Genomic DNA, 72,089 nt, shown 5'->3' with positions numbered 1-72,089 from the left:
CATTGGAACCCAAACTCTTCCATAATCTGTCCAACGTTAGACCCCACACTCTTCAATAATTGATCCAACATTGGACACCACACTCTTCAATAATCAGTCCAACATTGGACCACAAACTCTTCAATAATCAATCCAACATTGGAGGCCAGACTCTTCAATACCTGATTATACATTGGACCCCACATTCTTCAATAATTGATCCAACATTGGAACACACACTCTTCAATAATCTGTCCAACGTTAGACCCCACACTCTTCAATAATTGATCGCACATTGGACAACACACTCTTCAATAATCAGTCCAACATTGGACCCCACACTCTTCAATAATCAGTCCAACATTGGACCACAAACTCTTCAATAATCAGTCCAACATTGGACACCACACTCTTCAATAATTGATCCAACATTGGACACAACACTTTTCAATAATTGATCCAACATTGGAACCCACACTCTTCAATAATCTGTCCAACGTTGGACCCCACACTCTTCAATAATCAGTCCAACATTGGACCCGACACTCTTCAATAATCTGTCCAACGTTGGACCCCACACTCTTCAATAATTGATCCAACATTGCAACCCACACTCTTCAATAATCTGTCCAACATTGGACACCACACTTTTCAATAATCAGTCCAACATTCGACCCCACTGTCTTCAATAATCGATCCAACATTGGACCCCACACCCTTCAATAGTTGATCCAACATTGGTCCCCACACTCTTCAATAATCGATCCAACATTGGACCCCACACCCTTCAATAATCAGTCCAACATTGGAGCTCACACTGTTCAATATTAGATCCAACATTGGATCCCAACACTTCAATAATCGGTCCAACATTGGATCCAACACTCTTCAATAATCAGTCCAACATTGGACCCCACACTCTTCAATAATCGATCCAACATTGGACCCCACACCCTTCAATAGTTGATCCAACATTGGACCCCACACTCTTCAATAATCGATCCAACATTGGAGCACACACCCTTCAATAGTTGATCCAACATTGGACCCACACTCTTCAATAATCGGTCCAACATTGGACACCACACTCTTCAATAATTCATCCTAACATTGGACCCCACACTCTTCAATAATTAATCCAACATTGGATCCCACATTCTTCAATAATCAGTCCAACATTGCACACTACACTCTTCAATAATTGATCCAACATTGGAACCCAAACTCTTCAATAATCTGTCCAACCTTGGACACCACACTCTTCAATAATCAGTCGAACATTGGACCACAAACTCTTCAATAATCAGTCCAACATTGGAGGCCACACTCTTCAATAACTGATTACACATTGGACCCCACACTCTTCAATAATTGATCCAACATTGGAACCCACACTCTTCAATAATCTCTCCAACGTTGGACACCACACTCTTCAATAATTGATCCCACATTGGACACCACACTCTTCAATAATCAGTCCAACATTGGACCCCACACTCTTCAATAATCAGTCCAACATGGGACCACAAACTCTTCAATAATCAGTCCAACATTGGACACCACACTCTTCAATAATTGATCCAAAATTGGACACCACACTCTTCAATAATCAGTCCAACATTGGACCCCACACTCTTCAATAATCAGTCCAACATTGGACCAGACACTCTTCAATAATCTGTCCAAAGTTGGACCCCACACTCTTCAATATTGATCCAACATTGGACCCCACACTCTTCAATAATCAGTCCAACATTGGACCACAAACTCTTCAATAACCAGTCCAACATTGGAGGCCACACTCTTCAATAACTGATTACACATTGGACCCCACACTCTTCAATAATTGATCCAACATTGGACCCACACTCTTCAATAATCAGTCCAACATTGGAGCATACAGTCTTCAATAATCAGTCAAACATTGGACCCCACACTCTTCAATAATCAGTCCAACACTGGAACCCACACTCTTCAATAATCAATCCAACATTGGACCCCACACTCTTCAATACTCAGTCCAACATTGGACCCCACACTCTTCAATAATCGATCCAACATTGGACCCCACACTCTTCAATTATCAGTCCAACATTGGACCACACACTCTTCAATAATCAATCCAACATTGGACCCCACACTCTTCAATAATCGATCCAACATTGGACCCCACACTCTTCAATAATCAGTCCAACATTGGACCCCACACTGTTCAATAATTGATCCAACATTGGATCCCAACACTTCAATAATCGGTCCAACATTGGACCCCACACTCTTCAATAATCAGTCCAACATTGTACCCCACACTCTTCGATAATCGATTCAACATTGGACCCCACATTCTTCAATAATCGATGCCAACATTGGACACCACACTCTTCAATAATCAGTCCAACATTGGACCCCACACTCTTCAATAATCAGTCCAACATTGGACCCCAAAATCTTCAATAATCGATCCAACATTGAACCCCACACACTTCAATAATCAGTCCAACATTGGATCCCACCCTCTTCAATAATCGATCCAACATTGGACCCCACACTCTTCAATAATCAGTGCAACATTGGACCCCACACTCTTAAATAATCGATCCAACATTGGACCCCACACTCTTCTATAATCGGTCCAACATTGGTTCCCACACTCTTCAATAATCGGTCCAATATTGGACCCCACACTCTTCAATAATCGGTCCAACATTGCATCCAACACTCTTCAATAATCAGTCCAACATTGGACCCCACACTCCTCAATAATCAGACCAACATTGTACCCCACACTCTTCGATAATTGATCCAACATGGGATCCCACACTCTTCAATAATCAGTCCAACATTGGACACCACACTCTTCAATATTCAGTCCAACATTGGAGGCCACACTCTTCAATAATTGACCAAACATTGGAACCCACACTCTTCAATAATCTGTCCAACGTTGGACCCCACGCTCTTCAATAATTGATCCAACATTGGACCCACACTCTTCAATAATCAGTCCAATATTGGAGCACACACTATTCAATAATAGATCCAACATTGGACCCCACACTCTTCAATAATCGATCCAACGTTGGACCTCCACACTCTTCAATAATCAGTCCAACATTGGAGCACACACTCTTCAATAATAGATCCAACATTGGATCCCACACTCTTCAATAATCAGTCCAACATTGGACCCCACACTCTTAAATAATCAGACCAACATTGTACCCCACACTCTTCGATAATTGATCCAACATTGGACCCCACACCCTTCAATAGTTGATCCAACATTGGACCCCACACTTTTCAATAATCGATCCAACATTGGACCCCACACCCTTCAATAGTTGATCCAACATTGGACCCACACTCTTCAATAATCGGTCCAACATTGGACACCACACTCTTCAATAATTGATCCAACATTGGACCCCACACTCTTCAATAATTGATCCAACATTGGATCCCACACTCTTCAATAATCAGTCCAACATTGGACACCACACTCTTCAATAATTGATCCAACATTGGACCCCACACTCTTCAATAATTGATCCAACATTGGATCCCACACTCTTCAATAATCAGTCCAACATTGGACACCACACTCTTCAATAATTGATCCAACGTTGGACCCCACACTCTTCAATAATTGATCCAACATTGGAACCCAAACTCTTCAATAATCTGTCCAAAGTTGGACCCCACAATCTTCAATAATTGATCCAACATTGGACACCACACTCTTCAATAATCAGTCCAACATTGGACCACAAACTCATCAATAATCAGTCCAACATTGGAGGCCACACTCTTCAATAACTGATTACACATTGGACCCCACATTCTTCAATAATTGATCCAACATTGGAACCCACACTCTTCAATAACCTGTCCAACGTTGGACCCCACACTCTTAAATAATTGATCCTACATTGGACACCACACTCTTCAATAATCAGTCCAACATTGGACCCCACACTCTTCAATAATCAGTCCAACATTGGACCAGAAACTCTTCAATAATCAGTCCAACATTGGACACCACACTCTTCAATAATTGATCCAACATTGGACACCACACTTTTCAATATTTGATCCAACATTGGAACCCACACTCTTCAATAATCTGTCCAACGTTGGCCCCACACTCTTCAATAATCGATCCAACATTGGACCCCACACCCTTCAATAGTTGATCCGACATTGGATCCCACACTCTTCAATAATCGGTTCAATATTGGACCCCACACTCTTCAATAATTGATCCAACATGGGATCCCACACTCTTCAATAATCAGTCCAACATTGGACACCACACTCTTCAATAATCAGTCCAACATTGGAGGCCACACTCTTCAATAATTGACCAAACATTGGAACCCACACTCTTCAATAACCTGTCCAACGTTGGACCCCACGCTCTTCAATAATTGATCCAACATTGGACCCACACTCTTCAATAATCAGTCCAATATTGGAGCACACACTATTCAATAATAGATCCAACATTGGACCCCACACTCTTCAATAATCGATCCAACGTTGGACCTCCACACTCCTCAATAATCAGTCCAACATTGGAGCACACACTCTTCAATAATAGATCCAACATTGGATCCCACACTCTTCAATAATCAGTCCAACATTGGACCACACACTCTTCAATAATCAGTCCAACATTGGACCCCACACTCTTCAATAATAGATCCAACATTGGATCACACACTCTTCAATAATCAGTCCAACATTGGACCGCACACTCTTCAATAATTGATCCAACATTGGACCCCACATTCTTCAATAATAGATCCAAAATTGGATACCACACTGTTCAATCATTGATCCAACATTGGATCCCAACACTTCAATAATCGGTCCAACATTGGATCCCACACTCTTCAATAATCAGACCAACATTGTACCCCACACTCTTCGATAATCGGTCCAACATTGGATCCCACACTCTTCAATAATCGGTCCAACATTGGACCCCACACGCTTCAATAATCGGTCCAACATTGCATCCAACACTCTTCAATAATCAGTCCAACATTGGACCCCACACTCTTCAATAATCGATCCAACATTGGACCCCACACCCTTCAACAGTTGATCCAACATTGGACCCAACACTCTTCAATAATCGGTCCAACATTGGACCCCACACTCTTCAATAATCGGTCCAACATTGGATCCAACACTCTTCAATAATCAGTCCAACATTGGACCCCACACTCTTCAATAATCGATCCAACATTGGACCCCACACCCTTCAACAGTTGATCCAACATTGGACCCAACACTCTTCAATAATCGATCAAACATTGTACCCCACACCCTTCAATAGTTGATCCAACATTGGATCCCACACTCTTCAATAATCGGTACAACATTGGATCCAACACACTTCAATAATCAGTCCAACATTGGACCCCACACTCTTCAATAATCGATCAAACATTGGACCCCACACCCTTCAATAGTTGATCCAACATTGGACCCCGCACTTTTCAATAATCTATCCAACATTGGACCCCACACCCTTCAATAGTTGATCCAACATTGGACGCACACTCTTCAATAATCGGTCCAACATTGGACACCACACTCTTCAATAATTGATCCAACATTGGACACCACACTCTTCAATAATCAGTCCAACATTGGACCACAAACTCTTCAATAATCAGTCCAACATTGGAGGCCACACTCTTCAATACCTGATTACACATTGGACCCCACATTCTTCAATAATTGATCCAACATTGGATCCCACACTCTTCAATAATCAGTCCAACATTGGACACCACACTCTTCAATAATTGATCCAACATTGGACCCCACACTCTTCAATAATTGATCCAACATTGGAACCAAAACTCTTCAATAATCTGTCCAACGTTGGACCCCACACTCTTCAATAATTGATCCAACATTGGACACCACACTCTTCAATAATCAGTCCAACATTGGACCACAAACTCTTCAATAATCAGTCCAACATTGGAGGCCACACTCTTCAATACCTGATTACACATTGGACCCCACATTCTTCAATAATTGATCCAACATTGGAACACACACTCTTCAATAATCTGTCCAACGTTAGACCCCACACTCTTCAATAATTAATCCCACATTGGACAACACACTCTTCAATAATCAGTCCAACATTGGACCCCACACTCTTCAATAATCAGTCCAACATTGGACTACAAACTCTTCAATAATCAGTCCAACATTGGACACCACACTCTTCAATAATTGATCCAACATTGGACACCACACTTTTCAATAATTGATCCAACATTGGAACCCACACTCTTCAATAATCTGTCCAACGTTGGACCCCACACTCTTCAATAATCAGTCCAACATTGGACCCGACACTCTTCAATAATCTGTCCAACGTTGGACCCCACACTCTTCAATAATTGATCCAACATTGGAACCCACACTCTTCAATAATCTGTCCAACGTTAGACCCCACACTCTTCAATAATTAATCCCACATTGGACAACACACTCTTCAATAATCAGTCCAACATTGGACCCCACACTCTTCAATAATCAGTCCAACATTGGACTACAAACTCTTCAATAATCAGTCCAACATTGGACACCACACTCTTCAATAATTGATCCAACATTGGACACCACACTTTTCAATAATTGATCCAACATTGGAACCCACACTCTTCAATAATCTGTCCAACGTTGGACCCCACACTCTTCAATAATCAGTCCAACATTGGACCCGACACTCTTCAATAATCTGTCCAACGTTGGACCCCACACTCTTCAATAATTGATCCAACATTGGAACCCACACTCTTCAATAATCTGTCCAACGTTGACCCCACACTCTTCAATAATTGATCCAACATTGGACACCACACTTTTCAATAATCAGTCCAACATTGGACCCCACTGTCTTCAATAATCGATCCAACATTGGACCCCACACCCTTCAATAGTTGATCCAACATTGGTCCCCACACTCTTCAATAATCGATCCAACATTGGATCCCACACCCTTCAATAATCAGTCCAACATTGGAGCTCACACTGTTCAATATTTGATCCTACATTGGATCCCAACACTTCAATAATCGGTCCAACATTGGATCCAACACTCTTCAATAATCAGTCCAACATTGGACCCCACACTCTTCAATAATCGATCCAACATTGGACCCCACACCCTTCAATAGTTGATCCAACATTGGACCCCACACTCTTCAATAATCGATCCAACATTGGACCCCACACCCTTCAATAGTTGATCCAACATTGGACCCACACTCTTCAATAATCGGTCCAACATTGGACAGCACACTCTTCAATAATTCATCCTAACATTGGACCCCACACTCTTCAATAATTGATCCAACATTGGAGTAACACTCTTCAATAATCAGTCCAACATTGGACACTACACTCTTCAATAATTGATCCAACATTGGAACCCAAACTCTTCAATAATCTGTCCAACGGTGGACCCCACACTCTTCAGTAATCAGTCCAACATTGGACCACAAACTCTTCAATAATCAGTCCAACATTGAAGGCCACACTCTTCAATAACTGATTACACATTGGACCCCACACTCTTCAATAATTGATCCAACATTGGAACCCACACTCTTCAATAATCTCTCCAACGTTGGACACCACACTCTTCAATAATTGATCCCACGTTGGACACCACACTCTTCAATGATCAGTCCAACATTGGACGCCACACTCTTCAATAATCAGTCCAACATGGGACCACAAACTCTTCAATAATCAGTCCAACATTGGACACCACACTCTTCAATAATTGATCCAACATTGGACCCCACACTTTTCAATAATTGATCCAACATTGGACCACAAACTCTTCAATAACCAGTCCAACATTGGACCCCACACTCTTCAATAATTGATCCAACATTGGAACACACACTCTTCAATAATCTGTCCAACGTTGGACCCCACACTCTTCAATAATCAGTCCAACATTGGAGCATACAGTCTTCAATAATCAGTCCAACATTGGACCCCACACTCTTCAGAAATCAGTCCAACACTGGACCCCATACTCTTCAATAATCAATCCAACATTGGACCCGACACTCTTCAATAATCTGTCCAACGTTGGACCCCACACTCTTCAATAATTGATCCAACATTGGAACCCACACTCTTCAATAATCTGTCCAACTTTGGACCCCACACTCTTCAATAATTGATCCAACATTGGACACCACACTTTTCAATAATCAGTCCAACATTGGACCCCACTGTCTTCAATAATCGATCCAACATTGGAACCCACACCCTTCAATAGTTGATCCAACATTGGTCCCCACACTCTTCAATAATCGATCCAACATTGGATCCCACACCCTTCAATAATCGGTCCAACATTGGATCCAACACTCTTCAATAATCAGTCCAACATTGGACCCCACACTCTTCAATAATCGATCCAACATTGGACCCCACACCCTTCAATAGTTGATCCAACATTGGACCCCACACTCTTCAATAATCGATCCAACATTGGACCCCACACCCTTCAATAGTTGATCCAACATTGGACCCACACTCTTCAATAATCGGTACAACATTGGACAGCACACTCTTCAATAATTCATCCTAACATTGGACCCCACACTCTTCAATAATCAGTCCAACATTGAAGGCCACACTCTTCAATAATCAGTCCAACATTGGACACTACACTCTTCAATAATTGATCCAACATTGGAACCCAAACTCTTCAATAATCTGTCCAACGGTGGACCCCACACTCTTCAGTAATCAGTCCAACATTGGACCACAAACTCTTCAATAATCAGTCCAACATTGAAGGCCACACTCTTCAATAACTGATTACACATTGGACCCCACACTCTTCAATAATTGATCCAACATTGGAACCCACACTCTTCAATAATCTCTCCAACGTTGGACACCACACTCTTCAATAATTGATCCCACATTGGACACCACACTCTTCAATAATCAGTCCAACATTGGACCCCACACTCTTCAATAATCAGTCCAACATGGGACCACAAACTCTTCAATAATCAGTCCAACATTGGACACCACACTCTTCAATAATTGATCCAACATTGGACCCCACACTTTTCAATAATTGATCCAACATTGGACCACAAACTCTTCAATAACCAGTCCAACATTGGACCCCACACTCTTCAATAATTGATCCAACATTGGAACACACACTCTTCAATAATCTGTCCAACGTTGGACCCCACACTCTTCAATAATCAGTCCAACATTGGAGCATACAGTCTTCAATAATCAGTCCAACATTGGACCCCACACTCTTCAATAATCAGTCCAACACTGGACCCCATACTCTTCAATAATCAATCCAACATTGGACCCCACACTCTTCAATAATCAGTCCAACATTGGACCCCACACTCTTCAATAATCGATCCAACATTGGACCCCACACTCTTCAATTATCAGTCCAACATTGGACCACACACTCTTCAATAATCAATCCAACATTGGACCCCACACTCTTCAATAATCGATCCAACATTTGACCCCACACTCTTCAATAATCAGTCCAACATTGGACCCCACACTGTTCAATAATTGATCCAACATTGGATCCCAACACTTCAATAATCGGTCCAAAATTGGACCCCACACTCTTCAATAATCAGTCCAACATTGTACCCCACACTCTTCAATAATCGATCCAAAATTGGACCCCACACCGTTCAACAGTTGATCCAACATAGGACCCAACACTCTTCAATAATCGGTCCAACATTGGACCCCACACTCTTCAATAATCGGTCCAACATTGGATCCAACACTCTTCAATAATCAGTCCAACATTGGACCCCACACTCTTCAATAATCGATCCAACATTGGACCCCACGCCCTTCAACAGTTGATCCAACATTGGACCCAACACTCTTCAATAATCGATCCAACATTGGACCCCACACCCTTCAATAGTTGATCCAACATTGGATCCCACACTCTTCAATAATCGGGCCAACATTGGACACCACACTCTTCAATAATTGATCCAACATTGGACCCCACACTCTTCAATAATTGATGCAAAATTGGATCCCGCACTCTTCAATAGTTGATCCAACATTGGTCCCCACAATCTTCAATAATCGATCCAACATTGGACCCCACACCCTTCAATAATCAGTCCAACATTGGACCCCACACTGTTCAATATTTGATCCAACATTGGAACCCAACACTTCAATAATCGGTCCAACATTGGATCCAACACTCTTAAATAATCAGTCCAACATTGGACCCCACACTCTTCAATAATCGATCCAACATTGGACCCCACACCCTTCAATATTTGATCCAACATTGGACCCCACACTCTTCAATAATTGATCCAACGTTGGATCCCACACTCTTCAATAATTGATCCAACATTGGAACCCAAACTCTTCAATAATCTGTCCAACGTTGGACCCCACACTCTTCAATAATTGATCCAACATTGGACACCACACTCTTCAATAATCAGTCCAACATTGGACCCCACACTGTTCAATAATCAGTCCAACATTGAACACCACACTCTTCAATAATTGATCCAACATTGGACCACACCCTTCAATAATCGATCCAACATTGGACCTCACACTCTTAAATAATCAGTCCAACATTGGACCATACACTCTTCAATAATCAATCCAACATTGGAGCCCGCACTCTTCAATAATCGGTCCAATATTAGACCCCACGCTCTTCAATAATCGGTCCAACATTGGATCCCACACTCTTCAATAATCAGTCGAACATTGGAGCACACACTCTTCAATAACCGATCTAACATTGGATCCCACACTCTTCAATAATCGATCCAACATTGGACCCCACACTCTTCAATAAACGGTCCAACATTGGACACCACACTCTTCAATAATTGATACAACATTGGACCCCACAGTCTTCAATAATTGATACAGCATTGGACCCCACACTCTTCAATAATTGATCCAACATTGGACCCCGCACTTTTCAATAATTGATCCAACATTGGAACCGACACTCTTCAATAATCGGTCCAAAATTGGATCCAACACACTTCAATAATCAGTCCAACATTGGACCCCACACTCTTCAATAATCGATCAAACATTGGACCCCACACCCTTCAATAGTTGATCCAACATTGGACCCCGCACTTTTCAATAATCTATCCAACATTGGACCCCACACCCTTCAATAGTTGATCCAACATTGGACCCACACTCTTCAATAATCGGTCCAACATTGGACACCACACTCATCAATAATTGATCCTAACATTGGACCCCACACTCTTCAATAATTGATCCAACATTGGATCCCACACTCTTCAATAATCAGTCCAACATTGGACACCACACTCTTCAATAATTGATCCAACATTGGAACCAAAACTCTTCAATAATCTGTCCAACGTTGGACCCCACACTCTTCAATAATTGATCCAACATTGGATCCCACACTCTTCAATAATTGATCCAACATTGGACCCCACACTCTTCAATAATTGATCCAACATTGGAACCAAAACTCTTCAATAATCTGTCCAACGTTGGACCCCACACTCTTCAATAATTGATCCAACATTGGACACCACACTCTTCAATAATCAGTCCAACATTGGACCACAAACTCTTCAATAATCAGTCCAACATTGGAGGCCACACTCTTCAATACCTGATTACACATTGGACCCCACATTCTTCAATAATTGATCCAACATTGGAACACACACTCTTCAATAATCTGTCCAACGTTAGACCCCACACTCTTCAATAATTGATCCCACATTGGACAACACACTCTTCAATAATCAGTCCAACATTGGACCCCACGCTCTTCAATAATCAGTCCAACATTGGACTACAAACTCTTCAATAATCAGTCCAACATTGGACACCACACTCTTCAATAATTGATCCAACATTGGACACCACACTTTTCAATAATTGATCCAACATTGGAACCGACACTCTTCAATAATCTGTCCAACGTTGGACCCCACACTCTTCAATAATCAGTCCAACATTGGACCCGACACTCTTCAATAATCTGTCCAACGTTGGACCCCACACTCTTCAATAATTGATCCAACATTGGAACCCACACTCTTCAATAATCTGTCCAACGTTGGACCCCACACCCTTCAATAGTTGATCCAACATATTGGTCCCCACAATCTTCAATAATCGATCCAACATTGGACCCCACACCCTTCAATAATCAGTCCAACATTGGACCCCACACTGTTCAATATTTGATCCAACATTGGAACCCAACACTTCAATAATCGGTCCAACATTGGATCCAACACTCTTAAATAATCAGTCCAACATTGGACCCCACACTCTTCAATAATCGATCCAACATTGGACCCCACACCCTTCAATATTTGATCCAACATTGGACCCCACACTCTTCAATAATTGATCCAACGTTGGATCCCACACTCTTCAATAATTGATCCAACATTGGAACCCAAACTCTTCAATAATCTGTCCAACGTTGGACCCCACACTCTTCAATAATTGATCCAACATTTGACACCACACTCTTCAATAATCAGTCCAACATTGGACCCCACACTGTTCAATAATCAGTCCAACATTGAACACCACACTCTTCAATAATTGATCCAACATTGGACCACACCCTTCAATAATCGATCCAACATTGGACCTCACACTCTTTAATAATCAGTCCAACATTGGACCATACACTCTTCAATAATCAATCCAACATTGGAGCCCGCACTCTTCAATAATCGGTCCAATATTAGACCCCACGCTCTTCAATAATCGGTCCAACATTGGATCCCACACTCTTCAATAATCAGTCGAACATTGGAGCACGCACTCTTCAATAACCGATCTAACATTGGATCCCACACTCTTCAATAATCGATCCAACATTGGACCCCACACTCTTCAATAAACGGTCCAACATTGGACACCACACTCATCAATAATTGATCCAACATTGGACCCCACAGTCTTCAATAATTGATACAACATTGGACCCCACACTCTTCAATAATTGATCCAACATTGGACCCCGCACTTTTCAATAATTGATCCAACATTGGAACCCACACTCTTCAATAATCTGTCCAACGTTGGACCCCACACTCTTCAATAATTGGTCCAACATTGGATCCAACACTCTTCAATAATCAGTCCAACATTGGACCCCACACTCTTCAATAATCGATCCAACATTGGACCCCACACCCTTCAACAGTTGATCCAACATTGGACCCAACACTCTTCAATAATCGATCAAACATTGTACCCCACACCCTTCAATAGTTGATCCAATATTGGATCCCACACTCTTCAATAATCGGTCCAACATTGGATCCAACACACTTCAATAATCAGTCCAACATTGGACCCCACACTCTTCAATAATCGATCAAACATTGGACCCCACACCCTTCAATAGTTGATCCAACATTGGACCCCGCACTTTTCAATAATCTATCCAACATTGTGCCCCACACCCTTCAATAGTTGATCCAACATTGGATCCCACACTCTTCAATAATTGATCCAACATTGGAACCAAAACTCTTCAATAATCTGTCCAACGTTGGACCCCACACTCTTCAATAATTGATCCAACATTGGACACCACACTCTTCAATAATCAGTCCAACATTGGACCACAAACTCTTCAATAATCAGTCCAACATTGGAGGCCACACTCTTCAATACCTGATTACACATTGGACCCCACATTCTTCAATAATTAATCCAACATTGGAACACACACTCTTCAATAATCTGTCCAACGTTAGACCCCACACTCTTCAATAATTGATCCCACATTGGACAACACACTCTTCAATAATCAGTCCAACATTGGACCCCACACTTTTCAATAATCAGTCCAACATTGGACTACAAACTCTTCAATAATCAGTCCAACATTGGACACCACACTCTTCAATAATTGATCCAACATTGGACACCACACTTTTCAATCATTGATCCAACATTGGAACCCACACTCTTTAATAATCTGTCCAACGTTGGACCCCACACTCTTCAATAATCAGTCCAACATTGGACCCGACACTCTTCAATAATCTGTCCAACGTTGGACCCCACACTCTTCAATAATTGATCCAACATTGGAACCCACACTCTTCAATAATCTGTCCAACGTTGGACCCACACTCTTCAATAATTGATCCAACATTGGACACCACACTTTTCAATAATCAGTCCAACATTGGACCCCACTGTCTTCAATAATCGATCCAACATTGGACCCCACACCCTTCAATAGTTGATCCAACATTGGTCCCCACACTCTTCAATAATCGGTCCAACATTGGATCCCACACCCTTCAATAATCAGTCCAACATTGGAGCTCACACTGTTCAATATTTGATCCAACATTGGATCCCAACACTTCAATAATCGGTCCAACATTGGATCCAACACTCTTCAATAATCAGTCCAACATTGGACCTCACACTCTTCAATAATCGATCCAACATTGGACCCCACACCCTTCAATAGTTGATCCAACATTGGACCCCACACTCTTCAATAATCGATCCAACATTGGACCCCACACCCTTCAATAGTTGATCCAACATTGGACCCACACTCTTCAATAATCGGTCCAACATTGGACAGCACACTCTTCAATAATTCATCCTAACATTGGACCCCACACTCTTCAATAATCAGTCCAACATTGGAGGCCACACTCTTCAATAATCAGTCCAACATTGGACACTACACTCTTCAATAATTGATCCAACATTGGAACCCAAACTCTTCAATAATCTGTCCAACGGTGGACCCCACACTCTTCAGTAATCAGTCCAACATTGGACCACAAACTCTTCAATAATCAGTCCAACATTGAAGGCCACACTCTTCAATAACTGATTACACATTGGACCCCACACTCTTCAATAATTGATCCAACATTGGAACCCACACTCTTCAATAATCTCTCCAACGTTGGACACCACACTCTTCAATAATTGATCCCACATTGGACACCACACTCTTCAATAATCAGTCCAACATTGGACGCCACACTCTTCAATAATCAGTCCAACATGGGACCACAAACTCTTCAATAATCAGTCCAACATTGGACACCACACTCTTCAATAATTGATCCAACATTGGACCCCACACTTTTCAATAATTGATCCAACATTGGACCACAAACTCTTCAATAACCAGTCCAACATTGGACCCCACACTCTTCAATAATTGATCCAACATTGGAACACACACTCTTCAATAATCTGTCCAACGTTGGACCCCACACTCTTCAATAATCAGTCCAACATTGGAGCATACAGTCTTCAATAATCAGTCCAACATTGGACCCCACACTCTTCAGAAATCAGTCCAACATTGGACCCCATACTCTTCAATAATCAATCCAACATTGGACCCGACACTCTTCAATAATCTGTCCAACGTTGGACCCCACACTCTTCAATAATTGATCCAACATTGGAACCCACACTCTTCAATAATCTGTCCAACGTTGGACCCCACACTCTTCAATAATCAGTCCAACATTGGACCCCACTGTCTTCAATAATCGATCCAACATTGGACCCCACACCCTTCAATAGTTGATCCAACATTGGTCCCCACACTCTTCAATAATCGATCCAACATTGGATCCCACACCCTTCAATAATCAGTCCAACATTGGAGCTCACACTGTTCAATATTTGATCCAACATTGGATCCCAACACTTCAATAATCGGTCCAACATTGGATCCAACACTCTTCAATAATCAGTCCAACATTGGACCCCACACTCTTCAATAATCGATCCAACATTGGACCCCACACCCTTCAATAGTTGATCCAACATTGGACCCACACTCTTCAATAATCGGTACAACATTGGACAGCACACTCTTCAATAATCAGTCCAACATTGAAGGCCACACTCTTCAATAATCAGTCCAACATTGGACACTACACTCTTCAATAATTGATCCAACATTGGAACCCAAACTCTTCAATAATCTGTCCAACGGTGGACCCCACACTCTTCAGTAATCAGTCCAACATTGGACCACAAACTCTTCAATAATCAGTCCAACATTGAAGGCCACACTCTTCAATAACTGATTACACATTGGACCCCACACTCTTCAATAATCGATCCAACATTGGACCCCACACCCTTCAATAGTTGATCCAACATTGGACCCACACTCTTCAATAATCGGTACAACATTGGACAGCACACTCTTCAATAATTAATCCTAACATTGGACCCCACACTCTTCAATAATCAGTCCAACATTGAAGGCCACACTCTTCAATAATCAGTCCAACATTGGACACTACACTCTTCAATAATTGATCCAACATTGGAACCCACACTCTTCAATAATCTCTCCAACGTTGGACACCACACTCTTCAATAATTGATCCCACATTGGACACCACACTCTTCAATAATCAGTCCAACATTGGACCCCACACTCTTCAATAATCAGTCCAACATGGGGCCACAAACTCTTCAATGATCAGTCCAACATTGGACACCACACTCTTCAATAATTGATCCAACATTGGACCCCACACTTTTCAATAATTGATCCAACATTGGACCACAAACTCTTCAATAACCAGTCCAACATTGGACCCCACACTCTTCAATAATTGATCCAACATTGGAACACACACTCTTCAATAATCTGTCCAACGTTGGACCCCACACTCTTCAATAATCAGTCCAACATTGGAGCATACAGTCTTCAATAATCAGTCCAACATTGGATCCCACACTCTTCAATAATCCGTCCAACACTGGACCCCATACTCTTCAATAATCAATCCAACATTGGACCCCACACTCTTCAATAATCAGTCCAACATTGGACCCCACACTCTTCAATAATCGATCCAACATTGGACCCCACACTCTTCAATTATCAGTCCAACATTGGACCACACACTCTTCAATAATCAATCCAACATTGGACCCCACACTCTTCAATAATCGATCCAACATTGGACCCCACACTCTTCAATAATCAGTCCAACATTGGACCCCACACTGTTCAATAATTGATCCAACATTGGATCCCAACACTTCAATAATCGGTCCAAAATTGGACCCCACACTCTTCAATAATCAGTCCAACATTGTACCCCACACTCTTCAATAATCGATCCAAAATTGGACCCCACACCGTTCAACAGTTGATCCAACATTGGATCCAACACTCTTCAATAATCAGTCCAACATTGGACCCCACACTCTTCAATAATCGATCCAACATTGGACCCCACGCCCTTCAACAGTTGATCCAACATTGGACCCAACACTCTTCAATAATCGATCCAACATTGGACCCCACACCCTTCAATAGTTGATCCAACATTGGATCCCACACTCTTCAATAATCGGGCCAACATTGGACACCACACTCTTCAATAATTGATCCAACATTGGACCCCACACTCTTCAATAATTGATGCAAAATTGGATCCCGCACTCTACAATAATCAGTCCAACATTGGACACCACACTCTTCAATAATTGATCCAACATTGGACCCCACAGTCTTCAATAATCGATCCAACATTGGACCCCACACCCTTCAATAGTTGATCCAACATTGGTCCCCACAATCTTCAATAATCGATCCAACATTGGACCCCACACCCTTCAATAATCAGTCCAACATTGGACCCCACACTGTTCAATATTTGATCCAACATTGGATCGCAACACTTCAATAATCGGTCCAACATTGGATCCAACACTCTTAAATAATCAGTCCAACATTGGACCCCACACTCTTCAATAATCGATCCAACATTGGACCCCACACCCTTCAATATTTGATCCAACATTGGACCCCACACTCTTCAATAATTGATCCAACGTTGGATCCCACACTCTTCAATAATTGATCCAACATTAGAACCCAAACTCTTCAATAATCTGTCCAACGTTGGACCCCACACTCTTCAATAATTGATCCAACATTGGACACCACACTCTTCAATAATCAGTCCAACATTGGACCCCACACTGTTCAATAATCAGTCCAACATTGAACACCACACTCTTCAATAATTGATCCAACATTGGACCACACCCTTCAATAATCGATCCAACATTGGACCTCACACTCTTAAATAATCAGTCCAACATTGGACCATACACTCTTCAATAATCAATCCAACATTGGAGCCCGCACTCTTCAATAATCGGTCCAATATTAGACCCCACGCTCTTCAATAATCGGTCCAACATTGGATCCCACACTCTTCAATAATCAGTCGAACATTGGAGCACACACTCTTCAATAACCGATCTAACATTGGATCCCACACTCTTCAATAATCGATCCAACATTGGACCCCACACTCTTCAATAAACGGTCCAACATTGGACACCACACTCTTCAATAATTGATACAACATTGGACCCCACAGTCTTCAATAATTGATACAACATTGGACCCCACACTCTTCAATAATTGATCCAATATTGGACCCCGCACTTTTCAATAATTGATCCAACATTGGAACCCACACTCTTCAATAATCTGTCCAACGTTGGACCCCACACTCTTCAATTATCAGTCCAACATTGGACCACACACTCTTCAATAATCAATCCAACATTGGACCCCACACTCTTCAATAATCGATCCAACATTGGACCCCACACTCTTCAATAATCAGTCCAACATTGGACCCCACACTGTTCAATAATTGATCCAACATTGGATCCCAACACTTCAATAATCGGTCCAAAATTGGACCCCACACTCTTCAATAATCAGTCCAACATTGTACCCCACACTCTTCAATAATCGATCCAAAATTGGACCCCACACCGTTCAACAGTTGATCCAACATAGGACCCAACACTCTTCAATAATCGGTCCAACATTGGACCCCACACTCTTCAATAATCGGTCCAACATTGGATCCAACACTCTTCAATAATCAGTCCAACATTGGACCCCACACTCTTCAATAATCGATCCAACATTGGACCCCACGCCCTTCAACAGTTGATCCAACATTGGACCCAACATTCTTCAATAATTGATCCAACATTGGACCCCACACCCTTCAATAGTTGATCCAACATTGGATCCCACACTCTTCAATAATCGGGCCAACATTGGACACCACACTCTTCAATAATTGATCCAACATTGGACCCCACACTCTTCAATAATTGATGCAAAATTGGATCCCGCACTCTACAATAATCAGTCCAACATTGGACACCACACTCTTCAATAATTGATCCAACATTGGACCCCACAGTCTTCAATAATCGATCCAACATTGGACCCCACACCCTTCAATAGTTGATCCAACATTGGTCCCCACAATCTTCAATAATCGATCCAACATTGGACCCCACACCCTTCAATAATCAGTCCAACATTGGACCCCACACTGTTCAATATTTGATCCAACATTGGATCGCAACACTTCAATAATCGGTCCAACATTGGATCCAACACTCTTAAATAATCAGTCCAACATTGGACCCCACACTCTTCAATAATCGATCCAACATTGGACCCCACACCCTTCAATATTTGATCCAACATTGGACCCCACACTCTTCAATAATTGATCCAACGTTGGATCCCACACTCTTCAATAATTGATCCAACATTGGAACCCAAACTCTTCAATAATCTGTCCAACGTTGGACCCCACACTCTTCAATAATTGATCCAACATTGGACACCACACTCTTCAATAATCAGTCCAACATTGGACCCCACACTGTTCAATAATCAGTCCAACATTGAACACCACACTCTTCAATAATTGATCCAACATTGGACCACACCCTTCAATAATCGATCCAACATTGGACCTCACACTCTTAAATAATCAGTCCAACATTGGACCATACACTCTTCAATAATCAATCCAACATTGGAGCCCGCACTCTTCAATAATCGGTCCAATATTAGACCCCACGCTCTTCAATAATCGGTCCAACATTGGATCCCACACTTCAATAATCGGTCGAACATTGGAGCACACACTCTTCAATAACCGATCTAACATTGGATCCCACACTCTTCAATAATCGATCCAACATTGGACCCCACACTCTTCAATAAACGGTCCAGCATTGGACACCACACTCTTCAATTATTGATACAACATTGGACCCCACAGTCTTCAATAATTGATACAACATTGGACCCCACACTCTTCAATAATTGATCCAATATTGGACCCCGCACTTTTCAATAATTGATCCAACATTGGAACCCACACTCTTCAATAATCTGTCCAACGTTGGACCCCACACTCTTCAATAATCAGTCCAACATTGGACCCGGCACTCTTCAATAATCTGTCCAACATTGGACCCCACACTCTTCAATAATTGATCCAACATTGGAACCCACACTCTTCAATAATCTGTCCAACGTTGGACCCCACACTCTTCAATAATTGATCCAACATTGGACACCACACTTTTCAATAATCAGTCCAACATTGGACCCCACATTCTTCAATAATCGATCCAACATTGGACCCCACACCCTTCAATAGTTGATCCAACATTGGTCCCCACACTCTTCAATAATCGATCCAACATTGGATCCCACACCCTTCAATAATCAGTCCAACATTGGAGCTCACACTGTTCAATATTTGATCCAACATTGGATCCCAACACTTCAATAATCGGTCCAACATTGGATCCAACACTCTTCAATAATCAGTCCAACATTGGACCCCACACTCTTCAATAATCGATCCAACATTGGACCCCACACCCTTCAATAGTTGATCCAACATTGGACCCCACACTCTTCAATAATCGATCCAACATTGGACCCCACACCCTTCAATAGTTGATCCAACATTGGACCCACACTCTTCAATAATCGGTCCAACATTGGATAGCACACTCTTCAATAATTCATCCTAACATTGGACCCCACACTCTTAAATAATCAGTCCAACATTGGAGGCCACACGCTTCAATAATCAGTCCAACATTGGACACTACACTCTTCAATAATTGATCCAACATTGGAACCCAAACTCTTCAATAATCTGTCCAACGGTGGACCCCACACTCTTCAGTAATCAGTCCAACATTGCACCACAAACTCTTCAATAATCAGTCCAACATTGAAGGCCACACTCTTCAATAACTGATTACACATTGGACCCCACACTCTTCAATAATTGATCCAACATTGGAACCCACACTCTTCAATAATCTCTCCAACGTTGGACACCACACTCTTCAATAATTGATCCCACATTGGACACCACACTCTTCAATAATCAGTCCAACATTGGACCCCACACTCTTCAATAATCAGTCCAACATGGGACCACAAACTCTTCAATAATCAGTCCAACATTGCACACCACACTCTTCAATAATTGATCCTACATTGGACCCCACACTTTTCAATAATTGATCCAACATTGGACCACAAACTCTTCAATAACCAGTCCAACATTGGACCCCACACTCTTCAATAATTGATCCAACATTGGAACACACACTCTTCAATAATCTGTCCAACGTTGGACCCCACACTCTTCAATAATCAGTCCAACATTGGAGCATACAGTCTTCAATAATCAGTCCAACATTGGACCCGACACTCTTCAATAATCTGTCCAACGTTGGACCCCACACTCTTCAATAATTGATCCAACATTGGAACCCACACTCTTCAATAATCTGTCCAACGTTGGACCCCACACTCTTCAATAATTGATCAAACATTGGACACCACACTTTTCAATAATCAGTCCAACATTCGACCCCACTGTCTTCAATAATCGATCCAACATTGGACCCCACACCCTTCAATAGTTGATCCAACATTGGTCCCCACACTCTTCAATAATCGATCCAACATTGGACCCCACACCCTTCAATAATCAGTCCAACTTTGGAGCTCACACTGTTCAATATTTGATCCAACATTGGATCCCAACACTTCAATAATCGGTCCAACATTGGATCCAACACTCTTCAATAATCAGTCCAACATTGGACCCCACACTCTTCAATAATCGATCCAACATTGGACCCCACACCCTTCAATAGTTGATCCAACATTGGACCCCACACTCTTCAATAATCGATCCAACATTGGAGCACACACCCTTCAATAGTTGATCCAACATTGGACCCACACTCTTCAATAATCGGTCCAACATTGGACACCACACTCTTCAATAATTCATCCTAACATTGGACCCCACACTCTTCAATAATTGATCCAACATTGGATCCCACATTCTTCAATAATCAGTCCAACATTGCACACTACACTCTTCAATAATTGATCCAACATTGGAACCCAAACTCTTCAATAATCTGTCCAACGTTGGACACCACACTCTTCAATAATCAGTCGAACATTGGACCACAAACTCATCAATAATCAGTCCAACATTGGAGGCCACACTCTTCAATAACTGATTACACATTGGACCCCACACTCTTCAATAATTGATCCAACATTGGAACCCACACTCTTCAATAATCTCTCCAACGTTGGACACCACACTCTTCAATAATTGATCCCACATTGGACACCACACTCTTCAATAATCAGTCCAACATTGGACCCCACACTCTTCAATAATCAGTCCAACATTGGACCCCACATTCTTCAATAATCAGTCCAACATTGGAACCCACACTCTTCAATAATCTGTCCAACGTTGGACCCCACACTCTTCAATAATCAGTCCAACATTGGACCCGACACTCTTCAATAATCTGTCCAACGTTGGACCCCACACTCTTCAATAATTGATCCAACATTGGAACCCACACTCTTCAATAATCTGTCCAACGTTGGACCCCACACTCTTCAATAATTGATCAAACATTGGACACCACACTTTTCAATAATCAGTCCAACATTCGACCCCACTGTCTTCAATAATCGATCCAACATTGGACCCCACACCCTTCAATAGTTGATCCAACATTGGTCCCCACACTCTTCAATAATCGATCCAACATTGGACCCCACACCCTTCAATAATCAGTCCAACATTGGAGCTCACACTGTTCAATATTTGATCCAACATTGGATCCCAACACTTCAATAATCGGTCCAACATTGGATCCAACACTCTTCAATAATCAGTCCAACATTGGACCCCACACTCTTCAATAATCGATCCAACATTGGACCCCACACCCTTCAATAGTTGATCCAACATTGGACCCCACACTCTTCAATAATCGATCCAACATTGGAGCACACACCCTTCAATAGTTGATCCAACATTGGACCCACACTCTTCAATAATCGGTCCAACATTGGACACCACACTCTTCAATAATTCATCCTAACATTGGACCCCACACTCTTCAATAATTGATCCAACATTGGATCCCACATTCTTCAATAATCAGTCCAACATTGCACACTACACTCTTCAATAATTGATCCAACATTGGAACCCAAACTCTTCAATAATCTGTCCAACGTTGGACACCACACTCTTCAATAATCAGTCGAACATTGGACCACAAACTCATCAATAATCAGTCCAACATTGGAGGCCACACTCTTCAATAACTGATTACACATTGGACCCCACACTCTTCAATAATTGATCCAACATTGGAACCCACACTCTTCAATAATCTCTCCAACGTTGGACACCACACTCTTCAATAATTGATCCCACATTGGACACCACACTCTTCAATAATCAGTCCAACATTGGACCCCACACTCTTCAATAATCAGTCCAACATTGGACCCCACATTCTTCAATAATCAGTCCAACATTGGAACCCACACTCTTCAATAATCTGTCCAACGTTGGACCCCACACTCTTCAATAATCAGTCCAACATTGGACCCGACACTCTTCAATAATCTGTCCAACGTTGGACCCCACACTCTTCAATAATTGATCCAACATTGGAACCCACACTCTTCAATAATCTGTCCAACGTTGGACCCCACACTCTTCAATAATTGATCAAACATTGGACACCACACTTTTCAATAATCAGTCCAACATTCGACCCCACTGTCTTCAATAATCGATTCAACATTGGACCCCACACCCTTCAATAGTTGATCCAACATTGGTCCCCACACTCTTCAATAATCGATCCAACATTGGACCCCACACCCTTCAATAATCAGTCCAACATTGGAGCTCACACTGTTCAATATTTGATCCAACATTGGATCCCAACACTTCAATAATCGGTCCAACATTGGATCCAACACTCTTCAATAATCAGTCCAACATTGGACCCCACACTCTTCAATAATCGATCCAACATTGGACCCCACACCCTTCAATAGTTAATCCAACATTGGACCCCACACTCTTCAATAATCGATCCAACATTGGAGCACACACCCTTCAATAGTTGATCCAACATTGGACCCACACTCTTCAATAATCGGTCCAACATTGGACACCACACTCTTCAATAATTCATCCTAACATTGGACCCCACACTCTTCAATAATTGATACAACATTGGATCCCACATTCTTCAATAATCAGTCCAACATTGCACACTACACTCTTCAATAATTGATCCAACATTGGAACCCAAACTCTTCAATAATCTGTCCAACGTTGGACACCACACTCTTCAATAATCAGTCGAACATTGGACCACAAACTCATCAATAATCAGTCCAACATTGGAGGCCACACTCTTCAATAACTGATTACACATTGGACCCCACACTCTTCAATAATTGATCCAACATTGGAACCCACACTCTTCAATAATCTCTCCAACGTTGGACACCACACTCTTCAATAATTGATCCCACATTGGACACCACACTCTTCAATAATCAGTCCAACATTGGACCCCACACTCTTCAATAATCAGTCCAACATGGGACCACAAACTCTTCAATAATCAGTCCAACATTGGACACCACACTCTTCAATAATTGATCCAACATTGGACCCCACACTCTTCAATAATCAGTCCAACATGGGACCACAAACTCTTCAATAATAAGTCCAACATTGGACACCACACTCTTCAATAATTGATCCAACATTGGACCCCACACTTTTCAATAATTGATCCAACATTGGAAAGCACACTCTTCAATAATCTGTCCAACGTTGGACCCCACACTCTTCAATAATCAGTCCAACATTGGACCAGACACTCTTCAATAATCTGTCCAACGTTGGACCCCACACTCTTCAATAATTGATCCAACATTGGACCCCACACTCTTCAATAATCAGTCCAACATTGGACCACAAACTCTTCAATAACCAGTCCAACATTGGAGGCCACACTCTTCAATAACTGATTACACATTGGACCCCACACTCTTCAATAATTGATCCAACATTGGACCCACACTCTTCAATAATCAGTCCAACATTGGAGCATACAGTCTTCAATAATCAGTCCAACACTGGAACCCACACTCTTCAATAATCAATCCAACATTGGACCCCACACTCTTCAATAATCAGTCCAACATTGGACCCCACACTCTTCAATAATCGATCCAACATTGGACCCCACACTCTTCAATTATCAGTCCAACATTGGACCACACATTCTTCAATAATCAATCCAACATTGGACCCCACACTCTTCAATAATCGATCCAACATTGGACCCCACACTCTTCAATAATCAGTCCAACATTGGACCCCACACTGTTCAATAATTGATCCAACATTGGATCCCAACACTTCAATAATCGGTCCAACATTGGACCCCACACTCTTCAATAATCAGTCCAACATTGTACCCCACACTCTTCAATAATCGATCCAACATTGGACCCCACACCCTTCAACAGTTGATCCAACATTGGACCCAACACTCTTCAATAATCGGTCCAACATTGGACCCCACACTCTTCAATAATCGGTCCAACATTGGATCCAACACTCTTCAATAATCAGTCCAACATTGGACCCCACACTCTTCAATAATCGATCAAACATTGGACCCCACACCCTTCAATAGTTGATCCAACATTGGACCCCGCACTTTTCAATAATCTATCCAACATTGGACCCCACACCCTTCAATAGTTGATCCAACATTGGACCCACACTCTTCAATAATCGGTCCAACATTGGACACCACACTCATCAATAATTGATCCTAACATTGGACCCCACACTCTTCAATAATTGATCCAACATTGGATCCCACACTCTTCAATAATCAGTCCAACATTGGACACCACACTCTTCAATAATTGATCCAACATTGGACCCCACACTCTTCAATAATTGATCCAACATTGGAACCAAAACTCTTCAATAATCTGTCCAACGTTGGACCCCACACTCTTCAATAATTGATCCAACATTGGACACCACACTCTTCAATAATCAGTCCAACATTGGACCACAAACTCTTCAATAATCAGTCCAACATTGGAGGCCACACTCTTCAATACCTGATTACACATTGGACCCCACATTCTTCAATAATTGATCCAACATTGGAACACACACTCTTCAATAATCTGTCCAACGTTAGACCCCACACTCTTCAATAATTGATCCCACATTGGACAACACACTCTTCAATAATCAGTCCAACATTGGACCCCACACTCTTCAATAATCAGTCCAACATTGGACTACAAACTCTTCAATAATCAGTCCAACATTGGACACCACACTCTTCAATAATTGATCCAACATTGGACACCACACTTTTCAATAATTGATCCAACATTGGAACCCACACTCTTCAATAATCTGTCCAACGTTGGACCCCACACTCTTCAATAATTGATCCAACATTGGAACCCACACTCTTCAATAATCTGTCCAACGTTGGACCCCACACTCTTCAATAATTGATCCAACATTGGACACCACACTTTTCAATAATCAGTCCAACATTGGACCCCACTGTCTTCAATAATCGATCCAACATTGGACCCCACACCCTTCAATAGTTGATCCAACATTGGTCCCCACACTCTTCAATAATCGATCCAACATTGGATCCCACACCCTTCAATAATCAGTCCAACATTGGAGCTCACACTGTTCAATATTTGATCCAACATTGGATCCCAACACTTCAATAATCGGTCCAACATTGGATCCAACACTCTTCAATAATCAGTCCAACATTGGACCCCACACTCTTCAATAATCGATCCAACATTGGACCCCACACCCTTCAATAGTTGATCCAACATTGGACCCCACACTCTTCAATAATCGATCCAACATTGGACCCCACACCCTTCAATAGTTGATCCAACATTGGACCCACACTCTTCAATAATCGGTCCAACATTGGACAGCACACTCTTCAATAATTCATCCTAACATTGGACCACACACTCTTCAATAATCAGTCCAACATTGGAGGCCACACTCTTCAATAATCAGTCCAACATTGGACACTACACTCTTCAATAATTGATCCAACATTGGAACCCAAACTCTTCAATAATCTGTCCAACGGTGGACCCCACACTCTTCAGTAATCAGTCCAACATTGGACCACAAACTCTTCAATAATCAGTCCAACATTGAAGGCCACACTCTTCAATAACTGATTACACATTGGACCCCAAACTCTTCAATAATTGATCCAACATTGGAACCCACACTCTTCAATAATCTCTCCAACGTTGGACACCACACTCTTCAATAATTGATCCCACATTGGACACCACACTCTTCAATAATTCATCCTAACATTGGACCACACACTCTTCAATAATCAGTCCAACATTGGAGGCCACACTCTTCAATAATCAGTCCAACATTGGACACTACACTCTTCAATAATTGATCCAACATTGGAACCCAAACTCTTCAATAATCTGTCCAACGGTGGACCCCACACTCTTCAGTAATCAGTCCAACATTGGACCACAAACTCTTCAATAATCAGTCCAACATTGAAGGCCACACTCTTCAATAACTGATTACACATTGGACCCCAAACTCTTCAATAATTGATCCAACATTGGAACCCACACTCTTCAATAATCTCTCCAACGTTGGACACCACACTCTTCAATAATTGATCCCACATTGGACACCACACTCTTCAATAATCAGTCCAACATTGGACCCCACACTCTTCAATAATCAGTCCAACATGGGACCACAAACTCTTCAATAATCAGTCCAACATTGCACACCACACTCTTCAATAATTGATCCAACATTGGACCCCACACTTTTCAATAATTGATCCAACATTGGACCACAAACTCTTCAATAACCAGTCCAACATTGGACCCCACACTCTTCAATAATTGATCCAACATTGGAACACACACTCTTCAATAATCTGTCCAACGTTGGACCCCACACTCTTCAATAATCAGTCCAACATTGGAGCATACAGTCTTCAATAATCAGTCCAACATTGGACCCCACACTCTTCAAAAATCAGTCCAACACTGGACCCCATACTCTTCAATAATCAATCCAACATTGGACCCGACACTCTTCAATAATCTGTCCAACGTTGGACCCCACACTCTTCAATAATTGATCCAACATTGGAACCCACACTCTTCAATAATCTGTCCAACGTTGGACCCCACACTCTTCAATAATTGATCCAACATTGGACACCACACTTTTCAATAATCAGTCCAACATTGGACCCCACTGTCTTCAATAATCGATCCAACATTGGACCCCACACCCTTCAATAGTTGATCCAACATTGGTCCCCACACTCTTCAATAATCGATCCAAAATTGGATCCCACACCCTTCAATAATCAGTCCAACATTGGAGCTCACACTGTTCAATATTTGATCCAACATTGGATCCCAACACTTCAATAATCGGTCCAACATTGGATCCAACACTCTTCAATAATCAGTCCAACATTGGACCCCACACTCTTCAATAATCGATCCAACATTGGACCACACACCCTTCAATAGTTGATCCAACATTGGACCCCACACTCTTCAATAATCGATCCAACATTGGACCCCACACCCTTCAATAGTTGATCCAACATTGGACCCACACTCTTCAATAATCGGTCCAACATTGGAGGCCACACTCTTCAATAATCAGTCCAACATTGGACACTACACTCTTCAATAATTGATCCAACATTGGAACCCAAACTCTTCAATAATCTGTCCAACGGTGGACCCCACACTCTTCAGTAATCAGTCCAACATTGGACCACAAACTCTTCAATAATCAGTCCAACATTGAAGGCCACACTCTTCAATAACTGACTACACATTGGACCCCACACTCTTCAATAATTGATCCAACATTGGAACCCACACTCTTCAATAATCTCTCCAACGTTGGACACCACACTCTTCAATAATTGATCCCACATTGGACACCACACTCTTCAATAATCAGTCCAACATTGGACCCCACACTCTTCAATAATCAGTCCAACATGGGACCACAAACTCTTCAATAATCAGTCCAACATTGGACACCACACTCTTCAATAATTGATCCAACATTGGACCCCACACTTTTCAATAATTGATCCAACATTGGACCACAAACTCTTCAATAACCAGTCCAACATTGGACCCCACACTCTTCAATAATTGATCCAACATTGGAACACACACTCTTCAATAATCTGTCCAACGTTGGACCCCACACTCTTCAATAATCAGTCCAACATTGGAGCATACAGTCTTCAATAATCAGTCCAACATTGGACCCCACACTCTTCAATAATCAGTCCAACACTGGACCCCATACTCTTCAATAATCAATCCAACATTGGACACCACACTCTTCAATAATCAGTCCAACATTGGACCCCACACTCTTCAATAATCGATCCAACATTGGACCCCACACTCTTCAATTATCAGTCCAACATTGGACCACACACTCTTCAATAATCAATCCAACATTGGACCCCACACTCTTCAATAATCGATCCAACATTGGACCCCACACTCTTCAATAATCAGTCCAACATTGGACCCCACACTGTTCAATAAATGATCCAATATTGGATCCCAACACTTCAATAATCGGTCCAACATTGGACCCCACACTCTTCAATAATCAGTCCAACATTGTACCCCACACTCTTCAATAATCGATCCAAAATTGGACCCCACACCGTTCAACAGTTGATCCAACATAGGACCCAACACTCTTCAATAATCGGTCCAACATTGGACCCCACACTCTTCAATAATCGGTCCAACATTGGATCCAACACTCTTCAATAATCAGTCCAACATTGGACCCCACACTCTTCAATAATCGATCCAACATTGGACCCCACGCCCTTCAACAGTTGATCCAACATTGGACCCAACACTCTTCAATAATCGATCCAACATTGGACCCCACACCCTTCAATAGTTGATCCAACATTGGATCCCACACTCTTCAATAATCGGGCCAACATTGGACACCACACTCTTCAATAATTGATCCAACATTGGACCCCACACTCTTCAATAATTGATGCAAAATTGGATCCCGCACTCTTCAATAGTTGATCCAACATTGGACCCCACAGTCTTCAATAATCGATCCAACATTGGACCCCACACCCTTCAATAGTTGATCCAACATTTGTCCCCACAATCTTCAATAATCGATCCAACATTGGACCACACACCCTTCAATAATCAGTCCAACATTGGACCCCACACTGTTCAATATTTGATCCAACATTGGATCGCAACACTTCAATAATCGGTCCAACATTGGATCCAACACTCTTAAATAATCAGTCCAACATTGGACCCCACACTCTTCAATAATCGATCCAACATTGGACCCCACACCCTTCAATATTTGATTCCAACATTGGACCCCACACTCTTCAATAATTGATCCAACGTTGGATCCCACACTCTTCAATAATTGATCCAACATTGGAACACAAACTCTTCAATAATCTGTCCAACGTTGGACCCCACACTCTTCAATAATTGATCCAACATTGGACACCACACTCGTCAATAATCAGTCCAACATTGGACCCCACACTGTTCAATAATCAGTCCAACATTGAACACCACACTCTTCAATAATTGATCCAACATTGGACCACACCCTTCAATAATCGATCCAACATTGGACCTCACACTCTTAAATAATCAGTCCAACATTGGACCATACACTCTTCAATAATCAATCCAACATTGGAGCCCGCACTCTTCAATAATCGGTCCAATATTAGACCCCACGCTCTTCAATAATCGGTCCAACATTGGATCCCACACTCTTCAATAATCAGTCGAACATTGGAGCATACACTCTTCAATAACCGATCTAACATTGGATCCCACACTCTTCAATAATCGATCCAACATTGGACCCCACACTCTTCAATAAACGGTCCAACATTGGACACCACACTCTTCAATAATTGATGCAACATTGGACCCCACAGTCTTCAATAATTGATACAACATTGGACCCCACACTCTTCAATAATTGATCCAACATTGGACCCCGCACTTTTCAATAATTGATCCAACATTGGAACCCACACTCTTCAATAATCTGTCCAACGTTGGACCCCACACTCTTCAATAATCAGTCCAACATTGGACCCGACACTCTTCAATAATCTGTCCAACATTGGACCCCACACTCTTCAATAATTGATCCAACATTGGAACCCACACTCTTCAATAATCTGTCCAACGTTGGACCCCACACTCTTCAATAATTGATCCAACATTGGACACCACACTTTTCAATAATCAGTCCAACATTGGACCCCACTGTCTTCAATAATCGATCCAACATTGGACCCCACACCCTTCAATAGTTGATCCAACATTGGTCCCCACACTCTTCAATAATCGATCCAACATTGGATCCCACACCCTTCAATAATCAGTCCAACATTGGAGCTCACACTGTTCAATATTTGATCCAACATTGGATCCCAACACTTCAATAATCGGTCCAACATTGGATCCAACACTCTTCAATAATCAGTCCAACATTGGACCCCACACTCTTCAATAATCGATCCAACATTGGACCCCACACCCTTCAATAGTTGATCCAACATTGGACCCCACACTCTTCAATAATCGATCCAACATTGGACCCCACACCCTTCAATAGTTGATCCAACATTGGACCCACACTCTTCAATAATCGGTCCAACATTGGACAGCACACTCTTCAATAATTCATCCTAACATTGGACCCCACACCCTTCAATAGTTGATCCAACATTGGTCCCCACAATCTTCAATAATCGATCCAACATTGGACCACACACCCTTCAATAATCAGTCCAACATTGGACCCCACACTGTTCAATATTTGATCCAACATTGGATCGCAACACTTCAATAATCGGTCCAACATTGGATCCAACACTCTTAAATAATCAGTCCAACATTGGACCCCACACTCTTCAATAATCGATCCAACATTGGACCCCACACCCTTCAATATTTGATTCCAACATTGGACCCCACACTCTTCAATAATTGATCCAACGTTGGATCCCACACTCTTCAATAATTGATCCAACATTGGAACACAAACTCTTCAATAATCTGTCCAACGTTGGACCCCACACTCTTCAATAATTGATCCAACATTGGACACCACACTCGTCAATAATCAGTCCAACATTGGACCCCACACTGTTCAATAATCAGTCCAACATTGAACACCACACTCTTCAATAATTGATCCAACATTGGACCACACCCTTCAATAATCGATCCAACATTGGACCTCACACTCTTAAATAATCAGTCCAACATTGGACCATACACTCTTCAATAATCAATCCAACATTGGAGCCCGCACTCTTCAATAATCGGTCCAATATTAGACCCCACGCTCTTCAATAATCGGTCCAACATTGGATCCCACACTCTTCAATAATCAGTCGAACATTGGAGCATACACTCTTCAATAACCGATCTAACATTGGATCCCACACTCTTCAATAATCGATCCAACATTGGACCCCACACTCTTCAATAAACGGTCCAACATTGGACACCACACTCTTCAATAATTGATGCAACATTGGACCCCACAGTCTTCAATAATTGATACAACATTGGACCCCACACTCTTCAATAATTGATCCAACATTGGACCCCGCACTTTTCAATAATTGATCCAACATTGGAACCCACACTCTTCAATAATCTGTCCAACGTTGGACCCCACACTCTTCAATAATCAGTCCAACATTGGACCCGACACTCTTCAATAATCTGTCCAACATTGGACCCCACACTCTTCAATAATTGATCCAACATTGGAACCCACACTCTTCAATAATCTGTCCAACGTTGGACCCCACACTCTTCAATAATTGATCCAACATTGGACACCACACTTTTCAATAATCAGTCCAACATTGGACCCCACTGTCTTCAATAATCGATCCAACATTGGACCCCACACCCTTCAATAGTTGATCCAACATTGGTCCCCACACTCTTCAATAATCGATCCAACATTGGATCCCACACCCTTCAATAATCAGTCCAACATTGGAGCTCACACTGTTCAATATTTGATCCAACATTGGATCCCAACACTTCAATAATCGGTCCAACATTGGATCCAACACTCTTCAATAATCAGTCCAACATTGGACCCCACACTCTTCAATAATCGATCCAACATTGGACCCCACACCCTTCAATAGTTGATCCAACATTGGACCCCACACTCTTCAATAATCGATCCAACATTGGACCCCACACCCTTCAATAGTTGATCCAACATTGGACCCACACTCTTCAATAATCGGTCCAACATTGGACAGCACACTCTTCAATAATTCATCCTAACATTGGACCCCACACTCTTCAATAATCAGTCCAACATTGGAGGCCACACTCTTCAATAATCAGTCCAACATTGGACACTACACTCTTCAATAATTGATCCAACATTGGAACCCAAACTCTTCAATAATCTGTCCAACGGTGGACCCCACACTCTTCAGTAATCAGTCCAACATTGGACCACAAACTCTTCAATAATCAGTCCAACATTGAAGGCCACACTCTTCAATAACTGATTACACATTGGACCCCACACTCTTCAATAATTGATCCAACATTGGAACCCACACTCTTCAATAATCTCTCCAACGTTGGACACCACACTCTTCAATAATTGATCCCACATTGGACACCACACTCTTCAATAATCAGTCCAACATTGGACCCCACACTCTTCAATAATCAGTCCAACATGGGACCACAAACTCTTCAATAATCAGTCCAACATTGGACACCACACTCTTCAATAATTGATCCAACATTGGACCCCACACTTTTCAATAATTGATCCAACATTGGACCACAAACTCTTCAATAACCAGTCCAACATTGGACCCCACACTCTTCAATAATTGATCCAACATTGGAACACACACTCTTCAATAATCTGTCCAACGTTGGACCCCACACTCTTCAATAATCAGTCCAACATTGGAGCATACAGTCTTCAATAATCAGTCCAACATTGGACCCCACACTCTTCAAAAATCAGTCCAACACTGGACCCCATACTCTTCAATAATCAATCCAACATTGGACCCGACACTCTTCAATAATCTGTCCAACGTTGGACCCCACACTCTTCAATAATTGATCCAACATTGGAACCCACACTCTTCAATAATCGGTCCAACATTGGACCCCACACTCTTCAATAATCGGTCCAACATTGGATCCAACACTCTTCAATAATCAGTCCAACATTGGACCCCACACTCTTCAATAATCGATCCAACATTGGACCCCACGCCCTTCAACAGTTGATCCAACATTGGACCCAACACTCTTCAATAATTGATCCAACATTGGACCCCACACCCTTCAATAGTTGATCCAACATTGGATCCCACACTCTTCAATAATCGGGCCAACATTGGACACCACACTCTTCAATAATTGATCCAACATTGGACCCCACACTCTTCAATAATTGATGCAAAATTGGATCCCGCACTCTACAATAATCAGTCCAACATTGGACACCACACTCTTCAATAATTGATCCAACATTGGACCCCACAGTCTTCAATAATCGATCCAACATTGGACCCCACACCCTTCAATAGTTGATCCAACATTGGTCCCCACAATCTTCAATAATCGATCCAACATTGGACCCCACACCCTTCAATAATCAGTCCAACATTGGACCCCACACTGTTCAATATTTGATCCAACATTGGATCGCAACACTTCAATAATCGGTCCAACATTGGATCCAACACTCTTAAATAATCAGTCCAACATTGGACCCCACACTCTTCAATAATCGATCCAACATTGGACCCCACACCCTTCAATATTTGATCCAACATTGGACCCCACACTCTTCAATAATTGATCCAACGTTGGATCCCACACTCTTCAATAATTGATCCAACATTGGAACCCAAACTCTTCAATAATCTGTCCAACGTTGGACCCCACACTCTTCAATAATTGATCCAACATTGGACACCACACTCTTCAATAATCAGTCCAACATTGTACCCCACACTGTTCAATAATCAGTCCAACATTGAACACCACACTCTTCAATAATTGATCCAACATTGGACCACACCCTTCAATAATCGATCCAACATTGGACCTCACACTCTTAAATAATCAGTCCAACATTGGACCATACACTCTTCAGTAATCAATCCAACATTGGAGCCCGCACTCTTCAATAATCGGTCCAATATTAGACCCCACGCTCTTCAATAATCGGTCCAACATTGGATCCCACACTTCAATAATCGGTCGAACATTGGAGCACACACTCTTCAATAACCGATCTAACATTGGATCCCACACTCTTCAATAATCGATCCAACATTGGACCCCACACTCTTCAATAAACGGTCCAGCATTGGACACCACACTCTTCAATAATTGATACAACATTGGACCCCACAGTCTTCAATAATTGACACAACATTGGACCCCACACTCTTCAATAATTGATCCAATATTGGACCCCGCACTTTTCAATAATTGATCCAACATTGGAACCCACACTCTTCAATAATCTGTCCAACGTTGGACCCCACACTCTTCAATAATCAGTCCAACATTGGACCCGACACTCTTCAATAATCTGTCCCACATTGGACCCCACACTCTTCAATAATTGATCCAACATTGGAACCCACACTCTTCAATAATCTGTCCAACGTTGGACCCCACACTCTTCAATAATTGATCCAACATTGGACACCACACTTTTCAATAATCAGTCCAACATTGGACCCCACTGTCTTCAATAATCGATCCAACATTGGACCCCACACCCTTCAATAGTTGATCCAACATTGGTCCCCACACTCTTCAATAATCGATCCAACATTGGATCCCACACCCTTCAATAATCAGTCCAACATTGGAGCTCACACTGTTCAATATTTGATCCAACATTGGATCCCAACACTTCAATAATCGGTCCAACATTGGATCCAACACTCTTCAATAATCAGTCCAACATTGGACCCCACACTCTTCAATAATCGATCCAACATTGGACCCCACACCCTTCAATAGTTGATCCAACATTGGACCCCACACTCTTCAATAATCGATCCAACATTGGACCCCACACCCTTCAATAGTTGATCCAACATTGGACCCACACTCTTCAATAATCGGTCCAACATTGGACAGCACACTCTTCAATAATTCATCCTAACATTGGACCCCACACTCTTCAATAATCAGTCCAACATTGGAGGCCACACGCTTCAATAATCAGTCCAACATTGGACACTACACTCTTCAATAATTGATCCAACATTGGAACCCAAACTCTTCAATAATCTGTCCAACGGTGGACCCCACACTCTTCAGTAATCAGTCCAACATTGGACCACAAACTCTTCAATAATCAGTCCAACATTGAAGGCCACACTCTTCAATAACTGATTACACATTGGACCCCACACTCTTCAATAATTGATCCAACATTGGAACCCACACTCTTCAATAATCTCTCCAACGTTGGACACCACACTCTTCAATAATTGATCCCACATTGGACACCACACTCTTCAATAATCAGTCCAACATTGGACCCCACACTCTTCAATAATCAGTCCAACATGGGACCACAAACTCTTCAATAATCAGTCCAACATTGCACACCACACTCTTCAATAATTGATCCTACATTGGACCCCACACTTTTCAATAATTGATCCAACATTGGACCACAAACTCTTCAATAACCAGTCCAACATTGGACCCCACACTCTTCAATAATTGATCCAACATTGGAACACACACTCTTCAATAATCTGTCCAACGTTGGACCCCACACTCTTCAATAATCAGTCCAACATTGGAGCATACAGTCTTCAATAATCAGTCCAACATTGGACCCCACACTCTTCAATAATCAGTCCAACATTGGACCCCACATTCTTCAATAATCAGTCCAACATTGGAACCCACACTCTTCAATAATCTGTCCAACGTTGGACCCCACACTCTTCAATAATCAGTCCAACATTGGACCCGACACTCTTCAATAATCTGTCCAACGTTGGACCCCACACTCTTCAATAATTGATCCAACATTGGAACCCACACTCTTCAATAATCTGTCCAACGTTGGACCCCACACTCTTCAATAATTGATCAAACATTGGACACCACACTTTTCAATAATCAGTCCAACATTCGACCCCACTGTCTTCAATAATCGATCCAACATTGGACCCCACACCCTTCAATAGTTGATCCAACATTGGTCCCCACACTCTTCAATAATCGATCCAACATTGGACCCCACACCCTTCAATAATCAGTCCAACATTGGAGCTCACACTGTTCAATATTTGATCCAACATTGGATCCCAACACTTCAATAATCGGTCCAACATTGGATCCAACACTCTTCAATAATCAGTCCAACATTGGACCCCACACTCTTCAATAATCGATCCAACATTGGACCCCACACCCTTCAATAGTTGATCCAACATTGGACCCCACACTCTTCAATAATCGATCCAACATTGGAGCACACACCCTTCAATAGTTGATCCAACATTGGACCCACACTCTTCAATAATCGGTCCAACATTGGACACCACACTCTTCAATAATTCATCCTAACATTGGACCCCACACTCTTCAATAATTGATCCAACATTGGATCCCACATTCTTCAATAATCAGTCCAACATTGCACACTACACTCTTCAATAATTGATCCAACATTGGAACCCAAACTCTTCAATAATCTGTCCAACGTTGGACACCACACTCTTCAATAATCAGTCGAACATTGGACCACAAACTCATCAATAATCAGTCCAACATTGGAGGCCACACTCTTCAATAACTGATTACACATTGGACCCCACACTCTTCAATAATTGATCCAACATTGGAACCCACACTCTTCAATAATCTCTCCAACGTTGGACACCACACTCTTCAATAATTGATCCCACATTGGACACCACACTCTTCAATAATCAGTCCAACATTGGACCCCACACTCTTCAATAATCAGTCCAACATGGGACCACAAACTCTTCAATAATCAGTCCAACATTGGACACCACACTCTTCAATAATTGATCCAACATTGGACCCCACACTCTTCAATAATCAGTCCAACATGGGACCACAAACTCTTCAATAATAAGTCCAACATTGGACACCACACTCTTCAATAATTGATCCAACATTGGACCCCACACTTTTCAATAATTGATCCAACATTGGAAAGCACACTCTTCAATAATCTGTCCAACGTTGGACCCCACACTCTTCAATAATCAGTCCAACATTGGACCAGACACTCTTCAATAATCTGTCCAACGTTGGACCCCACACTCTTCAATAATTGATCCAACATTGGACCCCACACTCTTCAATAATCAGTCCAACATTGGACCACAAACTCTTCAATAACCAGTCCAACATTGGAGGCCACACTCTTCAATAACTGATTACACATTGGACCCCACACTCTTCAATAATTGATCCAACATTGGACCCACACTCTTCAATAATCAGTCCAACATTGGAGCATACAGTCTTCAATAATCAGTCCAACACTGGAACCCACACTCTTCAATAATCAATCCAACATTGGACCCCACACTCTTCAATAATCAGTCCAACATTGGACCCCACACTCTTCAATAATCGATCCAACATTGGACCCCACACTCTTCAATTATCAGTCCAACATTGGACCACACATTCTTCAATAATCACTCCAACATTGGACCCCACACTCTTCAATAATCGATCCAACATTGGACCCCACACTCTTCAATAATCAGTCCAACATTGGACCCCACACTGTTCAATAATTGATCCAACATTGGATCCCAACACTTCAATAATCGGTCCAACATTGGACCCCACACTCTTCAATAATCAGTCCAACATTGTACCCCACACTCTTCAATAATCGATCCAACATTGGACCCCACACCCTTCAACAGTTGATCCAACATTGGACCCAACACTCTTCAATAATCGGTCCAACATTGGACCCCACACTCTTCAATAATCGGTCCAACATTGGATCCAACACTCTTCAATAATCAGTCCAACATTGGACCCCACACTCTTCAATAATCGATCCAACATTGGACCCCACACCCTTCAACAGTTGATCCAACATTGGACCCAACACTCTTCAATAATCGATCAAACATTGTACCCCACACCCTTCAATAGTTGATCCAACATTGGATCCCACACTCTTCAATAATCGGTCCAACATTGGATCCAACACACTTCAATAATCAGTCCAACATTGGACCCCACACTCTTCAATAATCGATCAAACATTGGACCCCACACCCTTCAATAGTTGATCCAACATTGGACCCCGCACTTTTCAATAATCTATCCAACATTGGACCCCACACCCTTCAATAGTTGATCCAACATTGGACCCACACTCTTCAATAATCGGTCCAACATTGGACACCACACTCATCAATAATTGATCCTAACATTGGACCCCACACTCTTCAATAATTGATCCAACATTGGATCCCACACTCTTCAATAATCAGTCCAACATTGGACACCACACTCTTCAATAATTGATCCAACATTGGACCCCACACTCTTCAATAATTGATCCAACATTGGAACCAAAACTCTTCAATAATCTGTCCAACGTTGGACCCCACACTCTTCAATAATTGATCCAACATTGGACACCACACTCTTCAATAATCAGTCCAACATTGGACCACAAACTCTTCAATAATCAGTCCAACATTGGAGGCCACACTCTTCAATACCTGATTACACATTGGACCCCACATTCTTCAATAATTGATCCAACATTGGAACACACACTCTTCAATAATCTGTCCAACGTTAGACCCCACACTCTTCAATAATTGATCCCACATTGGACAACACACTCTTCAATAATCAGTCCAACATTGGACCCCACACTCTTCAATAATCAGTCCAACATTGGACTACAAACTCTTCAATAATCAGTCCAACATTGGACACCACACTCTTCAATAATTGATCCAACATTGGACACCACACTTTTCAATAATTGATCCAACATTGGAACCCACACTCTTCAATAATCTGTCCAACGTTGGACCCCACACTCTTCAATAATTGATCCAACATTGGAACCCACACTCTTCAATAATCTGTCCAACGTTGGACCCCACACTCTTCAATAATTGATCCAACATTGGACACCACACTTTTCAATAATCAGTCCAACATTGGACCCCACTGTCTTCAATAATCGATCCAACATTGGACCCCACACCCTTCAATAGTTGATCCAACATTGGTCCCCACACTCTTCAATAATCGATCCAACATTGGATCCCACACCCTTCAATAATCAGTCCAACATTGGAGCTCACACTGTTCAATATTTGATCCAACATTGGATCCCAACACTTCAATAATCGGTCCAACATTGGATCCAACACTCTTCAATAATCAGTCCAACATTGGACCCCACACTCTTCAATAATCGATCCAACATTGGACCCCACACCCTTCAATAGTTGATCCAACATTGGACCCCACACTCTTCAATAATCGATCCAACATTGGACCCCACACCCTTCAATAGTTGATCCAACATTGGACCCACACTCTTCAATAATCGGTCCAACATTGGACAGCACACTCTTCAATAATTCATCCTAACATTGGACCACACACTCTTCAATAATCAGTCCAACATTGGAGGCCACACTCTTCAATAATCAGTCCAACATTGGACACTACACTCTTCAATAATTGATCCAACATTGGAACCCAAACTCTTCAATAATCTGTCCAACGGTGGACCCCACACTCTTCAGTAATCAGTCCAACATTGGACCACAAACTCTTCAATAATCAGTCCAACATTGAAGGCCACACTCTTCAATAACTGATTACACATTGGACCCCAAACTCTTCAATAATTGATCCAACATTGGAACCCACACTCTTCAATAATCTCTCCAACGTTGGACACCACACTCTTCAATAATTGATCCCACATTGGACACCACACTCTTCAATAATCAGTCCAACATTGGACCCCACACTCTTCAATAATCAGTCCAACATGGGACCACAAACTCTTCAATAATCAGTCCAACATTGCACACCACACTCTTCAATAATTGATCCAACATTGGACCCCACACTCTTCAATAATTGATCCAACATTGGACCACAAACTCTTCAATAACCAGTCCAACATTGGACCCCACACTCTTCAATAATTGATCCAACATTGGAACACACACTCTTCAATAATCTGTCCAACGTTGGACCCCACACTCTTCAATAATCAGTCCAACATTGGAGCATACAGTCTTCAATAATCAGTCCAACATTGGACCCCACACTCTTCAAAAATCAGTCCAACACTGGACCCCATACTCTTCAATAATCAATCCAACATTGGACCCGACACTCTTCAATAATCTGTCCAACGTTGGACCCCACACTCTTCAATAATTGATCCAACATTGGAACCCACACTCTTCAATAATCTGTCCAACGTTGGACCCCACACTCTTCAATAATTGATCCAACATTGGACACCACACTTTTCAATAATCAGTCCAACATTGGACCCCACTGTCTTCAATAATCGATCCAACATTGGACCCCACACCCTTCAATAGTTGATCCAACATTGGTCCCCACACTCTTCAATAATCGATCCAAAATTGGATCCCACACCCTTCAATAATCAGTCCAACATTGGAGCTCACACTGTTCAATATTTGATCCAACATTGGATCCCAACACTTCAATAATCGGTCCAACATTGGATCCAACACTCTTCAATAATCAGTCCAACATTGGACCCCACACTCTTCAATAATCGATCCAACATTGGACCACACACCCTTCAATAGTTGATCCAACATTGGACCCCACACTCTTCAATAATCGATCCAACATTGGACCCCACACCCTTCAATAGTTGATCCAACATTGGACCCATACTCTTCAATAATCGGTCCAACATTGGACAGCACACTCTTCAATAATTCATCCTAACATTGGACCCCACACTCTTCAATAATCAGTCCAACATTGGAGGCCACACTCTTCAATAATCAGTCCAACATTGGACACTACACTCTTCAATAATTGATCCAACATTGGAACCCAAACTCTTCAATAATCTGTCCAACGGTGGACCCCACACTCTTCAGTAATCAGTCCAACATTGGACCACAAACTCTTCAATAATCAGTCCAACATTGAAGGCCACACTCTTCAATAACTGACTACACATTGGACCCCACACTCTTCAATAATTGATCCAACATTGGAACCCACACTCTTCAATAATCTCTCCAACGTTGGACACCACACTCTTCAATAATTGATCCCACATTGGACACCACACTCTTCAATAATCAGTCCAACATTGGACCCCACACTCTTCAATAATCAGTCCAACATGGGACCACAAACTCTTCAATAATCAGTCCAACATTGGACACCACACTCTTCAATAATTGATCCAACATTGGACCCCACACTTTTCAATAATTGATCCAACATTGGACCACAAACTCTTCAATAACCAGTCCAACATTGGACCCCACACTCTTCAATAATTGATCCAACATTGGAACACACACTCTTCAATAATCTGTCCAACGTTGGACCCCACACTCTTCAATAATCAGTCCAACATTGGAGCATACAGACTTCAATAATCAGTCCAACATTGGACCCCACACTCTTCAATAATCAGTCCAACACTGGACCCCATACTCTTCAATAATCAATCCAACATTGGACACCACACCCTTCAATAATCAGTCCAACATTGGACCCCACACTCTTCAATAATCGATCCAACATTGGACCCCACACTCTTCAATTATCAGTCCAACATTGGACCACACACTCTTCAATAATCAATCCAACATTGGACCCCACACTCTTCAATAATCGATCCAACATTGGACCCCACACTCTTCAATAATCAGTCCAACATTGGACCCCACACTGTTCAATAAATGATCCAATATTGGATCCCAACACTTCAATAATCGGTCCAACATTGGACCCCACACTCTTCAATAATCAGTCCAACATTGTACCCCACACTCTTCAATAATCGATCCAAAATTGGACCCCACACCGTTCAACAGTTGATCCAACATAGAACCCAACACTCTTCAATAATCGGTCCAACATTGGACCCCACACTCTTCAATAATCGGTCCAACATTGGATCCAACACTCTTCAATAATCAGTCCAACATTGGACCCCACACTCTTCAATAATCGATCCAACATTGGACCCCACGCCCTTCAACAGTTGATCCAACATTGGACCCAACACTCTTCAATAATCGATCCAACATTGGACCCCACACCCTTCAATAGTTGATCCAACATTGGATCCCACACTCTTCAATAATCGGGCCAACATTGGACACCACACTCTTCAATAATTGATCCAACATTGGACCCCACACTCTTCAATAATTGATGCAAAATTGGATCCCGCACTCTACAATAATCAGTCCAACATTGGACACCACACTCTTCAATAATTGATCCAACATTGGACCCCACAGTCTTCAATAATCGATCCAACATTGGACCCCACACCCTTCAATAGTTGATCCAACATTGGTCCCCACAATCTTCAATAATCGATCCAACATTGGACCACACACCCTTCAATAATCAGTCCAACATTGGACCCCACACTGTTCAATATTTGATCCAACATTGGATCGCAACACTTCAATAATCGGTCCAACATTGGATCCAACACTCTTAAATAATCAGTCCAACATTGGACCCCACACTCTTCAATAATCGATCCAACATTGGACCCCACACCCTTCAATATTTGATTCCAACATTGGACCCCACACTCTTCAATAATTGATCCAACGTTGGATCCCACACTCTTCAATAATTGATCCAACATTGGAACACAAACTCTTCAATAATCTGTCCAACGTTGGACCCCACACTCTTCAATAATTGATCCAACATTGGACACCACACTCGTCAATAATCAGTCCAACATTGGACCCCACACTGTTCAATAATCAGTCCAACATTGAACACCACACTCTTCAATAATTGATCCAACATTGGACCACACCCTTCAATAATCGATCCAACATTGGACCTCACACTCTTAAATAATCAGTCCAACATTGGACCATACACTCTTCAATAATCAATCCAACATTGGAGCCCGCACTCTTCAATAATCGGTCCAATATTAGACCCCACGCTCTTCAATAATCGGTCCAACATTGGATCCCACACTCTTCAATAATCAGTCGAACATTGGAGCATACACTCTTCAATAACCGATCTAACATTGGATCCCACACTCTTCAATAATCGATCCAACATTGGACCCCACACTCTTCAATAAACGGTCCAACATTGGACACCACACTCTTCAATAATTGATGCAACATTGGACCCCACAGTCTTCAATAATTGATACAACATTGGACCCCACACTCTTCAATAATTGATCCAACATTGGACCCCGCACTTTTCAATAATTGATCCAACATTGGAACCCACACTCTTCAATAATCTGTCCAACGTTGGACCCCACACTCTTCAATAATCAGTCCAACATTGGACCCGACACTCTTCAATAATCTGTCCAACATTGGACCCCACACTCTTCAATAATTGATCCAACATTGGAATCCACACTCTTTAATAATCTGTCCAACGTTGGACCCCACACTCTTCAATAATTGATCCAACATTGGACACCACACTTTTCAATAATCAGTCCAACATTGGACCCCACTGTCTTCAATAATCGATCCAACATTGGACCCCACACCCTTCAATAGTTGATCCAACATTGGTCCCACACTCTTCAATAATCGATCCAACATTGGATCCCACACCCTTCAATAATCAGTCCAACATTGGAGCTCACACTGTTCAATATTTGATCCAACATTGGATCCCAACACTTCAATAATCGGTCCAACATTGGATCCAACACTCTTCAATAATCAGTCCAACATTGGACCCCACACTCTTCAATAATCGATCCAACATTGGACCCCACACCCTTCAATAGTTGATCCAACATTGGACCCCACACTCTTCAATAATCGATCCAACATTGGACCCCACACCCTTCAATAGTTGATCCAACATTGGACCCACACTCTTCAATAATCGGTCCAACATTGGACAGCACACTCTTCAATAATTCATCCTAACATTGGACCCCACACTCTTCAATAATCAGTCCAACATTGGAGGCCACACTCTTCAATAATCAGTCCAACATTGGACACTACACTCTTCAATAATTGATCCAACATTGGAACCCAAACTCTTCAATAATCTGTCCAACGGTGGACCCCACACTCTTCAGTAATCAGTCCAACATTGGACCACAAACTCTTCAATAATCAGTCCAACATTGAACACCACACTCTTCAATAATTGATCCAACATTGGACCACACACTCTTCAATAATTGATCCAACATTGGAACCCACACTCTTCAATAATCTCTCCAACGTTGGACACCACACTCTTCAATAATTGATCCCACATTGGACACCACACTCTTCAATAATCAGTCCAACATTGGACCCCACACTCTTCAATAATCAGTCCAACATGGGACCACAAACTCTTCAATAATCAGTCCAACATTGGACACCACACTCTTCAATAATTGATCCAACATTGGACCCCACACTTTTCAATAATTGATCCAACATTGGACCACAAACTCTTCAATAACCAGTCCAACATTGGACCCCACACTCTTCAATAATTGATCCAACATTGGAACACACACTCTTCAATAATCTGTCCAACGTTGGACCCCACACTCTTCAATAATCAGTCCAACATTGGAGCATACAGTCTTCAATAATCAGTCCAACATTGGACCCCACACTCTTCAAAAATCAGTCCAACACTGGACCCCATACTCTTCAATAATCAATCCAACATTGGACCCGACACTCTTCAATAATCTGTCCAACGTTGGACCCCACACTCTTCAATAATTGATCCAACATTGGAACCCACACTCTTCAATAATCTGTCCAACGTTGGACCCCACACTCTTCAATAATTGATCCAACATTGGACACCACACTTTTCAATAATCAGTCCAACATTGGACCCCACTGTCTTCAATAATCGATCCAACATTGGACCCCACACCCTTCAATAGTTGATCCAACATTGGTCCCCACACTCTTCAATAATCGATCCAAAATTGGATCCCACACCCTTCAATAATCAGTCCAACATTGGAGCTCACACTGTTCAATATTTGATCCAACATTGGATCCCAACACTTCAATAATCGGTCCAACATTGGATCCAACACTCTTCAATAATCAGTCCAACATTGGACCCCACACTCTTCAATAATCGATCCAACATTGGACCACACACCCTTCAATAGTTGATCCAACATTGGACCCCACACTCTTCAATAATCGATCCAACATTGGACCCCACACCCTTCAATAGTTGATCCAACATTGGACCCACACTCTTCAATAATCGGTCCAACATTGGACAGCACACTCTTCAATAATTCATCCTAACATTGGACCCCACACTCTTCAATAATCAGTCCAACATTGGAGGCCACACTCTTCAATAATCAGTCCAACATTGGACACTACACTCTTCAATAATTGATCCAACATTGGAACCCAAACTCTTCAATAATCTGTCCAACGGTGGACCCCACACTCTTCAGTAATCAGTCCAACATTGGACAACAAACTCTTCAATAATCAGTCCAACATTGAAGGCCACACTCTTCAATAACTGACTAAACATTGGACCCCACACTCTTCAATAATTGATCCAACATTGGAACCCACACTCTTCAATAATCTCTCCAACGTTGGACACCACACTCTTCAATAATTGATCCCACATTGGACACCACACTCTTCAATAATCAGTCCAACATTGGACCCCACACCCTTCAATCATCAGTCCAACATGGGACCACAAACTCTTCAATAATCAGTCCAACATTGGACACCACACTCTTCAATAATTGATCCAACATTGGACCCCACACTCTTCAATAATTGATCCAACATTGGAACACACACTCTTCAATAATCTGTCCAACGTTGGACCCCACACTCTTCAATAATCAGTCCAACATTGGAGCATACAGTCTTCAATAATCAGTCCAACATTGGACCCCACACTCTTCAATAATCAGTCCAACACTGGACCCCATACTCTTCAATAATCAATCCAACATTGGACACCACACTCTTCAGTAATCAGTCCAACATTGGACCCCACACTCTTCAATAATCGATCCAACATTGGACCCCACACTCTTCAATTATCAGTCCAACATTGGACCACACACTCTTCAATAATCAATCCAACATTGGACCCCACACTCTTCAATAATCGATCCAACATTGGACCCCACACTCTTCAATAATCAGTCCAACATTGGACCCCACACTGTTCAATAAATGATCCAATATTGGATCCCAACACTTCAATAATCGGTCCAACATTGGACCCCACACTCTTCAATAATCAGTCCAACATTGTACCCCACACTCTTCAATAATCGATCCAAAATTGGACCCCACACCGTTCAACAGTTGATCCAACATAGGACCCAACACTCTTCAATAATTGATGCAAAATTGGATCCCGCACTCTACAATAATCAGTCCAACATTGGACACCACACTCTTCAATAATTGATCCAACATTGGACCCCACAGTCTTCAATAATCGATCCAACATTGGACCCCACACCCTTCAATAGTTGATCCAACATTGGTCCCCACAATCTTCAATAATCGATCCAACATTGGACCACACACCCTTCAATAATCAGTCCAACATTGGACCCCACACTGTTCAATATTTGATCCAACATTGGATCGCAACACTTCAATAATCGGTCCAACATTGGATCCAACACTCTTAAATAATCAGTCCAACATTGGACCCCACACTCTTCAATAATCGATCCAACATTGGACCCCACACCCTTCAATATTTGATTCCAACATTGGACCCCACACTCTTCAATAATTGATCCAACGTTGGATCCCACACTCTTCAATAATTGATCCAACATTGGAACACAAACTCTTCAATAATCTGTCCAACGTTGGACCCCACACTCTTCAATAATTGATCCAACATTGGACACCACACTCGTCAATAATCAGTCCAACATTGGACCCCACACTGTTCAATAATCAGTCCAACATTGAACACCACACTCTTCAATAATTGATCCAACATTGGACCACACCCTTCAATAATCGATCCAACATTGGACCTCACACTCTTAAATAATCAGTCCAACATTGGACCATACACTCTTCAATAATCAATCCAACATTGGAGCCCGCACTCTTCAATAATCGGTCCAATATTAGACCCCACGCTCTTCAATAATCGGTCCAACATTGGATCCCACACTCTTCAATAATCAGTCGAACATTGGAGCATACACTCTTCAATAACCGATCTAACATTGGATCCCACACTCTTCAATAATCGTCCCAACATTGGACCCCACACTCTTCAATAAACGGTCCAACATTGGACACCACACCCTTCAATATTTGATTCCAACATTGGACCCCACACTCTTCAATAATTGATCCAACGTTGGATCCCACACTCTTCAATAATTGATCCAACATTGGAACACAAACTCTTCAATAATCTGTCCAACGTTGGACCCCACACTCTTCAATAATTGATCCAACATTGGACACCACACTCGTCAATAATCAGTCCAACATTGGACCCCACACTGTTCAATAATCAGTCCAACATTGAACACCACACTCTTCAATAATTGATCCAACATTGGACCACACCCTTCAATAATCGATCCAACATTGGACCTCACACTCTTAAATAATCAGTCCAACATTGGACCATACACTCTTCAATAATCAATCCAACATTGGAGCCCGCACTCTTCAATAATCGGTCCAATATTAGACCCCACGCTCTTCAATAATCGGTCCAACATTGGATCCCACACTCTTCAATAATCAGTCGAACATTGGAGCATACACTCTTCAATAACCGATCTAACATTGGACCCCACACTCTTCAATAAACGGTCCAACATTGGACACCACACTCTTCAATAATTGATGCAACATTGGACCCCACAGTCTTCAATAATTGATACAACATTGGACCCCACACTCTTCAATAATTGATCCAACATTGGACCCCGCACTTTTCAATAATTGATCCAACATTGGAACCCACACTCTTCAATAATCTGTCCAACGTTGGACCCCACACTCTTCAATAATCAGTCCAACATTGGACCCGACACTCTTCAATAATCTGTCCAACATTGGACCCCACACTCTTCAATAATTGATCCAACATTGGAACCCACGCTCTTCAATAATCTGTCCAACGTTGGACCCCACACTCTTCAATAATTGATCCAACATTGGACACCACACTTTTCAATAATCAGTCCAACATTGGACCCCACTGTCTTCAATAATCGATCCAACATTGGACCCCACACCCTTCAATAGTTGATCCAACATTGGTCCCCACACTCTTCAATAATCGATCCAACATTGGATCCCACCCCCTTCAATAATCAGTCCAAAATTGGAGCTCACACTGTTCAATATTTGATCCAACATTGGATCCCAACACTTCAATAATCGGTCCAACATTGGATCCAACACTCTTCAATAATCAGTCCAACATTGGACCCCACACTCTTCAATAATCGATCCAACATTGGACCCCACACCCTTCAATAGTTGATCCAACATTGGACCCCACACTCTTCAATAATCGATCCAACATTGGACCCCACACCCTTCAATAGTTGATCCAACATTCGACCCACACTCTTCAATAATCGGTCCAACATTGGACAGCACACTCTTCAATAATTCATCCTAACATTGGACCCCACACTCTTCAATAATCAGTCCAACATTGGAGGCCACACTCTTCAATAATCAGTCCAACATTGGACACTACACTCTTCAATAATTGATCCAACATTGGAACCCAAACTCTTCAATAATCTGTCCAACGGTGGACCCCACACTCTTCAGTAATCAGTCCAACATTGGACCACAAACTCTTCAATAATCAGTCCAACATTGAAGGCCACACTCTTCAATAACTGATTACACATTGGACCCCACACTCTTCAATAATTGATCCAACATTGGAACCCACACTCTTCAATAATCTCTCCAACGTTGGACACCACACTCTTCAATAATTGATCCAACATTGGAACCCACACTCTTCAATAATCTCTCCAACATTGGACACCACACTCTTCAATAATCAGTCCAACATTGGACCCCACACTCTTCAATAATCAGTCCAACATGGGACCACAAACTCTTCAATAACCAGTCCAACATTGGACCCCACACTCTTCAATAATTGATCCAACATTGGAACACACACTCTTCAATAATCTGTCCAACGTTGGACCCCACAATCTTCAATAATCAGTCCAACATTGGAGCATACAGTCTTCAATAATCAGTCCAACATTGGACTCCACACTATTCAATAATCAGTCCAACACTGGACCCCATACTCTTCAATAATCAATCCAACATTGGACCCCACACTCTTCAATAATCAGTCCAACATTGGACCCCACACTCTTCAATAATCGATCCAACATTGGACCCCACACTCTTCAATTATCAGTCCAACATTGGACCACACACTCTTCAATAATCAATCCAACATTGGACCCCACACTCTTCAATAATCGATCCAACATTGGACCCCACATTCTTCAATAATCAGTCCAACATTGGACCCCACACTGTTCAATAATTGATCCAACATTGGATCCCAACACTTCAATAGTCGGTCCAACATTGGACCCCACACTCTTCAATAATCAGTCCAACATTGTACCCCACACTCTTCAATAATCGATCCAAAATTGGACCCCACACCGTTCAACAGTTGATCCAACATAGGACCCAACACTCTTCAATAATCGGTCCAACATTGGACCCCACACTCTTCAATAATCGGTCCAACATTGGATCCAACACTCTTCAATAATCAGTCCAACATTGGACCCCACACTCTTCAATAATCGATCCAACATTGGACCCCACGCCCTTCAACAGTTGATCCAACATTGGACCCAACACTCTTCAATAATCGATCCAACATTGGACCCCACACCCTTCAATAGTTGATCCAACATTGGATCCCACACTCTTCAATAATCGGGCCAACATTGGACACCACACTCTTCAATAATTGATCCAACATTGGACCCCACACTCTTCAATAATTGATGCAAAATTGGATCCCGCACTCTACAATAATCAGTCCAACATTGGACACCACACTCTTCAATAATTGATCCAACATTGGACCCCACAGTCTTCAATAATCGATCCAACATTGGACCTCACACCCTTCAATAGTTGATCCAACATTGGTCCCCACAATCTTCAATAATCGATCCAACATTGGACCCCACACCCTTCAATAGTCAGTCCAACATTGGACCCCACACTGTTCAATATTTGATCCAACATTGGATCGCAACACTTCAATAATCGGTCCAACATTGGATCCAACACTCTTAAATAATCAGTCCAACATTGGACCCCACACTCTTCAATAATCGATCCAACATTGGACCCCACACCCTTCAATATTTGATCCAACATTGGACCCCACACTCTTCAATAATTGATCCAACGTTGGATCCCACACTCTTCAATAATTGATCCAACATTGGAACCCAAACTCTTCAATAATCTGTCCAACGTTGGACCCCACACTCTTCAATAATTGATCCAACATTGGACACCACACTCTTCAATAATCAGTCCAACATTGGACCCCACACTGTTCAATAATCAGTCCAACATTGAACACCACACTCTTCAATAATTGATCCAACATTGGACCACACCCTTCAATAATCGATCAAACATTGGACCTCACACTCTTAAATAATCAGTCCAACATTGGACCATACACTCTTCAATAATCAATCCAACATTGGAGCCCGCACTCTTCAATAATCGGTCCAATATTAGACACCACGCTCTTCAATAATCGGTCCAACATTGGATCCCACACTCTTCAATAATCAGTCGAACATTGGAGCACACACTCTTCAATAACCGATCTAACATTGGACCCCACACTCTTCAATAATCGATCCAACATTGGACCTCACACTCTTCAATAAACGGTCCAACATTGGACACCACGCTCTTCAATAATTGATACAACATTGGACCCCACAGTCTTCAATAATTGATACAACATTGGACCCCACACTCTTCAATAATTGATCCAACATTGGAGCCAACACTCTTCAATAATTGATTCAACATTGGAACCCACACTCTTCAATAATCAATCCAACATTGTACCCCACACTCTTCAATAATCGATCCAAAATTGGACCCCACACCGTTCAACAGTTGATCCAACATAGGACCCAACACTCTTCAATAATCGGTCCAACATTGGACCCCACACTCTTCAATAATCGGTCCAACATTGGATCCAACACTCTTCAATAATCAGTCCAACATTGGACCCCACACTCTTCAATAATCGATCCAACATTGGACCCCACGCCCTTCAACAGTTGATCCAACATTGGACCCAACACTCTTCAATAATCGATCCAACATTGTACCCCACACCCTTCAATAATTGATCCAAAATTGGACCCCACAGTCTTCAATAATCGATCCAACATTGGACCCCACACCCTTCAATAGTTGATCCAACATTGGTCCCCACAATCTTCAATAATCGATCCAACATTGGACCCCACACCCTTCAATAATCAGTCCAACATTGGACCCCACACTGTTCAATATTTGATCCAACATTGGATCGCAACACTTCAATAATCGGTCCAACATTGGATCCAACACTCTTAAATAATCAGTCCAACTTTGGACCCCACACTCTTCAATAATCGATCCAACATTGGACCCCACACCCTTCAATATTTGATCCAACATTGGACCCCACACTCTTCAATAATTGATCCAACGTTGGATCCCACACTCTTCAATAATTGATCCAACATTGGAACCCAAACTCTTCAATAATCTGTCCAACGTTGGACACCACACTCTTCAATAATTGATCCAACATTGGACACCACACTCGTCAATAATCAGTCCAACATTGGACCCCACACTGTTCAATAATCAGTCCAACATTGAACACCATACTCTTCAATAATTGATCCAACATTGGACCACACCCTTCAATAATCGATCCAACATTGGACCTCACACTCTTAAATAATCAGTCCAACATTGGACCATACACTCTTCAATAATCAATCCAACATTGGAGCCCGCACTCTTCAATAATCGGTCCAATATTAGACCCCACGCTCTTCAATAATCGGTCCAACATTGGATCCCACACTCTTCAATAATCAGTCGAACATTGGAGCACACACTCTTCAATAACCGATCTAACATTGGATCCCACACTCTTCAATAATCGATCCAACATTGGACCCCACACTCTTCAATAAACGGTCCAACATTGGACACCACACTCTTCAATAATTGATACAACATTGGACCCCACAGTCTTCAATAATTGATACTACATTGGACCCCACACTCTTCAATAATTGATCCAACATTGGACCCCGCACTTTTCAATAATTGATCCAACATTGGAACCCACACTCTTCAATAATCTGTCCAACGTTGGACCCCACACTCTTCAATAATCAGTCCAACATTGGACCCGACACTCTTCAATAATCTGTCCAACATTGGACCCCACACTCTTCAATAATTGATCCAACATTGGAACCCACACTCTTCAATAATCTGTCCAACGTTGGACCCCACACTCTTCAATAATCAGTCCAACATTGGAGCATACAGTCTTCAATAATCAGTCCAACATTGGACCCCACACTCTTCAATAATCAGTCCAACACTGGACCCCATACTCTTCAATAATCAATCCAACATTGGACCCCACACTCTTCAATAATCAGTCCAACATTGGACCCCACACTGTTCAATAATCGATCCAACATTGGACCCCACACTCTTCAATTATCAGTCCAACATTGGACCACACACTCTTCAATAATCAATCCAACATTGGACCCCACACTCTTCAATAATCGATCCAACATTGGACCCCACATTCTTCAATAATCAGTCCAACATTGGACCCCACACTGTTCAATAATTGATCCAACATTGGATCCCAACACTTCAATAGTCGGTGCAACATTGGACCCCACACTCTTCAATAATCAGTCCAACATTGTACCCCACACTCTTCAATAATCGATCCAAAATTGGACCCCACACCGTTCAACAGTTGATCCAACATAGGACCCAACACTCTTCAATAATCGGTCCAACATTGGACCCCACACTCTTCAATAATCGGTCCAACATTGGATCCAACACTCTTCAATAATCAGTCCAACATTGGACCCCACACTCTTCAATAATCGATCCAACATTGGACCCCACGCCCTTCAACAGTTGATCCAACATTGGACCCAACACTCTTCAATAATCGACCCAACATTGGACCCCACACCCTTCAATAGTTGATCCAACATTGGATCCCACACTCTTCAATAATCGGGCCAACATTGGACACCACACTCTTCATTAATTGATCCAACATTGGACCCCACACTCTTCAATAATTGATGCAAAATTGGATCCCGCACTCTACAATAATCAGTCCAACATTGGACACCACACTCTTCAATAATTGATCCAACATTGGACCCCACAGTCTTCAATAATCGATCCAACATTGGACCTCACACCCTTCAATAGTTGATCCAACATTGGTCCCCACAATCTTCAATAATCGATCCAACATTGGACCCCACACCCTTCAATAGTCAGTCCAACATTGGACCCCACACTGTTCAATATTTGATCCAACATTGGATCGCAACACTTCAATAATCGGTCCAACATTGGATCCAACACTCTTAAATAATCAGTCCAACATTGGACCCCACACTCTTCAATAATCGATCCAACATTGGACCCCACACCCTTCAATATTTGATCCAACATTGGACCCCACACTCTTCAATAATTGATCCAACGTTGGATCCCACACTCTTCAATAATTGATCCAACATTGGAACCCAAACTCTTCAATAATCTGTCCAACGTTGGACCCCACACTCTTCAATAATTGATCCAACATTGGACCCCACACTCTTCAATAATTGATCCAACATTGGAGCCAACACTCTTCAATAATTGATTCAACATTGGAACCCACACTCTTCAATAATCAGTCCAACATGGGACACCACACTCTTCAATAATTGATCCAACATTGGACCCCACACGCTTCAATAATCGGTCCAATATTGGACCCCACACTCTTCAATAATCAGTCCAACATTGGACCCCACACTCTTCGATAATCGATCCAACATTGGACCCCACACCCGTCAGTAATCGATGCCAACATTGCACACCACACTCTTCAATAATCAGTCCAACATTGGACCCCACACTCTTCAATAATCAGTCCAACATTGGACCCCACAATCTTCAATAATCGATCCAACATTGAACCCCACACTCTTCAATAATCTGTCCAACATTGGACCCCACACTCTTCAATAATCGGTCCAACATTGGATCCAACATTCTTCAATAATCAGTCCAACATTGGACCCCACACTCTTAAATAATCGATCCAACATTGGACCCCACACTCTTCAATAGTTGAACCAACATTGGACCCCACACTCTTCAATAATCGATCCAACATTGCACCCCACACTCTTTAATTATTGATCCAACTTTGGATCCCACACTCTTCAATAATCAGTCCAACATTGGACACCACACTCTTCAATAATTGATCCAACGTTGGACCCCACAGTCTTCAATAATCGATCCAACATTGGACCCCACACCCTTCAATAGTTGATCCAACATTGGTCCCCACAATCTTCAATAATCGATCCAACATTGGACCCCACACCCTTCAATAGTCAGTCCAACATTGGACCCCACACTGTTCAATATTTGATCCAACATTGGATTGCAACACTTCAATAATCGGTCCAACATTGGATCCAACACTCTTAAATAATCAGTCCAACATTGGACCCCACACTCTTCAATAATCGATCCAACATTGGACCCCACACCCTTCAATATTTGATCCAACATTGGACCCCACACTCTTCAATAATTGATCCAACGTTGGATCCCACACTCTTCAATAATTGATCCAACATTGGAACCCAAACTCTTCAATAATCTGTCCAACGTTGGACCCCACACTCTTCAATAATTGATCCAACATTGGACACCACACTCTTCAATAATCAGTCCAACATTGGACCCCACACTGTTCAATAATCAGTCCAACATTGAACACCACACTCTTCAATAATTGATCCAACATTGGACCACACCCTTCAATAATCGATCCAACATTGGACCTCACACTCTTAAATAATCAGTCCAACATTGGACCATACACTCTTCAATAATCAATCCAACATTGGAGCCCGCACTCTTCAATAATCGGTCCAATATTAGACCCCACGCTCTTCAATAATCGGTCCAACATTGGATCCCACACTCTTCAATAATCAGTCTAACATTGGAGCACACACTCTTCAATAACCGATCTAACATTGGACCACACACTCTTCAATAATCGATCCAACATTGGACCCCACACTCTTCAATAAACGGTCCAACATTGGACACCACACTCTTCAATAATTGATACAACATTGGACCCCACAGTCTTCAATAATTGATACAACATTGGACCCCACACTCTTCAATAATTGATCCAACATTGGAGCCAATACTCTTCAATAATTGATTCAACATTGGAACCCACACTCTTCAATAATCAGTCCAACATGGGACACCACACTCTTCAATAATTGATCCAACATTGGACCCCACACGCTTCAATAATTGATCCAACATTGGAGCATGCACTCTTCAATAATCAGTCCAACATTGGACCCCACACTCTTCAATAACTAGTCCAACATTGGACCCCACACTCTTCAATAATCAATCCAACATTGGAACCCACACTCTTCAATAAGCAGTCCAACATTGGACCCCACACTCTTCAATAATCGGTCCAACATTGGATCCAACATTCTTCAATAATCAGTCCAACATTGGACCCCACACTCTTAAATAATCGATCCAACATTGGACCCCACACTCTTCAATAAACGGTCCAACATTGGACACCACACTCTTCAATAATTGATACAACATTGGACCCCACAGTCTTCAATAATTGATACAACATTGGACCCCACACTCTTCAATAATTGATCCAACATTGGAGCCAACACTCTTCAATAATTGATTCAACATTGGAACCCACACTCTTCAATAATCAATCCAACATTGTACCCCACACTCTTCAATAATCGATCCAAAATTGGACCCCACACCGTTCAACAGTTGATCCAACATAGGACCCAACACTCTTCAATAATCGGTCCAACATTGGACCCCACACTCTTCAATAATCAGTCCAACATTGGATCCAACACTCTTCAATAATCAGTCCAACATTGGACCCCACACTCTTCAATAATCGATCCAACATTGGACCCCACGCCCTTCAACAGTTGATCCAACATTGGACCCAACACTCTTCAATAATCGATCCAACATTGTACCCCACACCCTTCAATAGTTGATCCAACATTGGATCCCACACTCTTCAATAATCGGGCCAACATTTGACACCACACTCTTCAATAATTGATCCAACAATGGACCCCACACTCTTCAATAATTGATGCAAAATTGGATCCCACACTCTTCAATAATCAGTCCAACATTGGACACCACACTCTTCAATAATTGATCCAAAATTGGACCCCACAGTCTTCAATAATCGATCCAACATTGGACCCCACACCCTTCAATAGTTGATCCAACATTGGTCCCCACAATCTTCAATAATCGATCCAACATTGGACCCCACACCCTTCAATAATCAGTCCAACATTGGACCCCACACTGTTCAATATTTGATCCAACATTGGATCGCAACACTTCAATAATCGGTCCAACATTGGATCCAACACTCTTAAATAATCAGTCCAACTTTGGACCCCACACTCTTCAATAATCGATCCAACATTGGACCCCACACCCTTCAATATTTGATCCAACATTGGACCCCACACTCTTCAATAATTGATCCAACGTTGGATCCCACACTCTTCAATAATTGATCCAACATTGGAACCCAAACTCTTCAATAATCTGTCCAACGTTGTACCCCACACTCTTCAATAATTGATCCAACATTGGACACCACACTCGTCAATAATCAGTCCAACATTGGACCCCACACTGTTCAATAATCAGTCCAACATTGAACACCACACTCTTCAATAATTGATCCAACATTGGACCACACCCTTCAATAATCGATCCAACATTGGACCTCACACTCTTAAATAATCAGTCCAACATTGGACCATACACTCTTCAATAATCAATCCAACATTGGAGCCCGCACTCTTCAATAATCGGTCCAATATTAGACCCCACGCTCTTCAATAATCGGTCCAACATTGGATCCCACACTCTTCAATAATCAGTCGAACATTGGAGCACACACTCTTCAATAACCGATCTAACATTGGATCCCACACTCTTCAATAATCGATCCAACATTGGACCCCACACTCTTCAATAAACGGTCCAACATTGGACACCACACTCTTCAATAATTGATACAACATTGGACCCCACAGTCTTCAATAATTGATACTACATTGGACCCCACACTCTTCAATAATTGATCCAACATTGGACCCCGCACTTTTCAATAATTGATCCAACATTGGAACCCACACTCTTCAATAATCTGTCCAACGTTGGACCCCACACTCTTCAATAATCAGTCCAACATTGGACCCGACACTCTTCAATAATCTGTCCAACATTGGACCCCACACTCTTCAATAATTGATCCAACATTGGAACCCACACTCTTCAATAATCTGTCCAACGTTGGACCCCACACTCTTCAATAATCAGTCCAACATTGGAGCATACAGTCTTCAATAATCAGTCCAACATTGGACCCCACACTCTTCAATAATCAGTCCAACACTGAACCCCATACTCTTCAATAATCAATCCAACATTGGACCCCACACTCTTCAATAATCAGTCCAACATTGGACCCCACACTCTTCAATAATCGATCCAACATTGGACCCCACACTCTTCAATAAACGGTCCAACATTGGACACCACACTCTTCAATAATTGATACAACATTGGACCCCACAGTCTTCAATAATTGATACAACATTGGACCCCACACTCTTCAATAATTGATCCAACATTGGAGCCAACACTCTTCAATAATTGATTCAACATTGTAACCCACACTCTTCAATAATCAATCCAACATTGTACCCCACACTCTTCAATAATCGGTCCAACATTGGATCCAACACTCTTCAATAATCAGTCCAACATTGGACCCCACACTCTTCAATAATCGATCCAACATTGGACCCCACGCCCTTCAACAGTTGATCCAACATTGGACCCAACACTCTTCAATAATCGATCCAACATTGTACCCCACACCCTTCAATAGTTGATCCAACATTGGATCCCACACTCTTCAATAATCGGGCCAACATTTGACACCACACTCTTCAATAATTGATCCAACATTGGACCCCACACTCTTCAATAATTGATCCAACATTGGATCCCACACTCTTCAATAATCGGGCCAACATTTGACACCACACTCTTCAATAATTGATCCAACATTGGACCCCACACTCTTCAATAATTGATGCAAAATTGGATCCCGCACTCTACAATAATCAGTCCAACATTGGACACCACACTCTTCAATAATTGATCCAAAATTGGACCCCACAGTCTTCAATAATCGATCCAACATTGGACCCCACACCCTTCAATAGTTGATCCAACATTGGTCCCCACAATCTTCAATAATCGATCCAACATTGGACCCCACACCCGTCAATAATCAGTCCAACATTGGACCCCACACTGTTCAATATTTGATCCAACATTGGATCGCAACACTTCAATAATCGGTCCAACATTGGATCCAACACTCTTAAATAATCAGTCCAACTTTGGACCCCACACTCTTCAATAATCGATCCAACATTGGACCCCACACCCTTCAATATTTGATCCAACATTGGACCCCACACTCTTCAATAATTGATCCAACGTTGGATCCCACACTCTTCAATAATTGATCCAACATTGGAACCCAAACTCTTCAATAATCTGTCCAACGTTGGACCCCACACTCTTCAATAATTGATCCAACATTGGACACCACACTCGTCAATAATCAGTCCAACATTGGACCCCACACTGTTCAATAATCAGTCCAACATTGAACACCACACTCTTCAATAATTGATCCAACATTGGACCACACCCTTCAATAATCGATCCAACATTGGACCTCACACTCTTAAATAATCAGTCCAACATTGGACCATACACTCTTCAATAATCAATCCAACATTGGAGCCCGCACGCTTCAATAATCGGTCCAATATTAGCCCCCACGCTCTTCAATAATCGGTCCAACATTGGATCCCACACTCTTCAATAATCAGTCGAACATTGGAGCACACACTCTTCAATAACCGATCTAACATTGGATCCCACACTCTTCAATAATCGATCCAACATTGGACCCCACACTCTTCAATAAACGGTCCAACATTGGACACCACACTCTTCAATAATTGATACAACATTGGACCCCACAGTCTTCAATAATTGATACTACATTGGACCCCACACTCTTCAATAATTGATCCAACATTGGACCCCGCACTTTTCAATAATTGATCCAACATTGGAACCCACACTCTTCAATAATCTGTCCAACGTTGGACCCCACACTCTTCAATAATCAGTCCAACATTGGACCCGACACTCTTCAATAATCTGTCCAACATTGGACCCCACACTCTTCAATAATTGATCCAACATTGGAACCCACACTCTTCAATAATCTGTCCAACGTTGGACCCCACACTCTTCAATAATCAGTCCAACATTGGAGCATACAGTCTTCAATAATCAGTCCAACATTGGACCCCACACTCTTCAATAATCAGTCCAACACTGGACCCCATACTCTTCAATAATCAATCCAACATTGGACCCCACACTCTTCAATAATCAGTCCAACATTGGACCCCACACTCTTCAATAATCGATCCAACATTGGACCCCACACTCTTCAATTATCAGTCCAACATTGGACCACACACTCTTCAATAATCAATCCAACATTGGACCCCACACTCTTCAATAATCGATCCAACATTGGACCCCACATTCTTCAATAATCAGTCCAACATTGGACCCCACACTGTTCAATAATTGATCCAACATTGGATCCCAACACTTCAATAGTCGGTCCAACATTGGACCCCACACTCTTCAATAATCAGTCCAACATTGTACCCCACACTCTTCAATAATCGATCCAAAATTGGACCCCACACCGTTCAACAGTTGATCCAACATAGGACCCAACACTCTTCAATAATCGGTCCAACATTGGACCCCACACTCTTCAATAATCGGTCCAACATTGGATCCAACACTCTTCAATAATCGGGCCAACATTGGACACCACACTCTTCAATAATTGATCCAACATTGGACCCCACACTCTTCAATAATTGATGCAAAATTGGATCCCGCACTCTACAATAATCAGTCCAACATTGGACACCACACTCTTCAATAATTGATCCAACATTGGACCCCACAGTCTTCAATAATCGATCCAACATTGGACCTCACACCCTTCAATAGTTGATCCAACATTGGTCCCCACAATCTTCAATAATCGATCCAACATTGGACCCCACACCCTTCAATAGTCAGTCCAACATTGGACCCCACACTGTTCAATATTTGATCCAACATTGGATCGCAACACTTCAATAATCGGTCCAACATTGGATCCAACACTCTTAAATAATCAGTCCAACATTGGACCCCACACTCTTCAATAATCGATCCAATATTGGACCCCACACCCTTCAATATTTGATCCAACATTGGACCCCACACTCTTCAATAATTGATCCAACGTTGGATCCCACACTCTTCAATAATTGATCCAACATTGGAACCCAAACTCTTCAATAATCTGTCCAACGTTGGACCCCACACTCTTCAATAATTGATCCAACATTGGACCCCACACTCTTCAATAATTGATCCAACATTGGAGCCAACACTCTTCAATAATTGATTCAACATTGGAACCCACACTCTTCAATAATCAGTCCAACATGGGACACCACACTCTTCAATAATTGATCCAACATTGGACCCCACACGCTTCAATAATTGATCCAACATTGGAGCATGCACTCTTCAATAATCAGTCCAACATTGGACCCCACTCTCTTCAATAAGCAGTCCAACATTGGACCCCACACTCTTCAATAATCGATCCAAAATTGGACCCCACACTCTTCAATAATCAGTCCAACACTGGGCCACACACTCTTCAATAATCAATCCAAAATTGGAGCCCCCACTCTTCAATAATCGGTCCAATATTGGACCCCACACTCTTCAATAATCAGTCCAACATTGGACCCCACACTCTTCGATAATCGATCCAACATTGGACCCCACACCCGTCAGTAATCGATGCCAACATTGCACACCACACTCTTCAATAATCAGTCCAACATTGGACCCCACACTCTTCAATAATCAGTCCAACATTGGACCCACAATCTTCAATAATCGATCCAACATTGAACCCCACACTCTTCAATAATCTGTCCAACATTGGACCCCACACTCTTCAATAATCGGTCCAACATTGGATCCAACATTCTTCAATAATCAGTCCAACATTGGACCCCACACTCTTAAATAATCGATCCAACATTGGACCCCACACTCTTCAATAGTTGAACCAACATTGGACCCCACACTCTTCAATAATCGATCCAACATTGGACCCCACACCCTTCAATAGTTGATCCAACATTAGATCCCACACTCTTCAATAATCGGTCCAACATTGGACACCACACTCTTCAATAATTGATCCAACATTGCACCCCACACTCTTTAATTATTGATCCAACTTTGGATCCCACTCTCTTTAATAATCAGTCCAACATTGGACACCACACTCTTCAATAATTGATCCAACGTTGGACCCCACAGTCTTCAATAATCGATCCAACATTGGACCCCACACCCTTCAATAGTTGATCCAACATTGGTCCCCACAATCTTCAATAATCGATCCAACATTGGACCCCACACCCTTCAATAGTCAGTCCAACATTGGACCCCACACTGTTCAATATTTGATCCAACATTGGATTGCAACACTTCAATAATCGGTCCAACATTGGATCCAACACTCTTAAATAATCAGTCCAACATTGGACCCCACACTCTTCAATAATCGATCCAACATTGGACCCCACACCCTTCAATATTTGATCCAACATTGGAACCCAAACTCTTCAATAATCTGTCCAACGTTGGATCCCACACTCTTCAATAATTGATCCAACATTGGAACCCAAACTCTTCAATAATCTGTCCAACGTTGGACCCCACACTCTTCAATAATTGATCCAACATTGGACACCACACTCTTCAATAATCAGTCCAACATTGGACCCCACACTGTTCAATAATCAGTCCAACATTGAACACCACACTCTTCAATAATTGATCCAACATTGGACCACACCCTTCAATAATCGATCCAACATTGGACCTCACACTCTTAAATAATCAGTCCAACATTGGACCATACACTCTTCAATAATCAATCCAACATTGGAGCCCGCACTCTTCAATAATCGGTCCAATATTAGACCCCACGCTCTTCAATAATCGGTCCAACATTGGATCCCACACTCTTCAATAATCAGTCTAACATTGGAGCACACACTCTTCAATAACCGATCTAACATTGGACCACACACTCTTCAATAATCGATCCAACATTGGACCCCACACTCTTCAATAAACGGTCCAACATTGGACACCACACTCTTCAATAATTGATACAACATTGGACCCCACAGTCTTCAATAATTGATACAACATTGGACCCCACACTCTTCAATAATTGATCCAACATTGGAGCCAATACTCTTCAATAATTGATTCAACATTGGAACCCACACTCTTCAATAATCAGTCCAACATGGGACACCACACTCTTCAATAATTGATCCAACATTGGACCCCACACGCTTCAATAATTGATCCAACATTGGAGCATGCACTCTTCAATAATCAGTCCAACATTGGACCCCACACTCTTCAATAACTAGTCCAACATTGGACCCCACACTCTTCAATAATCAATCCAACATTGGAACCCACACTCTTCAATAATCAGTCCAACATTGGACCCCACACTCTTCAATAATCGGTCCAACATTGGATCCAACATTCTTCAATAATCAGTCCAACATTGGACCCCACACTCTTAAATAATCGATCCAACATTGGACCCCACACTCTTCAATAGTTGAACCAACATTGGACCCCACACTCTTCAATAATCGATCCAACATTGGACCCCACACCCTTCAATAGTTGATCCAACATTAGATCCCACACTCTTCAATAATCGGTCCAACATTGGACACCACACTCTTCAATAATTGATCCAACATTGCACCCCACACTCTTTAATTATTGATCCAACTTTGGATCCCACTCTCTTTAATAATCAATCCAACATTGGACACCACACTCTTCAATAATTGATCCAACGTTGGACCCCACAGTCTTCAATAATCGATCCAACATTGGACCCCACACCCTTCAATAGTTGATCCACCATTGGTCCCCACAATCTTCAATAATCGATCCAACATTGGACCCCACACTCTTCAATAATCGATCCAACATTGGACCCCACACCCTTCAATAGTTGATCCAACATTGGATCCCACACTCTTCAATAATCGGGCCAACATTGGACACCACACTCTTCAATAATTGATCCAACATTGGACCCCACACTCTTCAATAATTGATGCAAAATTGGATCCCGCACTCTACAATAATCAGTCCAACATTGGACACCACACTCTTCAATAATTGATCCAACATTGGACCCCACAGTCTTCAATAATCGATCCAACATTGGACCCCACACCCTTCAATAGTTGATCCAACATTGGTCCCCACAATCTTCAATAATCGATCCAACATTGGACCCCACACCCTTCAATAATCAGTCCAACATTGGACCCCACACTGTTCAATATTTGATCCAACATTGGATCGCAACACTTCAATAATCGGTCCAACATTGGATCCAACACTCTTAAATAATCAGTCCAACATTGGACCCCACACTCTTCAATAATCGATCCAACATTGGACCCCACACCCTTCAATATTTGATCCAACATTGGACCCCACACTCTTCAATAATTGATCCAACGTTGGATCCCACACTCTTCAATAATTGATCCAACATTAGAACCCAAACTCTTCAATAATCTGTCCAACGTTGGACCCCACACTCTTCAATAATTGATCCAACATTGGACACCACACTCTTCAATAATCAGTCCAACATTGGACCCCACACTGTTCAATAATCAGTCCAACATTGAACACCACACTCTTCAATAATTGATCCAACATTGGACCACACCCTTCAATAATCGATCCAACATTGGACCTCACACTCTTAAATAATCAGTCCAACATTGGACCATACACTCTTCAATAATCAATCCAACATTGGAGCCCGCACTCTTCAATAATCGGTCCAATATTAGACCCCACGCTCTTCAATAATCGGTCCAACATTGGATCCCACACTCTTCAATAATCAGTCGAACATTGGAGCACACACTCTTCAATAACCGATCTAACATTGGACCACACACTCTTCAATAATCGATCCAACATTGGACCCCACACTCTTCAATAAACGGTCCAACATTGGACACCACACTCTTCAATAATTGATACAACATTGGACCCCACAGTCTTCAATAATTGATACAACATTGGACCCCACACTCTTCAATAATTGATCCAACATTGGAGCCAATACTCTTCAATAATTGATTCAACATTGGAACCCACACTCTTCAATAATCAGTCCAACATGGGACACCACACTCTTCAATAATTGATCCAACATTGGACCCCACACGCTTCAATAATTGATCCAACATTGGAGCATGCACTCTTCAATAATCAGTCCAACATTGGACCCCACACTCTTCAATAACTAGTCCAACATTGGACCCCACACTCTTCAATAATCAATCCAACATTGGAACCCACACTCTTCAATAAGCAGTCCAACATTGGACCCCACACTCTTCAATAATCGATCCAAAATTGGACCCCACACTCTTCAATAATCAGTCCAACATTGGAGCACACACTCTTCAATAATCAATCCAAAATTGGAGCCCCCACTCTTCAATAATCGGTCCAATATTGGACCCCACACTCTTCAATAATCAGTCCAACATTGGACCCCACACTCGTCGATAATCGATCCAACATTGGACCTCACACCCGTCAGTAATCGATGCCAACATTGCACACCACACTCTTCAATAATCAGTCCAACATTGGACCCCACACTCTTCAATAATCAGTCCAACATTGGACCCCACAATCTTCAATAATCGATTCAACATTGAACCCCACACTCTTCAATAATCTGTCCAACATTGGACACCACACTCTTCAATAATCGGTCCAACATTGGATCCAACATTCTTCAATAATCAGTCCAACATTGGACCCCACACTCTTAAATAATCGATCCAACATTGGACCCCACACTCTTCAATAGTTGAACCAACATTGGACCCCACACTCTTCAATAATCGATCCAACATTGGACCCCACACCCTTCAATAGTTGATCCAACATTAGATCCCACACTCTTCAATAATCGGTCCAAAATTGGACACCACACTCTTCAATAATTGATCCAACATTGCACCCCACACTCTTTAATTATTGATCTAACTTTGGATCCCACTCTCTTTAATAATCAATTCAACATTGGACACCACACTCTTCAATAATTGATCCAACGTTGGACCCCACACTCTTCAATAATTGATCCAACATTTGAGCCAACACTCTTCAATAATCAGTCCAACATTGGACCCCACGCTCTTCAATAATCGATCCAACATTGGACCCCACACCCTTCAATAGTTGATCCAACATTGGACCCCACACTCTTCAATAATCGATCCAACATTGGACCCCACACCCTTCAATAGTTGATCCAACATTGGATCCCACGCTCTTCAATAATCGGTCCAACATTGGACACCACACTCTTCAATAATTGATCCAACATTGGAACCCACACTCTTCAATAATTGATTCAACATTGGATCCCACACTCTTCAATAATCAGTCCAACATTGGACACCATACTCTTCAATAATTGATCCAACATTGGACCCCACACGCTTCAATAATTGATCCAACATTGGAACCCACACTCTTCAATAATCTGTCCAACGTTGGACCCCACAATCTTCAATAATTGATCCAACATTGGAGCATGCACTCTTCAATAATCAGTCCAACATTGGAGCCCCCACTCTTCAATAATCGGTCCAATATTGGACCCCACACTCTTCAATAATCGGTCCAACATTGGATCCCACACTCTTCAATAATCAGTCCAACATTGGACCCAAAATTTTCGATAATCGATCCAACATTGGACCCCACACTGTTCAATAATCGATGCCAACATTGGATACCAAACTCTTCAATAATCAGTCCAACATTGGACCCCACACTCTTCAATAATCAGTCCAACATTGGACCCAACAATCTTCAATAGTTGATCCAACATTAGATCCTACACTCTTCAATAATCGGTCCAACATTGGACACCACACTCTTCAATAATTGATCAAACATTGGACCCCACACTCTTCAATAATCAGTCCAACATTGGACACCACACTCTTCAATAATCAGTCCAACATTGAACCCCTCAGTCTTAAATAATCGATCCTAAATTGGACCCCACACTCTTCAAAAGTTGATCCAACATTGGACCCCACACTCTTCAATAATCGATCCAACATTGGACCCCACACCCTTCAATAGTTGATCCAACATTAGATCCCACACTGTTCAATAATCGGTCCAACATTGGACACCACACTCTTCAATAATTGATCCAACATTGGACCCCACACTCTTCAATAATCAGTCCAACATTGGACCACACACTCTTCAATAATCGGTCCAACATTGGATCCCACACTCTTCAATAATCAGTCGAACATTGGAGCACACACTCTTCAATAACCGATCCAACATTGGACCCCACACTCTTCAATAATCGATCCAACATTGGACTCCACACTCTTCAATAATCAGTCCAACATTGGACCCCACACTGTTCAATAATTGATCCAACATTGGATCCCAACACTTCAATAATCGGTCCAACATTGGACCGCACACTCTTCAATAATCAGTCCAACATTGTACCTCACACTTTTCGATAATCGATCCAACATTGGACCCCACACTCTTCAATAATCAGTCCAACATTGGATACCACACTCTTCAATAATCAGTCCAACATTGGACCCCACACTCTTCAATAATCGATCCAACTTTGTACCCCACACTCTTCAATAATCAGTCCAACATTGGAGCACACACTCTTCAATAATAGATCCAACATTGGATCCCACACACTTCAATAATCAGTCAACATTGGACCCCACACTCTTCAATAATCAGTCCAACATTGGACCGGACACTGTTCAATCATTGATACAACATTGGATCCCAACATTTCAATAATCGGTCCAACATTGGATCCCACACTCTTCAATAATCAGACCAACATTGTACCCCACAGTCTTCGATAATCGATCCAACATTGCACCCCACACTCTTCAATAATCAGTCCAACATTGGACACCACACTCTTCGATAATCGATCCAACATTGGACCCCACACTCTTCAATAATCAATGCAATCATTGGACACCACACTCATCAATAATCAGTCCAACATTGGACCCCACACTCTTCAATAATCAGTCCAACATTGGACCCCACAATCTTCAATAATCGATCCAACATTGAACCCCACACTCTTCAATAATCAGTCCAACATTGGACCACACCCTCTTCAATAATCGATCCAACATTGGACCCCACACTCTTCAATAATCAGTCCAACATTGGACCCCACACTCTTAAATAATCGATCCAACATTGGACCCCACACTCTTCTATAATCGGTCCAACATTGGATCCCACACTCTTCAATAATCGGTCCAACATTGGACGCCACACTCTTCAATAATCGGTCCAACATTGGATCCAACACTCTTCAATAATCTGTCCAACATTGGACCCCACACTCTTCAATAATCGATCCAACATTGGACCCCACACCCTTCAACAGTTGATCCAACATTGGATCCAACACTCTTCAATAATCGATCCAACATTGGACCCCACACCCTTCAATAGTTGATCCAACATTGGATCCCACACTCTTCAATAATCGGTCCAACATTGGACACCACACTCTTCTATAATTGATACAACATTGGACACCACACCCTTCAATAATTGATCCAACATTGGACCCCACACGCTTCAATAATTGATCCAACATTGGAACCCACACTCTTCAATAATCTGTCCAACGTTGGACCCCACAATCTTCAATAATTGATCCAACATTGGAGCATGCACTCTTCAATAATCAGTCCAACATTGGACCCCACACTCTTCAATAACCAGTCCAACATTGGACCCCACACTCTTCAATAATCAATCCAAAATTGGAGCCCCCACTCTTCAATAATCGGTCCAATATTGGACCCCACACTCTTCAATAATCTGTCCAACATTGGATCCCACACTCTTCAATAATCAGTCGAACATTGGAGCACACACTCTTCAATAACCGATCCAACATTGGACCCCACACTCTTCAATAATCGGTCCAACATTGGACCCCACACTCTTCAATAATCAGTCCAACATTGGACCCAAAACTTTCGATAATCGATCCAACATTGGACCCCACAATCTTCAATAATCAGTCCAAAATTGGACCCCACACTCTTCGATAATCGATCCAACATTGGACCCCACATTCTTCAATAATCGATGCCAACATTGGACACCACACTCTTCAATAATCAGTCCAACATTGGACCCCACACTCTTCAATAATCAGTCCAACATTGGACCCAACAATCTTCAGTAATCGATCCAACATTGAACCCCACACTCTTCAATAATCTGTCCAACATTGGACCCCACACTCTTCAATAATCGGTCCAACATTGGATCCAACACTCTTCAATAATCAGTCCAACTTTGGACCCCACACTCTTCAATAATCGGTCCAACATTGGACCACACAGCCTTCAATAGTTGATCCAACATTCGATCCCACACTCTTCAATAATCGGTCCAACATTGGACACCACACTCTTCAATAATTGATCCAACATTGGACCCCACACTCTTCAATAATCAGTCCAACATTGGACCCCACACTCTTCAATAATCAGTCCAACATTGGACCCCACACTCTTAAATAATCGATCCAACATTGGATCCCACACTCTTCAATAGTTGATCCAACATTGGACCCCACACTCTTCAATAATCGATCCAACATTGGACCCCACACCCTTCAATAGTTGATCCAACATTAGATCCCACACTCTTCAATAATCGGGCCAACATTGGACACCACAGTCTTCAATAATTGATCCAACATTGGACACCACACTCTTCAATAATTGATCCAACTTTGGATCCCACTCTCTTCAATAATCAATCCAACATTGGACACCACACTCTTCAATAATTGATCCAACGTTGGACCCCACACTCTTCAATAATCAGTCCAACATTGGACCCCACACTCTTCAATAATCGGTCCAACATTGGATCCCACACTCTTCAATAATCAGTTGAACATTGGAGCACACACTATTCAATAACCGATCCAACATTGGACCACACACTCTTCAATAATCGATCCAACATTGGACACCACACTCTTCAATAATCAGTCCAACATTGGAACCCACACTGTTCAATAATTGATCCAACATTGGATCCCAACACTTCAATAATCAGTCCAACATTGGATACCACACTCTTCAATAATCAGTCCAACATTGGACCCCACACTCTTCAATAATCGATCCAACTTTGGACCCCACACTCTTCAATAATCAGTCCAACATTGGAGCACACACTCTTCAATAATAGATCCAACATTGGATCCCACACACTTCAATAATCAGTCCAACATTGGACCCCACACTCTTCAATAATCAGTCCAACATTGGACCCAACACTGTTCAATCATTGATCCAACATTGGATTGCAACATTTCAATAATCGGTCCAACATTGGATCCCACACTCTTCAATAATCAGACCAAC

The sequence above is a fragment of the Pristiophorus japonicus genome, chromosome 14 (assembly GCF_044704955.1).
Source record: "Pristiophorus japonicus isolate sPriJap1 chromosome 14, sPriJap1.hap1, whole genome shotgun sequence".
Classification (NCBI taxonomy): domain Eukaryota; kingdom Metazoa; phylum Chordata; class Chondrichthyes; family Pristiophoridae; genus Pristiophorus; species Pristiophorus japonicus.
This window is presented reverse-complemented; position numbering follows the sequence as displayed.